Below are 70,193 nucleotides of genomic sequence, written 5' to 3'. Positions count from 1 at the left end.
CCTCCCATATTCCACCTCTGTGCTTTGGGTCCTGACAGTCCCTCTGCTGAAATGCCCTACCCTCCGGCCTCAATCACCCATCTCTTAAGGCCCAACTTCATCAGTTCCGCTTGAAGAATTTCCAACTTATTATCATCCCCCTTTCCTCTAAAAACAAAAACACTTATCCTTTCTTCCCCCGGAGGCTAGATGGGAAAAGCATGCTCAGAAAGCGGACCACATTCTAGGAAGTCATGGGTTTTCATTGTGTATTTCACTGATAATCTAAGGAGGGACCTAGGCTCTATTCCCAAAAAGTGTGCATATGCAAATATCTGAGATTTTACATATAAATTTAAGGATTTGGAAAGTAGAATTGCTCTTTGATTCCTTAGGGGCTCCACAGACCCCAGATGAAGTCTTGTTCTAAGGAGTCACTAAATGTCGCTGTTGGTGGTGTTCTGGTCGTTTACACATCCAGGGAGGACAGAATTGGAACGAGAGGTGTGAGGAGTGAGTGATGTCTATTGTTATCTACACTGAGTAAGTGCTGAGCGACAGAGAGGGGGAGAAAGAACAGCTGCCTCACATTGTTTAAGAAAATATCTTTGTTCATACAGATTTGGGAGTTTTATTTTTATGTTGTGATATTGTGTGTACATGTCTTTGTGGATGCATGCACCTTTGAGGGTGTACAAGCCAGTATGGGGAATTGGATCCTGCCCAGCTGGAGAGACAGATGTTTGTGGGACCTGGTTGCTAGGATTTGAATTCTGGCCCTCACTATAAAGCAGCAAACGCCCTGAACCACTCAGCTATCCCTCTAGCTCTGGATTTACAGTTTTGAAAGCTATATAGTTTCTTATTGCTGTTATTGTTATTTATTTTGACCACTTCCAAAGTTGATGTAGCAAAATGAGTTCAGGACCAAGGGCACATGGTTTCTGCCCTGAAAGTTACCACCTCTGAGTGGGTAAGCAGCTGTTTTGGGACTGAAGGTGGGAAAGAAGTGGTTGGGTCTTTTTCTTTTGTTGATATTTGTTTGTTTGTTTTCCTTATGGAAGAACATCTACGCAACAAGTTTTCCTGTGTTCATTTTTTTCATGGATCATTTGCTGGTTGTATTTTCAATAAAATGGTAATGCATTATGTTGGTAGGGATCAGCTCAGTTTATTCTTCCATTAAAAAAAAACCAATCCCCCGCCCCCCAAATCAGAACTAAGTTATCTTTAGTGCTCATGACTAACCTAGAATCCTTCCTGAGCTATATTGTTTGAGTAGACCTAGGACTGACTATATTTCCCACTTTGAAAGCTGAGCTCTGCCAGTCTATCTTTAGCCCAAAGATCAACTTCTTGCGACTCTGATGTGCTCTGCCTTTATATAGTGCTTCCAGTGACCTGAATGAACCTGTAGGTACACAAGGACCCTGAGAGGGTGAATAGGACTGAAGTTCCCTTGCCTATAGAATGCCTACTAATGTCACGGGCAGGACAAATACATGTAGGACACTTTCCTCATTTTAATTCCTTACCTGGGGCTTAGGTTTTCAGTCTGTGACTTGGGAGACTATCTCAAGTCCTGAAGAAGTGGTTGCTGGAGCCCGTGAATACCTTGCCCATCAGAGTACAGTTATGCGAGGAAGTGAACGTGGCTTAAGGGAAAAGGACTCAACTGTTTTACAGCCAATAGACAGCGTGACCTTGGCCATTCTGGCTTTTGCAGGAGCAGAGACCTTCCCCAGACCTAGAGTTTCCAAAAGTCATCTTGCTAGACCATGACAACTATGAAGCTCTGGTTTCAGGAGAATCATGGCTTCAAAATATCTAATTTGTGGGCACAGAAGGAGTCTTTGAAATAATGAAACAAATAAGTCATGAATATAGTTTCCCACCTAGTCCTGTTACAGTGCTTTGCAGTCTATTCTGTGCACAGCTAATTCCAGCATTGCTTCCTAGCACCTAAAAACACAACTGCCCCTCATTACAGCTCTAGCTATCTTAAGACAATCTATTGACTGCCAAATAATAGACATATACATTTATCATGAGCAGTTCGTTTTACAGAAAGTAGTTTTGCTAACTGAGTAATTACTTTCCAACCCTCTGTTAGCAAGCATTTATGGTTATTTATTTGCTTTTATCCTGCAGCTCTAGATTAATGTACACTTCATTTGCCAGTAATATTTTAATCTTTTTCTTTGTTTAGCACTTAAGCCGTCCTCTGCTCTCTAAAAAAATGGATTTATCTTGTAAATTAAGATGTTTGTTTCAGGGCTAAATAGAGGAACATTCTTCCATTTGTGGAGTTTATCCTTTATACTTGTTCAGGATGGAAGTGGTCTTTCATATTTCCTTCACTCCTACCCTTTCTGAGAGATCACTTTTGGTTTATTAACCAAGCCCAGTGGCTAGATTTTAATTTTTAATTATATTTGACTTTTTTTTTTCAATAAAATGACCCAAGAGAACATTCAAATGTTTCGCAGGTCTCTGTGTCACCAGGAATGACATGTTTCTGTGACTCCTGTCAAAGTGACTTTGCCTCAATAGTAAGCTTCATGAGATGATCCTGCCAACTGTGAACAGGTTTTACCAACGGACCTGCATGAGGTTAAATGACAGCTCAGGTGTTAATATAGATGATGATTTCTTCATAATGGCAGTTGGGAAAGGAAGGTACCAATCCTTTGTCTGTGGTTCTTAGCCTTTCACTGATAACAGGAGAGAAAGAAATAGCAACAAACACCAGGATTCAGACAATAGTGTGGTGTGGCTGGGTTGGAGATGTGTTAGTCATGGAAAGGTTTTTAGATAAAGGAATGTTATAAAAATAATACAAAGCATGGGCTTCCAAATGAGAAACAGTCTACATAGTGACAGATTTGGATGCACACGTGGCCAGTGTGGAGAGTACTGAAGCAACATTCATCTTAATTTCTCACCCGAGACACAATCCCTGAACACACAGCCTTGTTCCTCTCTGTCTCAGTGTTCCTGCCCCAATACCGTCCCATTGACTCCTGGGTTGGCAATTTGCAGAGGAACTTCAGGTTCTGGCCCAGTATGTTTGTTTACTCCTTTAAACAAACATCCTTCTATCAAAAGTTATGGCACCCATAAACAATGTACAAAGCAATTATATTTTCTTTGAAAAGTTTTGAAAAATCTTTGGAGACCGGAGGTCATCTATATCTAGACATTTGTCCAAATCATTGCATTTAACTTGTTAGTAGAACTTTCTGTGCTTGTCTTTCTGTATTTACTTATAGTAAATGCAGATGCATATGTGCAGACACGGCTACATTTGTGCATATGTCTCTGCTGATGGACAATGTCCACTGTAAAGCACCTCAGGCCCAGGCATTGGGAAGTGTGTGATTCAGTAGAGTTCAGGGAATGGAGACAGTTGCTTAGATAGCACCCAGAAGGCTGCAACTGATTAGAGGAGGGATCTGTAGTTGGTGTGGCAAGTGGACGGACTTGGAGGCATGGTTTAGGTCAAGTTAGTTATTTACTTTTATGCAAATTGGCAATAACTAGTCAGTGGCTAGATGGTACTTGTTCTCCTTCCTTCCTACTTGAGACCGGCTCTCATGTAGCTAGATCTCACTTTTACAAGAGCTCATTTTAATTCCGTTTTTGGGAACACACAATCTACAAATGCATTGACAACTCCCAAATGTTTTCACCACACTAAGGAAAACAAGGAGATCAAGGAAAAGGAACCCAGATTATTCAATACAAAATGCATTGCTAGAGAATGTAGGGACATTTCTGACAGGCAAGCTTTGCTACTAGCTGGTAATCACCATCTCGCCTTGTGTATCCAAATGTATGGAAGATGTCCGGGTTTCCCCTAAGACATCTGAGATAGTAAGAGCATAACACTGGCATGATTTCAGCCTGCCTTTCAGCTGCTTGGGGCTGATGGAGGACATGGACCTGTATCATCTGGCTTGCAAACACAGTGACTAGCATCTCCCCATCGAGGGCCCCAGTTTGGAGGCTTCATTCAGTGTTTATTTCTGGAGCTATGAGTTACGTTAGCACAGTTACTGTTAGTAGTTTACAAGCCATACTTCCACTTGTACACTTGATTGTAAGATAGATTTAAATTGTGCACTATGTTGATTACTCTATATAAACGTGGAAATTCTGTATATTTGGTCTTATGCTATATGTATTTGATGTGTAAATGATAACTAATGGATATGAAATAGTTTGCTGTGGATGTCTTCATTCTAATTCATTTCTTTTGAATATTTGAATGTTTAATTTTTATACCTATGGGGAAATAAGGGAATATGCATCAAATATGCTGTTCAGTGGTGACCTCTTTGATTACTAGAGGAGTATTTTAGTCGTAAGGATGCCATACAGTTGGGCCAAGGTAATGAATTTTTTAGGCACATAAATTCCCGCTTGGATTTTAAATGAGTATGTTTTTTAAGAAGAAGCACTGGTCTCTGGAATCTGTAGTCTTTCATTTTCTGCCCCTCCCCCATGCTTGTGTGGCCTGCACAAGCACTGAGAGGAACGATAACCCTGGCCAAGAAGGACTTAGAGGGACAGCTAGGGGCACATGTTAAAGCTTTCACTGTGGCTAGACCCTGTAAGGAATCCACTTGCTATTGCCGCTCTTAGTTTCTGTTCTTCAGTAAAGTAACTATGTTTACGGTTTACAGACCAAGGGGGTGTGGTTGGCATATGGCTAAAGTGTGGGTAATATGATCAAGTCAAAGATGCACAGGTGTGGCTTTGGAGAGACAAGTCTATTTCTACATGTTCCACAGTAAGTGTGTGGTGTAGAACCTCAGAGTAGCTGGACCTATAAGTATGACAAGTTCTGTGGGGATAGGCATGTTGCTTCAAATATCATCTTCAAATCTGATGCCTTGATACTGAAACATTAGTTTTTACTATTTAGGGCAAAATACAATACGGTAATATCCAAACTTTACCCTACAATCAGAATATCTGCTATGAAGAAAATGAGAGGATCTCTAATCCTACATTCTAAATCCAGTGGTTTGAGTTTCTGTCCTCTGAGAACTGATAGGATGGGATATAGCTAAGTGACAGTGCTTGTCAGAGTACTGGCCACCTCATACACCCAAATCTTGCTTAAGAGCTCCACTCCCTCTCCTTTTTCTTCCCCCCTCCTACCCTTCCTCCCTCCTTCCCTCCCTCTCTTTTCCTCTCCCTCTCTCTCTCTCCCTCTCTCCCTCTATCATTCCCTCCTCTCCCCTCATCCTCCCTCCCCTATCTCTCTTGTTTTTCCAAAGCAGGGTTTCTTTTTCTAGTCCTGCTTGTCCTGAAACTCGCTCTGTAGACTAGGATATCCTTGAACTCAGAGATCTGCCTGCCTTTGCCTCCTGAGAGAAAAGACATGCACCACCACTGCCTAAGAACTCTTTCTTAACCATTCACCAGATTATTTTTAATTAATTATATATATACGTATATATATGTATATATACATATATATGTATATATATATGTATATATATATATATATATATATATATATATATATATATATATATATATATTATCTGCCATCTGAATTCTGGAATTAAAGACATGCACCACCATGCTCAGTCTCCATGGACCCTCATCAGGTATATTTTGGGACAGATATCGTCTCTCCAAATGTAACTTGGTGTCAGACCAAGTTAACTTTTCTAGACCTTATATGGCAGAGAAGTGCAGACGTAAGCTCTAAAGCTAGCACCCGCCTTGTTATGGAGGCATTGCTGTGCTTGCCTTTAAGCTCACTGGGGAAGGGATGGTTGCCTTCCAGCTTGACCTGCTGGAGTGAAGATGAACGCTTTGCTGCTCGGGCTGAGTGTCCCCCGACTCTCACAGTTTGTCTACCTTTTCTGCAAATGCTGAGATGGAAGAACTGGTCCCCATGCACTGGGACCTGCCAGTTTTGTCAGCTCCCATTAAAGGTTTCCCTGTTGGGCTGATTTCTTTCAGCCACAGACTTTTCTTTTTAGAGACCTCCCCAGCTAAAATAGCATATCCTATGGACAAAAGAGAACTCTGGAAAATACAGAGGAAAGGGGGACTGTCTTTTCCTTAGGGAGTTAGTGTGAGGTTGCTCTGTGTGCACAGGGAGGTGCCTGGTTGGTTGATATTAAAACTTAACAGAGCTGTCCTTAGTGGAAGTGCCCTTGGGGTTTGACTGAGATCTTTCCACCTGCAGGTTGGGGTTGGTTTGGCTTGGACAGGTATTCTGCAGTGTGTCCTAGCCAATTCCAAATAACACCAAAATCCATGGTGGCCTTGAAAAGGAGAGTCAGAGAAAGGCAGAAAGGACCAGGAGTCTCAAACCCCTGTCTTAAGAGGTGCACAGGCTAGCCAACCATGCTGTGGGTGCTTTCTCTGCCCTTGTGGGCCTCCCTCCCACTTTACTTGAGAATTCAGGGTAGAATTTACTCAGAGATATAAAATAGTTCTCATCTGCTGGCGGCTCAAGCATTGATGGGGTATGTGAGGAGGTAGGGCCAGACTCTTTGGAAGCTAACATGACTACAAGGAGGGATTTCTGAGCAGAGGACTAACATGGCAGTGGATTTAAGAGATATTTATGTGAGGGCAGTCTGCGTGCAGGACTAATCAGAGAAGAGGCCACTGTGCTGGAGAGTGGTACCCCATTTCCATGATTTAGTGAGGCAAGAGCAGGGAATAGGGCAGAGTACTGGGTATGCAGGAGGGAAAGGCTGCAATCTTGGATGTGAGGGCATAGGAAAGAGATGAAGATGAGGCTGGAGTTTCTGCTCTGATGTTGCTAATGTTAGATGGAGGAGACAAGAAGGAGGGGAACGGGCTTGGTGAGGGCAAGGAGTTTGATGCTAGCCATACTGAACCCATCTAATAGGAGGTTGAGTCGTCAAACTTTCCAAAGTGTGTGTGTGTGTGTGTGTGTGTGTGTGTGTGTGTGTGTGGTGTATGAAACCACTCTGAAGAGATAGTTGAAGCACAGAGGTTGGATAGAGAACAGTGATTGCATGCGTATGATGTTTAATTGTCTTGAGGATAACAGAAACCACGCCTATGCCCTTCTACATAAAATGAGGAACCTCACGTGTTGATCTTCGAAATCTTCCAGCCCAAACCTCTTCCCATCCCTCCCTGAAGCTGACTACACTCTGTAAGTACTGACTTACCTCCTGCTTTGATGAGCCTTACAGCGGCAGAAAGAGGAGTTAATTGACCAAATCGAGTAATTATAGCTAACATTAACAAATCACTATGCACCAAGTACAGTGTTCTTCACTGCAATGCTAGGAGATTTATTTTGTTCTTGTCACCATCACAATCATCATTGTAAACATTCATTTCTTTAACAGTGAGTTAATGGTGCTTAACTTTACTAACCATTATTTAATTCTAAGACGGCTAACTTTATGTGTCAACTTGAATGGGTCATGAGGCTCCTTGGTGAGCACTCTTTCTGAGTATGTCTTTGAAGGTATTTTCCAATAAGATTAGCCTTATAGGAATTTATATACTATAGGATAAAGTTTCCACTGTAAAAGACCTTTGAAAAGAAATTCAGCAACACTGTGACAAGCTGAGGGCATACATACACTGTTTCTATTCCTAAATATATATTCCTGACCCAAAGTCACAGGAATAGAATCCTGACTAACAAGGTATAGACAGGGAGGACTGGGGACAAAAAGATGCAGAAGATAAAGTTTGAGGCCAGAAGTCCTACATGAGCTGATGGATCCTGCCAAGCAAATTTATTAAGAAGGTTTATCAGAAGTATTTTTTGCACCAGCTTATTTACAATTTGCAGGGGAGAGATGGGAGAGAGTCAGTAGAAAGCTTTCATAAAATGGGACAAAGTCAGTGGGAAGCTAATCGAGCCAGGTCAGGCAAAAGGAACACAGAATATCTCACAGACCAAGCACTTAGAAGCCTTGGCAGTGATAACTCCAGTCTTCTTTAGGGGAAAAGGTCAACTTCCCAGGCATAGAAACCTCAACCCCTTCAAGGCCATGGTTTTAGCCCCAGCCTGGACCTTGCCAAGTCTGTCCCTGGGCAAGGACACAGAACTAACATTTCCCCCGTCCTTTCACCAGGGCTTCTGAGAAAGCCTTGGGTCAATCTGGCTCCCAGCATATTCCAGAGAAAAGGAATCCCGTGACTCAGCAGAAGTAGGCTTCCTTATCTATGAGGGTGTGCAAGGGTGGGTGAGAGTGGGTGTCATTCATTCCACTGAGGGTCCAAATTAAGACAAAAGTGGAGGGAGGAAAGGGAAAATCCCCATTCTTACCTGCCTTACTACTTCAGCTGACGTCTCTTCATCTGTCCTCAGATTAGGATTTACATATTAGTTTTTCAAGTTTCTGGACTCAGATTGGAGTCTATCACCTTCCATTGAGGGTAAAGCAGTGCTATATAAAGATAAGCACTGGCCTTGCCCTCAGTGGAAGGTCAGACATGAACATACAAGTTTGGTCAAACATAGATGTTGGTAATAAGGTAGTCTGGGTCCCACAATGGAGCGAGTCATCTGGGCCTGTAAGTACAGGAGCCCTTGGAGATGTCCTTCCAGGTTCTTTAACCCTGGCCCCATTCATCTGACTTAATAGCACTAACAGCTAACTTTCTCTTACAACCAAGTCAGAACAATTTTAGAAGTGCCCTCTCTATAGAAGAGAAGGAAGGAAACTTAGCTTTCTTTGGTTGGGGGAAAAAAAAAAAAAAAAAACAACCCATAAAAGCAAGATGTTTGAGAAAGCACAATTCACAGTCTGACCATGTGACCTGAATTCTCTCTCTCTCTCTCTCTCTCTCTCTCTCTGTCTCTCTCTCTCTGTCTTTCTGTCTATCTCTCCCTCCCTCCCTCCTCTCTCCCTCCCTCCCTCTCTTTCTCTTTCTCTTGTCTTTGGACAAGATAAAAAACGTAATACATTTTCTGTTCCTATAAAATCTACACGCAGAGAAAGATTTGTAAAATATGTAAAAGGCACAGGAAACAGACAAATTCTGCTAAAATCAAGAGAATCTGGTGAAGTCCAAAAACTCAAAAGTAATCAAAAGCAGCTACATGATGGCTAGACCCATAGAGAACAGCCATAGACCCACAGAGGACAGCCATAGACCCACAGAGGACAGCCATAGACCCACAGAGAACAGCCATAAACCCACAGAGGACAGCCATAGACCCACAGAGGACAGCCATAGACCTACAGAGGACAGCCATAGACCCACAGAGGACAGCCATCTCAAATATCCCTCGGCTCCTTGGCCTCTGTTCATTTTGTTTCACAAGTTAATATGCAGCTCAGGAATAGCCATATCCTTATTTCAAATCATTTCATATAATAATAGTCTTTTATTTAATAATACAATATCAGATAAGACATTGGTCATTAGTCACCGGAAGTTCTCAATAGGTGGCACTAGACATATTACAACAAGGTCAAGAAGTGCTTAGCAATTATTATTTGTGAAACAATTGCTAGAAGCTTTGTGATTTTGTCAAGAGAAGCTGAATCAGGATTGCTTTTGAAATTTTTGGGCATTCAACCTGGTCATTTCTCCATCCATAAGACGTTTCTGAAGGCTGTATGGCAAAAACCCTTCCCAGTGGGAAATGAGTTCTTCAAAGGCAGATTCCCCACTGGTAAAGCTTGAACACTTTGTACACTTCCCTCCCACTAGATGTCTTGTGCTATTTCACTCTCTGTAGGCTCTCCAGGTTCCAGGACCACTGTGGTGGATGTCTCTCTAAGGGGCCTGCTGACCTTTTCTCAGTTCGCCTGAGTAGACTGTAAAAGTCATCTGGGAGCCCCTGAGGGATGTCAGTTAAGCCTCTCCTGTGGATATGATGCCACACATCACCATTAGTGTGCAATGACACTTCCTCAAGACACTGCAGTTGTTAGCCACAAGCCATAGAAGCTTTGGAAAGGTGTTGGCCATTCTCTTCCAAGATCTCATTAACCTGGAAGCAAAGGAAATATCCTTCTTTTACTTTGCTAGTTGATGTCACATGATCCAGGTCACCAATTTTCTATATCACACCAGCAGAGAGAAGTTAATCAGCTAGCTTTATTTTCAACATTCCAGGCTTCCAGGAGGCTCACTTTGCATCTCATGACAAATAAAGATGTTACTGGGTTTGATGTCCAGGTGTACCCTGACAGAGCTGTGGATGACCTTAAGCCTCAGGGAATCTGCAGAAGGATGCCCTAGAGTTTGGACTCATGGAAGTGATTGCCAGGTGTAGCATTAGCTTTTTCAAATATAGCAGCTTACAAGTTCCCACAATTAGTGTATTCATTTTGAGTGATCACATGATCAGTGTCTGCATTGGAAAGATAGTAAGGTACCACATGGAGGTGATGGCTACTAGTTACCACATGAGCATTAATGTTGTGCAAATCCAATTTCTGATTTGATAACCCTGAAAAGGGTTTTGTAGAGCACTTTATTGAATAAACACATCCATCCAGTCTCATAATGCACTTATAGATTATATCAAATTCCCCAGCCCCAATTTCTTCTACTTCCACAAATTCTTATACACAGTAGGAAGTCATATTAGTTTCCTGTAGAAACTAGCACGTTCTGATTTGTCTTCCCCTTCTACAATTCCCTCAGGATAGCTTCCAGTTTTCCTCTTGCCCTTCGCTTGAAGGAATAATTTTCTATAGGGCTCTCAAATAAATGGATTGATATTGACTAATGACAAAGAGGTCCCCTTATCGGTGTTTATAGCTTTGGGCAGAGAACTTTTCTGAAGAAATCTCTGGCTGGCTCAGCAAACTTTTGGGAGTAGAGGAGTTGCCATTGGACCCGCCTAGCTCTCTTGGGAGAGTCTGAAACTGGAATCCAAAGCACAGCATCTGGGCTTCCCTTGTCTCTACCCTGAGAGGCAACAAGTTCATCTCTAAGCAGTCTCAGTAGCCCCTAAGTCCTCATCCTCATAACTCATACATCTTGGCCTCAAGGTCTCTCTGCTGTCTTCTGCCCTTTGATCTGTCTCTTCTTCATCAAAGAAGACATTTAATTTTGTATTCAGCCCCTGGTTTGCGTCTCCATCTCAGTGAAGGGCCTTATGGTGTGGGCAAGGAGGTCTCAGAGAAAGGAACACTGAATTCTCAAAAGTAAGGAGGAAAAAACAAACAAACAAACAAACAAACTTCAGCATCTCTCACAACTTTAGCCCACCCTTTCTTCTACCAACCAACACCCTTTGATCTGAATCCTAAATATGTGTATGATTCTGCTGTATACTCTCAAGGATTCTCCATAACCAACACCTTACACTAAACGATGTTTGTAAGGAAGGGATGAAGGATGTAACAATGCATCTTAAAATAGATATGGAGTGTGTCTTCAGAAGGCAAGAACCTGGTTTTACCAATGGCATTCTAGTTGCCTGGATGTCAGTGGTATGGAATACTTGTGTGCATACCTTATGCTTTAATATCATCTACATGTTTCCTTGAAGAAGCTCCCTTAAAGGAGCATCCCCAAGTCACTGCACATCAGCTTTCTTTCCTGCAAGTAGAGTCCTGGGAAGCTAGACAGAGACCCGAGGATGAAATTCTCTGAGAAGTTCATCGTGAAATGCTTGTGGCTCTGGCCAGAATAAACATTTGCTTTCATTTTAGATGTCAATAGGTACTTATTTTCTAGGCAGGGCATCCTTGCTGGCTCTAGGGTGTTTGATTTCTGTGCTAGATAATATAAAGGCTTTAAAGCCCACAGCAGCTGGGGGTCCAAACAGGACCACACAATCCACTTCTCCCCGCAGCATGACACACATAGTAAGTGCTCAATGAAGGTTTACTACAGAAATGGACAGATTCTCAGGTAAAAGACAAATCGAATTGCAAAGAAATATCCAAAGTTTGAAGTGTGACACAACACACTGTGCAAAGGGAGTCAGTAAATTACTCATAAAACAAACCACAGGTGCCTGAAATGCAGGATAGTAATTTTTGTAGGCTCAGGTGGTTTATGCAGTCTTCAGCATCCCTTGTTGGAATTATAGCCCCACAATTCAAATAGCTCCTGCTTCCTTGAAACACACATAGCATGGGTATGAATTCCAAATCCTGCCCCTTGGTGGAACCATCTTCACTGTTGAATGCTTCTGCTGCCCAATAAAGTCACTTGTTGGCATCTTCAGTGTTAGGTATCTTAATTTCATATTACTAAAAACACAGGGACACCCAGATATTTCTTTGTATCACTTGGTCAAAGCTATACACATTGAAATGTTATAGATTTCTTATAACTTCATTACTGGGCTGGTGGTGTGAATGAAAGCACTCACTGTATAAACCACTCAGACACCATGACAGACAGAAAGAGCTGGCTACCAAAGGTTGGTTTCTGATCTCCACATGTGTGCTGGGTCTCAGAGCCCCCACCATACCATACCATACCATACCATACCATACCATACCATACCATACCATACCATACCCCCCCCCCCCACACACACAAATCGTAAGCAGTGTTAAACACCGTTAGAAGTAATTTGCTCTTAGCTATTGACTCTTGGCTATAGGAAACAGAGTGAGGTTAGAGACTCTCCAGTCGCTTAAGTGGATATCCTCTAGTCACAAGAGGATATCCTTTAACCTCTGCATACAGAGACAGAGGGAGAAATTCCCCGGTAGTAGGAGATAATGAGCCCTCTCTTATTTTCCCCTCTCCTTATTTTTCCTATAAGATGAATTCCAATTCATAGTAATGTGATGTTGGTTTGGGTCCTCTTTCCTATGCTCTCGCCTGTATGTAACGAGTATCTCACAAACAGGCATAATATGTGCAGCCATACAGCAGCTCTTGGGGTTTGTTTTTCCCTCCGAAGTTGGATGGTGTACCAGGAAAGCCTCATTAAGTGTGTGCTATGTTTACTCTTAGACAATGAAGAGCTGAAAGCTGAAGAATGAAATCTCTACTTCTTCAAAATGGTTGCTGTTCTATTATTATTAACCAGTTATACATCTAATCAAATGGTTAACTTGACCAGCCCTCATCTGCTGTGCTTCGGTCTCCATCTAAAGAAGAGCATCTTTCTTTGTTCTCTCAGTTTCCTGTCCTGCTTTACATGTGCTATCCTGTGCATGCCCTGACTACCCCAGCTTTTAGTCACACCTCTTGATTGTTCTCAAATTAAAATAGAAGAATCGTTTTGAAGACTGTAGATATTTACAGATGTGTAAGGATGGGGGCACCTTCACAGTTCCCTTGAAGACTCCCTACTTCTGGAAATTTATATCTTTTATAAAACAAGAAGTTGTGCCTGCGGGCTGGCTGCTCTGAGATGCAGTTGCTCCTGGCTTGGATTCTACCACTCTTCTAAACTTCTCTCTGGGAGCGTCTGTCTCTCATATGATGCCACTTAGAACTGCAGAGTGGTGAAACATTTATTTGAAAAATTTGAGAGAATGATGTCATTAAAGAGTAATATTTTCTTTTCCCCAAATAATGATGGTGTGATTGATTTTTTATCTATCTTTATGTTAAAACAAGACATAACAACAATATTGACTTTTCACCAAACTCGAGTTTTATGGCTTCGTTGATGGGAGTGGGCTTAGCTGGCACCTTCAATCTGTGGTTCTCAGTTAAGGCTGAGGTCACAGTACCCCTTTTACATCTAATAAAACATAGCATGTAAAAAGGAACCAATACTTTCTGGGCAGGCCTGACAGTCTCCTCTAAGTGGGTAGGACTTTGGCACTGGTTCTTTCCAGGCTCAGTGTGGGAGGCAACAAGGCTCTGCTCCACCAGCCCCACGTCTCTCTTTCTTCTCACGGCACCTTTTGTTTTCTTTACCATTGCTAGGTAATAGAATGAAAATTTCCCATTAATCTAAGTAACTGGTTACTGCAGCCAGACTTTGTCTCTGATGTGAGATTCAGAGTACTCTGAGATTCTTTAGCAAGCTGGCTAGCTGGAGTCACTGAATCAGGTTCAAGGAGATAGCCTGCTCCAGAAAATAAAGTGGAGAGTGGTTGAGAAAGAGTTCTGATATTTCCAACATCTGACATTGGCATCTGGCTTCTGCATCCACTTGTGTATATATGTGGTCACATCCATGTGCAACACACACACACACACACACACACACACACACACACACACACACAGAGCCTGGTAATTCAGGTGTGTAATCCCAGCTATTTGGAAGTGGAGGCAGGAGGATTGCTGTTCAGGGCTTCTTGGGCAACTTAGCAAGACCCTATCTAAAAAACTCAAAAAGTTAAATCAAAAGGCTGTGGATGAAGTTCATGGTGGAGTGCTTGCCTAGGTATGTGAGGCCCCTTGTGCCACAGGCAAAGGAAGATTGCTGAGCAGCATGTCCCTGGGGGGAGGGCGGTGTGTCCCAATATCTGCTCCCTCTTTTCTGTTTTCATTGCTGTTCTAAGCTTGGGGCCCACTGACCTATAGTCATAGCCCTTCCTGTTGGCTCATTTGCTGGCTCCTCGACATTTTAACAGTAGACTTAAATCCATAGCCTTCTTGTCAAACCTAATACCAAAGTCTTAAAGTTTTCATTCTCTGTGTGTCCCATGGGAACTCTCTTCCCATGGGTTTTGTTCTCCTTCTAGATAACCTACTGCTAAAGTTTGCTTCAGCCTCCTTGTTGCCTTAATGTCTCAGCTCAGGGTTTCCATTCTGTCTTCATATCTGTGCTCACCTAGTTCATCCTCTTCCAAGGAATTTTCCTGCCCCAAGGTTCCATCTTAACTTCTGAAGCAAACACGGTCCATGTGTTTAGATATTACCTAGCCTATGCCTGCACACTTTCTACCCATTCCCAGTAGTATATGTACTACATCTCACTGTATAAATTTTACATTTCCAGAAAAAGGTAATGGAGTTTCTGAATTAAAACAAACTACTCCCTTGCTAGATATGTGTGTGCATGTGCCTGTGTGTGTGTGTTTGTGTGTGTGTGTGTGTGGTATCAGTATTTGTTGAAGGTAAGGACAGTTAGAAAATAAGGGAAAGAAGCCATGATTGAGTGATTTTCAGGGAGATGGGACTGTGGCAGAGTCTCACTATGTAGCCTAGCCTGTCTCATACTTTCCAGCTCAACTGATCCTTCTTACTTAGCACCCCATGTAGCTTGTGCAGACTATGCTATCAATTCTCACTGCTTGAGTGATTAAAAAAACAAAACAAAACCATAGAACCTGGTGGCTCATGACTTGTTGTTGAGATTATTTTTAGTTCTGTTCTGTTCAAACTTTTGAAATGATGGGTTCCACTTGCACCCAGACTCTTGGGCAAAGAAATTCTTCCTTTTATTTGTCCTAAATTACCCTTTATACTGATGATCCTACTTAAAGCATACGGTCTATATGCTTTTAAAGGTTAGGGCACTATTTAGCCAGACACCCAAATATTTATACACAGAAATCTTCATGAGTGTTGTCTGATTAATGCTTGTCTTCCTGGGAAAGCTGTGAATAATGTCAACATGAACTACATTATCCCTGCTAGAAATTCATCCATTTAGCTTAAGTTGCGTGTGACGCCACCTGAGAGTCAGGAGCTGTTTATGGAGTGCTTGTTGCAATGCTGTTGTAGCTCATTCGTGACGACCGGTGCTGCAGAGTCTTCTGCATAGCAAGCAGGGAACTCAGCATTAAGTGGGAAATTTAGGTGCTGCTGGAGATCTTCAATATGTGATGGATATAAAAGGGGGAAATGCAACAAGCCTCAGGTGGAGAGAAATTTTAATCCAGCAACATGTCTGCTCTGTCAAGTGATCACATCCAAAGACCTTCTAGGTCTATATGATAGAATGTAGACACACCCTGAATTACAGAATGCTCTGGCTGGAATACAGACATACCCCTAGTGCATACCTTTAATCCCTAACAATAAAGGTAAGGTTAGTTTGTAGAAGGAAGCAGCCGTGTTTGAAAGTGGCATCTTAATTGAGGGGCAGGCAAAGTGACAAATCAGAGAAAGATTTGACAGAATGAGTCAGAGATAGGATATTCCCAACTCTCACGAGCACAGAGATGTGACCTAAGAGAGAAGTGCAGAGAGAAAGGTGTGTATGTGGCAATTTTAACCTGATATTTTACAATGATGGGGGGCAGAGAAAACAAGCTAGACACAGGCAAAGACAGAATGAGCCAGAGAATGAGAAGGAGCCAGAAGTTTAGAACAGACTGCCAAAGCTAGTAGGAGGCCAGGCAGAGCAATTCAGTCAGAAGCTGAGAGAAACCACGTTGAATCCACCAGCTGGGAAGATTAGATTATATGAAGGCTAGAAGCTTCCAGACCTAGGACTAGGGATAGTTAGAGAAGAGAAGGAAGTGCTCTGGGCTCAGCCCAAGCTGTATTCACAAAGCTTGGGTATGGCTCTCATGTCATCACTTCATCTGAGGAAATAAAAGCGACATGTACAATCAGGGAAATCCTTGTTTGGATAAAATGAAACTTGACTACTACGACTACTACTACTACTAAAATTGAATTGGTAGTTAAAACTATGGTTTTAACCACCCGGCTTGCATTAGTGCTATTGAGATTTATTAAGGAGTTTGGGAGGTACTTTGAAGCAGGCCAGGAAGGCCGGAGAAAGGCTGAGCTTCTCCGTGTCCTTGTATTTCATCCAATTCTCTGGGTTATTACTATAATTTTAAAATTTTGTGTTGTTACATGACAGAAAATTACATGTATGTATACAAATACATGTATATGTACAAATATGTAATAAATATATTATATATAAATAATATATAAAATGATATATATGTATACTTATATAATCTTAAAAGGCTTGTTTGTTTTTTTAATTTAATTTTTTTGTGATTATATCATGCTCCTCTTCTCTTTCTTCTCTTCAAACCCTCTCATGTACCTTACCCCTTGTCTCTTTCAAATTCACATCCTCTTTTTTCTTTAATTTTTAGTACATATACATGTGCATATGAATATGCATATACTAAATATATAAATACAATCTGCTCTATCTGTGTAATGTTACTTGTATGTATGTTTTCAGGGATGGCCATTTGATATGAGCCAACAAATTGGTATATTCTTCCTTGAGGAAGACTATTTCTCCCTCTCTTTGAATTCTTTTGTTGCCTGTGGTTATTTGTGTAGGGTTGAGGTCTCATGAGATTTCCCCCTTTTACACTAGCATGCCATTTTCTTAATTAATGATTGATGTGAGAGGGTTCAATCTACTGTCGGTGGTCCATCCTTGGGCAGGTGTTCCTGGCCCAGTTGAGCAGGTTGAGCAAGACATGGAGATCAAGCTGGTAAGCAGTGTTCTTTTGTTCTCCTGTGGTCTTTCTCAAGTACCTAACATGCCTTCCTTCTAGAACTTACTGTAAGTATAAGATGAAATACAGCCTTCCTCCTCCCGCCCCCAGGTTGCTTGGTCATGGTGCTTATCATAGCAACAGAACCAAATTAGAGCAACTAGAACTAAACTCAAGTCCTGCAGATGATAGAAGCCAGGACACCACCACTCTTCATCTTAGTGTTGAAAGAGACTGGATGGCGTCTCTGTTGTTCATCCATCCACTCTATGTAGAAGGGATTTCCAAATAACCCAGCATAGACTGTTTGAGAATGGTACCAGGAGAATAGCCCATTTCTGGCTCATGTCTATTACAATATTGTTGGTGAATTTTCAGAGGCAGCTGCTGTTTTCATTGACCCAACTACTGTCCGCTGGATCCATAATCAAGGCCTCCATGTGGGTTTCTTTCTTTTCTTTTTAAGACATTTTAGACAAGGTCTTATTATATAGCCCTGAGACTGACTAACTATGTAGAAGCTGGACTGGATTCCTCTGAAGATCCTCCTGCTTCTGCCTTCCTAGAGTTAAGCTTTTAGGCATGGACACTTCTCACACCTGCCTGTGCTTGTTTGTTTTTGTTTTTAACATTTGATGAAACATTCAGGTTCTCTTCCGCCTTCCCTGCCCTCCTCACTCACAGTCTTGTTCTGTTAACAGCACCTCAGGCCATGTGATTTACATGCCTCTCATTACTTCCGAGCCGTCATCTTCATGCTCTGTAGTCAGGGAAATCCCTGTAGAATGATGGCAGACTTGGTCACACAGACTATAAATCTCGGTCCCTATCCTGATGTGGGTTTTGATTCACTTGCTGCTTCTCGCCACGTGTGGTCATGGTGTTGGCTTAGACTGCTCTGGGTTTGGTCCGCTTCTCACTGTGTACATTTATGGTGTTGGTTTGTGAGGATGAGGCCCATCTGAAATCTCCATGTTTCTTCACGCCAAGAAACCAGATCCTCTGAACATCTCTTATCTGATTCTACAATCACAACAGTCATATAGGCCATGCAGTATTTCCATAAAATTTGACTATTTTGACACCTGCCTATCATCCCCTGTGCTTGGGGGGCTCATGTAGCATCATCAGGAGCTTGAGGACAGTGTGTCCAATACTATGAGGCTGGGTCTTAGGAAAATAAAAGTCCCCCTTTAAATATTCCTGGTATTGTATGATATCCCAGTGTTCTGGGTGCTACTACAGTACCCTTGCTCCTGCATCTCCCCTTGTTCCTGTGCTTCACCTGCACTGACAGCTTCCTGCTGGTAAGCAGCTGAGTCTGATCAGTGAGTAAAATTATTTTTGTGACAATTCAATATCTACAGTGCTATAATGCTATCTGAGACACAATCATGTGCGGCAGAGTGGAATAGAGCATACTCCATCTGGATTAGTTAAGATTCATTGGATTATAAGCCCTAGACTTGCTTGGAAGGACTTGATTGTATCTCACAAAGGTTTAGGAAGAATGGTATTTTCTAGGGATACATGACTGCCAGTGTTTTCCATTTACTTAAAAAAAAAAAAAAAGCTAAGAGCTTTATTGATTTGGGCTAAGATTTGACTCCAGGTTCCCTGTTCCCCAGTTATTTTCTTTCTTCTCCATCTCCTTTCTTAGGATTCTTCTGCAGGATCATAAGATCAAAGGTGACCTTTATTATTATTATTAATTATTATTATTTTTACAAATAATCATCCTCCAATTTTATAAAGTACTATTAACATCTAAGAAAACATTTTTCAATTAAATGCATGTTTATGAAGAACAGTAACTTTTATTAGCTTATTTTGTGTTGCTGTAGCATAATAACAAATGCTAGGTAACTTATAAGGATCTTTATCTCTTGAATCTAGTGGCTGTTGGGATTAGTTGGAAACTCAATAGTCGGATGCTGAAACTCTCTCTAGTGAAGACCTCCTAGCTGTCTAGCAACATGGCAGAAAAACATAAAGAGGAGCAGCCATCCATAGGGCCAGCCAACTATGCTGGGTGGCCTCACATTTACACAAGGAGAATCTCAACCCATTCTCTTATTAATCCATCATGGAGGCGAAGCCCCATGACCTGGTCCCCTTTCACTCATACCCACTGCTTGAAGGTTCTACCTAAATACCATTTTACTTGGGGACTAAGCTTCTAGCACGTGACTCTTTAGGGGAAAAGAATCCCACAGGACAAGTACTGAATAGTTTATATAAAATAAACAACTATTTGTTTATAAGAGAACATATATTACCCATATGCAGATGGACCTTGACTTATGGTTCAATCTACCATTTTTCAACATTGTACTGGTATGAAAGTGATGTGCATTTTATTGAAATCATATTTTGAATTTCTAATGTTGATCTTTTTCTGGAGTATTACTATGTAGACAATACTCTCTCAAGATGTATTGTCCAATACAGTAGCCACACATGCCTCCTGAATACTTAAAATGTAACTCCAGCAAGGGAGGCATTTTGAAATACAAATGAAAAAAGATAAACATGGCTAGTGGCTTCCATATTGAACAATGACATTTTAGAATACAAGGGCTAGATGAATGTCCTGGTAGTGACAGATACGATCAGGTGTGACTTTCATGAATTCTCCATTAGAAGAATTATTAATATGAAGCCATTCCTATGCAATGCCAGCATAGTTTAACCAAGTTAAAAAAATAAATCAGTCAAATTTTACATTCAGTAGATTTAGAATCAAATGGTCGTGGAAGCAGTCTTTTCTGTTGTGAACGTACTAGTGGGATCAGAGAGGATGCTATGTTAAGAGCCCCTGTGCCCCGCATATATTTTGATATATCAATACAAAGCAATAGTAAATAAGATACTGTTTTATGAAGGGTCTTCTCTTCCCTTAGATTATTCACATATGTGGTTGCATTTTTGTGAGATTTCTGACATTTCATTTACATTTTAAGAATGTAATAACTTAAAAATATCTGTTCGCGTTCATTTGCCTGTCACTAGTTAAGTTGCAGATGATGTGGGAGCTAACAGGGGAATCTTAAATCTTTCATTAGCACAGGCTGATCTCTCGAGGGGCCGTGACTTGCACCTTGGATATATTCCAAGTCCAGGAGGATCTTTTTCGACATTCCTAAAGACAAAACCAATTCTCAGAGCTCCTCACAGCTCTATCCTCTTGAGAACCGGACTTGGGTTGTAGCAGAAAGGGAGCATCCCAGCTTAGACCTGCCTCCCCACTATTCCTTGGAGCCCAGGTTGGTTTCACAGTTGATCTGGTCCAAGATTTCATTATGGCTCCACCCCCTATCCTCCGTACCCCCCCTCCCCCCCCGCCCCGCTCCCCGGAAAGAAGTACCCCAAGGAACAGTCTTTCTCCTTTCTTCCACCAGAGCTTGTTAGGTGAGTTAGGCAGGGAGTCCAAACCCGGGTTGGTGCTCTAGGAAAGTGAAAGAAACTAAGACCAGATTTTGTCTTTCCTCTTCCCTTCTGTCTTCCTGAGGCTAAGGGTACAGTGTAGATGTTCTTGGGCTGCTTCTAACTTAGACAGAACTAGCCTGATTCCAAGAGCCAGTGGTGTGAATGTGAGCAGCAGGAGGCACTGTTTTCTGGTTCTTCGCAGCAGTGGACAGCACATTTGGACTCTCTTAGTACACATCTTCTGAAAAGCATCAGGATAGGACCCTAGCTACCACAAGAGGGCAGCAAATGATTTCCAATCTGGTTTTGTTTCCTTTAAAAAATCATTTTGCTTTGCTTCCAGAGAGCTTCCATTTAGTCAAGAAATAAAAATTTGCTCCTGATGGGAGGGATGGGACCTGGGTCTCATTTCCCCACACATTCTTGTTAGCACAGCTTATCACTGGAGCGTGGCAAGTGTGGGATGGTGGCCTCCCAGCCCAGAGATGAGTGGAGATGGTGCCTCTTTGTATGCTCAGCTTTTGAGGTCATGGTTTATTCCCAGAGAAAGGAAGGCTTTTACACTGCATCTGGTAGAACAAAATACATCTTATTGTTTTAACACCCGTTGTTCCTAAAGATCCTTCATACCATACTGCTTACCAAATTATTAGATGCTAATCAGTTGACAATTTACTTACCTAGGAGGCTGAAGAAGGTATCTTGTTGGAAGAGTCTTTTCCTTGTTGGTCGTAGGGTTGAATGTTGTCCTGTGACTGAGTATATATCATCACTACTGTGTCCTGGCCGTGGAAGGCACAGACAGGCTGAGGTTGAATTATGAGTTTGGCCCTTCTGTGACATCCTTTCATTTCCCATCTCTATGCCCTTCTGTCTCATGGGAGGGTCCTTCTATAGTCTCCAAATTCAAACCAATGAATATTTATTAGGTACTTCTACAGGAATATCACTGGGTACACGCCTTAAGGGACATAAAATAATACCCACAATAACTTATGTATTAGATATGTGTGCTTAGTTGATTTGCTGACATTTCATTATCCCCCAAACAATCCTATAAACTAGGCATTATTTCAAATATACAAATGTAGACATAGAGGCTGTGGGCTGTTAAACAGTTGTCACTTAGCTTGTCAACAGGAGGAATAGGAACTTGAATGCAGATCTCACTGACTAGACCCCTAGTCACACTGCTATATTCTTGGAATGGCACTTAGTACCAAATATCTTCTAAGTCAATGCAGTGGCTGTCTGACATGGGTGCATAGATCAAGTATCTAGGGAGCTTTTAAATTCCCATCTCAGCATCCTAGCCAATGAGGTAGGTGTGTGTGTGTGTGTGTGTGTGTGTGTGTGTGTGTGTGTGTGTGTGTATGCGAGGTAGGTGTGTGTGTGTGTATTTGAGAGGGAGGAAAGTGGAATTCCAGGTATTGGCATTTTGTAAAGATTTCCTTGTGATATGGAATCAGGGCTAAAAGCCCTGCTTTGGTGGATGGAAAAGGTTTCAGTATATGAAGCGCAGACATGAAAAGAAAGAGAGAAGTGTGTTTGCGTGTTTTGGGATTGCTTGTTTGTTAGTGCCATTTGGCCTACCCTAGCATGTAGGTGATTATTCCGGTAGAGGTTGTTCACATGCATGTAGTAGTACCCTCATCTGATAACAGTTATACATTGCTAATTGCTGTCTGTCTTTATGTACCACAGTTCTTAGTTTATCCACTTATATTATCCCTTTGTTGTTGTTGTTATTATTATTATTACAATTATATGCTAACCATATAAATGGGCTCATTGTCCATCTCAGCACAACTTAGAGTTAGAACGTACCTTGCTGTTAAGCCTAAAGTATGGTAGGTTCTAAGATGCATTTTATATATGGTAAGAGGCAAAGGAAAAACACTACTAATTAACTAGAAATCATCCTAAGTTATGATTTTGCAGAGATAGTGAAAATAAAACCAACCCACATGTCTTAAAGCTAATGAGCACAATGCTGTTGTTCCTGATGATCGATAAGGAAGTGGGCACAGAAAGCCTCAAGTTGTGTGTTCGCATTGCTCAATTAGGAAGAACAAAGTACGAGAATTTACCATGACAACACCATTTTTCATAATTATAATTTTAAATGAAAATATTAAATTTCATATAGACATACCCTAATTACTTTATTTGCTCCCCTAATTTTGGTTGATCTTATTGTGATGTGTGCTTTGTGTGTATTTATGTGTCTATGTATGATGTATGCATATGTGTGTGTGTGTGGCCTGTGTGCATGCCAGAGGACGACATCTGGCATATTTTATCACTCCATTTCATTCCCTGAGACAGTGCCTCTCCCTATAGCTAGGATGGTGACCAGCAAGCCTGAGTGGCACTTCTGTCTCTGCTTTCTTCTCCCTATGCTGGTGTTACTGGTGTGCACTTAACCATGCCTGGTTTTTTATCTGGGTCCTTGGGATTCGAACCCACACCCTCACGCTTATACAGTAAGCAATATTTCCCATGGAGCAATCTCCCCACACCTGATGTGTGTTTTGGCTTGTGTCCTTTCCTTGGTTATTGACAACTATGGATAAAGTGCTAATTTGAAGCCAGAGAGGTTGCTAAGATTATTCAGTTCTGAGGGAGCCAATGTTCTTCACTGCAAATGTTAAGACTTTCCTCTCGTGAATCTGGAGACAGTGGCTCTTCAACAAATAACCTTGAAGAGTTGCCTTCTTTTCTGTCATGTGACACAGCTGGAATTTAATCTCCATGAGATTATCATGTTTTGTTTTTGGTAGAGCTCTTGTCTCAGCTGTTGGCTCTTGGAAAAGGAACAGCAAGTCCACTGTTGGGACAAATGGAAAGACAGACACTAGCCCCAGGACATTGCATCTGCTGGAGGATGGGTCCTGCATTCTGACCTCTTAACCGTAGCACCTGCTACAGAGCCCAACAACCATGAATGTGGTGTGAGCCGCTATAAGAAAAAGGGGATGGGAGGAAACCTAGATAAGCCCATATAATATAAAATCTAGATAAGCCCCTACAATATAAAACAGAAAAGCAAAAAAGTAAGATCTTCCTACATAGATACAGCTTCACATACTGTGGGAGATGAGGCCAATTGTGACAGGAAAAACTTGCGAACTGAAATTGTGATAAGCTCACTAAGAAAAGCTTTCAGGGTGTTAATAAACGGTGAGAGATTTAGGAATGGGGAGGCTGTTGTCTGGAACTGAAATCTCAGACATTTTTGTGTGAGGAGATCCTTGCTCAGTGATCCTGATAAAATGTAGATTCTTATAAGATTCTTATAGGCCTGACAATCTCCATCCTTAACAAGGTCTCAGGTGTTATATGCAGATACCTCCTGTCCTAGAAGAATCTTGCAGAAAGGAGGGCATGAGAGACCGGGATATTCAGAGGTGGTGCTGATCCATACAGCAAACAGGGTCTTGTTTCTTTAAGCCTCTCATTCAATCTTATCCTAGTGTGTTAGGATTCCATTTCCCTTGGCGGCCTCCCGCAGATAGTCTCAGAAGGAAGTAGGGAACTTTCTAAAGTTTGAAGCAACTTTGAGATTGTGAACAGATGTTTCTGTTATCCGAAATTTGTTTAAGGAACCCCCAAACTGTCAACAAAAATAAGAAATTCTTGAACACACCAAAGAAGACCCCTCACTTAACGTTGTTACTTAATCTCATTTTCCTGAAATGTTGTGGTTTTTATTTCCCAGGCAAATATAGTGAGAAGTCCATGTTCTGGGTGGTTACTGCCACTTCTAGTATGAGCTCCTAGACCTCCCTAGACAACACTGCCCATCTGGGGGAATAAAGATGAGGACATTATCTCTCTAGGATATGGTTGAGGAGAAGAATTTTATTGAAGGGATGAAGGAAGTACAGCCAGAGATAGCTGGAAGAGTCCAGACTGAACTGGGGCTCAAATGGCTCACTCAGTATTGGAGCTTCAGATCACTGGCCTTTATTGGAGCTAAGCAAAGTTCTGTGTCTCCACCCAAGATTGCTGGGCCTCCTTAATGGTTAGAGCTATTGACAGGCAGTAACAGGAGGGAAATGCCCCCAGCCAACCCCAGCCCCTGTTCAGACAGACAGTATCTCCTTTTATCACATCTTGTCCATCAGTATCTGGGAGATGGCAGTTAGGGTCTACAATGATAGCATTTGAGCCCGCTTGGTTGTCTTTGTTTTATAGCAGTTACTCTCGAACTTTATGAACTGTGGAGTGATGCCTCTGTTGTACAGAAAGTCTTGATTTTACACTCATTTACCAGATAATGGTTTCCTTCAGTCTTACACTGAGGTGAACCATGCCATGGAAAACTAATACTGTATCTCCTTCCTTTATCGTGGTCTAGCTTAGACAAGGAAACATGATTTCAGATCTTATCCAAAGCCTATGCAAACTACTTTGGTTCAGAAAATTAGTCTGTCAATCTTATGGAGTCCAGGATTTTCTTGGGCACTTACATGGTTTCAGGTGGGTCAAGAAATATTGAGATAGTCTGTCCTTAAAATTACAACACAGGTCTCCGAAGCCAGCTGGTAATTGCAAATACTAGAAATGTTATGAAATGGAAAGAGATCCTGTGAACTCTATGAGAACTTTCTGTCCCGAGGATTGAACTTGGGGCTTTATGTATGCAAGGCAAGCACGATATCACTGAGCTATGTCCCAGGCCTTTAAACTGTTTTGAGACAGAGTCTCACTATGAAGCCTTGAACTTGTGATCCTCCTCTATCTGTCTTCTGGGAGAATGGATACAGGCCTCTGCCCCTGTGGCTGGCTTATAAAGGAACTACTGTTTCATTTCCAGTTGAGTTTTAAGGTCTGCTTTCTCTGATGACAAAACACACTTTGTCCCCTGTCCAGCCTTCATCAGAGCACGTGGCTTTTGCCTGTTCTTTGGGAGCCAAACTTGAAGACGGTCAGACTGGCTTGGTGAACTTCTGCATATGCCAAATTCGGTAGTGCTGAGCAGCATGGGGTACTTATGGTAGCCAGGTACAGAAAAGCAACAGTAGCACACACACTGCTGATACCTTGATCCTCTAGGGGACAAAACAATGAAAACTTCTCCCACTATTGTATGTCCACATCATTCTTGGCTTTGTGTAACCTCCACATAATGCATTTCCCTCAGCTGACATGAAAATAGATTTCTCATTCTCACTGCCCAGTGGAAGAAACAGGCGCAAAGAGAAGAGGTCTCTAACTTCTCCCACAGTGGCATTGGGAGAATCTGTTGGTACAACTGACTTTAACAGCACCCAAAATGACCTAGCGGGCCTTCACCTCCAACCCTGTCTATCTCCTTTTGCTCCTCTGTCTTGTTCACCAAACCTTTTTTCTCTTAAGGGATTCAGAGATGGGGATGGGGATAGAAGGAGAAGGAGTAGAATAAAGAAGGAGTATAAATTCAGGCTAATACAATAAAGTTGTTTCATCATGACTTGCCAGGCTTCAACATAAGAAACTATAACCTACATACATACATACATGTATGTATGTATGTACGTATGTATGTATGTATGTATGTATGTATGTATGTATGTATGTGTATATGTATAGTTTTTGTGAATGTTTTGTCTTCATGGATTTAAGTTCACATGTGCATGCAGTGACCAAGGAGGCCAGAGGAAGGTATTAGATCTTGTGGAGCTGGAGATGCAGCTGGTGAGCTAGCCTGAGGGAATCTGGGAATCAAGCCCAGGTCCTTTGAAAGAGCAGACAGAACGCTTAATCACTGAGCTACCTTGCTAGCTTCTTATGGACACTATTTTTTTTTTAAATTATTTTTAGTTTTAAAATTATGTCCATGCATATTTGTCTGTGTAGGGTTATGTGCACATGAGTGAAGTTGCCCCAAGAGACCAGAAGAATGCCTTGGATCCTCTGGATCTAGAGTTACAGGGAGTTGTGAGGTGTCTGATGTGGATTTTGGGGGGTGAATTTAGGTTCTCTATGAGACCAGTATATGATTTTTTAAAACATTTTAATTTGCGAATCTGTATATGAGCATGTGTGTGCACACATGCGCATGTGCTCGTGCTTGTGAGGGCCAGAGCACCAGATTCCATGGAGCTGGAGTTCTCCCTGTTTGTGAGCTGCCAGACTCACGTGACTGGACAAACGGCCTGCTCAAGTGACTTGGAGAAAGCAGGTGAAGGAGAGGGTATCTGGGGCCGCAGGCAGATTGCGGAGGTGTGGAAGGCACAGGGTAGAGTGGATACTAAAGAAAGGCCTTTCTCTTCTGTCAGAACATCCACACTTGATCTGTCTCCTGTCTTTTGTTTTCCTCAACTGTCAGGAGGCAGACTTTCGGGGATGCCTATCTTTCACTTTCTTAGTTCTATAGACTGCCTCGAGGGTAAGGATGCTGCCGCAGCGTGCCTCACAAGTGTGGGCTGAGCTATCACAGACCCTGGTTCTGGAAAAACAAGCATTCCTTCTTAAGCCTTTTCTAGGAACGTTGGCTTGCAAGGCAGCTCGTCTCCTTTCTTTGAGACGGGGCTTATTTGCTAAGCAAAGGCAGCACCATCTCATCTTGCGGATGCTTGGAGCCAACATCAGTAGCAAATGATCCTCTTAAGCAAGTGCAAGCGGCTGCAGGCAACGCTGGGGGCTAAGCATACGGAATGGACTAAAACCAAAACAACCGCTCAACCTCAATGCCACCGAGCATTGGAGGGACCCTTCAGAATACTGATGTGGGGAAGGCTTTTCAAACAAACAGCTGACGGATTGGGAGAGGGGCTGCATTCCATATGAGCAAACCTCTTGCATGTTGGGGCACCATCTCATGACTTCCTCATTGTCTGGCTACTGAGTCTCATGACTCAGCTACTGGGGACCTGGATAAGGGTATCAGAGGCGTGGACCTGAGCTAGAAAAGGAAGTACCCTATGCACATGTGGGCAGGCTTCTTGTCCCCAAGTAGGGAATTTATTTTCCTAATGATAAGTCTTTGTCTCTCGGTGACCTGTCCCTAACCCCAGCCTCAGAAGACTGAGGTAGAAGGATCCATCCCAAATTTGAGGCCAGCCTAGGATATATAGCAAGCCTCTACCTCAGAAAACAAACAAACAAACCAGAAACAATATAAATCACCATCAATATTTCACCCTACCTATTGCTAGGGCAAAATGGTCTATGCTTGGGGTTTGGAAACGGAAATCCTTGGAGATTTTTGTGCAATCTCTGATCAGTCTTGGCATTCATGTCTGTTCCTTTAGGAACTCTCTTTTTGACAGATGCCTAGGATAGGCCTTATAACACAGAGAGGAAGTTAGGGAAGGCTGATGCCCAGATGAACATGTGTTACTATGTTAGTAGGGCCAGTGTAATTGGGACTCCACAGGCATTCACACTGCTCCTTCATAAGGTATTTGTGGAATGGCTGTGTCTACATGACTGTTGCAATGGTCCCTGGGACTTGATGTTTATGCTCAGTTCCCTTTTAAGTGGCATCATTAGAAACCTGTTTTCTTCCCAACTGTCTGGTTTCTAGTTTATCTTATTTTATGTTATATTTCTTTTCCTGCAGGATAGGTCTTCCTGAACAAACCAGGTCTACTTCTACCTCCAGACATAGATTTAAGGGGTTTAAGGATTTGTACCAGATGGGTTCTTGGTGTGAGTCCAGTCCTGATATCATGTCCCAATTCTGATAACTGAAGTAGGGGACAGTCCCTAGAAGACCTCACACTGTGCCCTAGGTAAAAGGTGAGTTTCACACGTCCCCTCTCCAAGGCTACATGAGCAGTAACAATCAATGGGGAGAGATGTGGGAAGCCACATACGCCATTACAAGATGGCGTTGGCTACCGCTGGCCACCACCCATAAGTTTGGGTAAACAACCAATGTGCGCATGTGCAGTAGAGTTTTTTGCCGAGTCACTGCCTGGCCCGAGGCATGCAAATGAGGTACTGAAAGCATAACCAATCGGGTGTAGACACGCCTCTCCTAGGCCTATATAAGCAGCGCCAGTTCTGGGGCTCGCCTCTGCAATCAAGCTCTCACAATAAACGTGTGCAGAAGGATCCTGTTGTGGTGTCTTTCTTGCTGGCGAGTCGGGTGCTCACAGAGAGAGACTCTGTAGTTGGCTGAACGTCTACAAACTGTGCAAGGATCCTTAGAGAGAGGTTTTTTTGCCAATTGTCATCCATGCTAGGGTAGGATTTTGTATGATGCAGCTGCCTTAAAGTCACCCATGCTCCTGTCTATAATCCTAATGAGCTCATTCATTCACTAAGGTGGACTTAGATGGAAGCATTTTTTTTTTTTTTTTTGTACACTGTTGGTGTCCTATCTGGAATGAAGAAAAGTTTGCTCATGTCTTCCTAGAAAATGTCACTCAATGGGAACTAAAGACACATTTACTGTTTTCACCTTGTAGAAAAAGACACATTTGTGGTTATTTTCTTTTTAGTTTTTGTATTATTTGCTTATGCATAAGATTTTCTTTCAGCAATCTTAAACTTAGCTTAGTTCTTCCAGCATTAGGAGCTCTGCTCTCTTCTTTAAATTTAAAATAAATATTTTATTATTTAAATTTTTAATTAATCATTCCATTTGTTTACATCTCAAATGATATTCCCCTTCCTGGTTACCCCTCCACAACTCTCCATCCCATCTGCCCTCTCCCTGCTCCCCTTTGCCTCTATGAGGATGCTCCCCCATTCACTCCAGCATCCCCCTACCCTGAGGCATCAAATCTCCACAGGATCAAGGACCTCTCCTCCCACTGATGTCAGAGGAACTGTGCTCTTACTGGACTCTCTCTAGTCTCTTTCTGCCTGGGAAACTTTCTCCCTTCTGCTGATGTGGAGACTGAGTCTCTTACATCCCACATGTTTCCTGATTTTCTGCCTTGGTAGATAACACGATTTCTCATTTTGTTTCCCACTCAGAAGTTCACCCATCCATCTGCCAATGCATTCACCCATGCATCTGTTCATGCATTCACTCATGCATCTGTTCATGCACTCACCCATGAATATGGTCAAGCATTCACCCATGAATATGGTCATACATTCACCCATGTATCTGCCCATGCATTCATCCATGTATCTATCCATGCATTCACCCATGTATCTGCCCATGCATTCATCCATGTATCTGCCCATGCATTCACCCATGTATCTGCCCATGCATTCACCCATGTATCTGCCCATGCATTCACCCATGTATCTGCCCATGCATTCATCCATGTATCTACCCATGCATTCACCCATGTATCTGCCCATGCATTCATCTATGAATCTGCCCATGCATTCATCCATGTATCCATCCATGTATTCACCCATGTATCCTTCCATGCATTTTTTCATCCATCAATGAGTTAATGAGTGAGTGGATATGGCTGGCATTCATCTTCTATGACTTTGTTCTTCAGAGATCACTTCACCCGTGGCAACATGGCTTTCCTTTTTGTGATTGTAATAAGGCCTGCCTTTAAACTCTGTTGAGAGCATCCGACATGGTGCTTGCTTTTTCAGTGTCAATTCTTTCTAGCTTCCCTACTGTGTTGTCCCTTCACTGTAACTTGTTTGCTTACATGTGACAGAACTCTGCATTCAGTTTTCAGGTATTTTAAAAACCACTTTGATCATTATCGTGAAATGTTTAGCTAACATTTAAATCCAATTACTATTATAACTCCATGACATTTCTTTAACTTTTTATTAAGACACAGCATCAAATTAATGTAAACATGAAGACATTATTTCAGTATGTTCAAATTACTTCTCAGGTGTATATCTAGTTCTTATTATTCCCACTCTAGTTTTGTCTTGATGAATTTTAATATTATATCCCAAGACATTTTGTATCATTTTGTTAAAATATCTCATATTTTAAAGACTTCTACGAATGGGAAAAAAAACAAGGTAAAAAATTGTCATACCAATTCACTTCAAGGAATAAGTGAACTAGAGAGTGAATTGTTCTGTTCTCTGTCTTCAGATGACTCAACAGGTGACTGTGTAAGTTTTGCAAATCATCACACTCTTTAAAGTTCTTCCTTGTGAAGTTATAGATATTCTCAAAACAATAAAATGAAGGAAAATGTTGAAAATCTTAAGAAATTTAATACATCTATTTTGTTTATGGGAGTAGGAAAAGACATTTGGTGATATGAAAATCTAGTAAAATAAGGGCATGAATAATAAATTGGTCCAAGTGCAACCGAAGTACTAAACTTAGTGAAGTGGTCAAATATGAAACATTGAAGGGAGGGGAAATAAGTACATTTGGAGGAAGATTATTTGAATAAGGGTGACGTTCTAGACAAGTGTTACACTGAAGGTATTTGAAGACAAGTAGATCCCAGAGGTGTAGTGGGCACTCTTCATTGTGTCTAGACAGAGTGCTGTAAATGAGCACTGGATGGTCCTCTGGGCAGACTTTAGATGAGGTGGCTGGAAGACAGTCCTGTTATCTCCAGTCCTCCTTCCTTAACTCTGCAGCAACTCACTTGATTTCCAATGAAATGCTTCTCTCAGTCAGTCTGTGGCCTGCATGCCAGCTTTAGGCTGGATTGCACTGCCCACTCTGCCCTCCCCCTCTATCATCTTATCTTTGTCTTCTGAACTGCATGTCCCTTCACATCTGAATGATAATGTTTGAAAATGCTGGACATTTTCTCTATTGTGTCCTGTGCGCCCACTCTCTCTAGGATATGAGAATATAGAGTTAAAGAACCTCAAGCATTTATTTCAGGTAACAAGGTAAGATGAATTCCTTCCTATATGTACTATGTATTAGAGCACACTTGAGGAAGCACCCTTAAGCATATAAACACAGACAGACAGACAGACAGACACACACAGACAAACATACACACACACACACTTTTCAAAAATATTTCACATACATTCACTTTAAGTAGTAATATATGATGTTTAAAAAACTCCAAATTTGGTGTGGGCTCTGATTGGTTTAGTTTCTTCTGCTTTAAAAAGTAATTGTTTACTTAGGACCTGTCTGCAGACTGCTGCCGTTCTTTGTGTTCTGTATTATAGAATGATGTATGCTATTTATTATGGAATAGCACCAAAGTATGTTATATGTTATGTATGGTTATGGTCACTGATCTTTGTCAGACTTATCTACTTATTACCTGCTGAGCCATCTCGCCAGCCCCCATCATATGTTTTTAAATGTTCCTTAGTTGATCTCAAACTAGTGATGTTTGAAACCCCTGATGTAAGGCCTCACCAAGGAGAGCTTGGTCTGTGGGCCAGCAGTGGGGAGTTACTGGTAGCTTGTTGGCACTCTCAAGCCTCATTTTGTTCTTTCTGAATCAGAATTTGCATTTTGTCAAGATGCCAAGATATTTCCATATGCAAAGTTGTTGGAGCATGCATAGACATTAAAGGGCACACTGCTGACAATTTTAGCCATTCATTCATAAGCAGTTGATTAAGCTCCCAGAGTACATCACGCAAGCAAGGGATGAATCCAGGCTGCTTACAAAGTGGTACTCTATCATTATTTTAGGAGGGAATTGGGGGGGTCTGTGCAGGTCAAGTACTTCCAAATAGGGTCAGACCAGATTTGAACTCTGGGCTCTGTTACTTCAAAGGAGAACCTTTCTCACAATGCTACACTGCTTCCGAGTGTAGTATAGTTTTTGTTCTTTTTATATTAAACTAAGTAAGCAATACTTTCTAAATGTTCATCCTACTGATAAAATATTTTAACCCAATTATCAAGAATGAGATTGAGACAGGTTACTTGGTGAAACAAGTAGTTTGGGGATAGTTGCCCAGTGAAGTGAGGAGTTGTTTTTTAGTTACTAATGCAGGAACCAAGAGACAATACAAAACGATTCTCCCTTGGTTATAAGTGAGTCCTGGGGGACACACCGAATATTCATTTTAAAGAGGGAATATTCTCAGTTAGTTATGTGGGGGCTGTAGTGAGCCTGACTTCAGGTAATAGGTCTGGGAAACCATAGTTGCCTGTAGGGTAGCTTCATCTAATTCTACAGGCATTCTTGTCTTCTTGACTGCCTCAGGGGCATGATTCTGAGGCTACTTATTGGAAGATTTTGTGTAAGCAATTCACAAGGCCTGTAGTAGCCAGGATGTGAGGGATATTTGATATGACTGGAGATATGCTTAGTGATGTATATTGCATGTACTAGTATTACTTTAGCCAAATAACAGGAATGATCTGTCACTGTAGCTCTTCACATGCCTAACTCTGGGCTGTCTTGTATCAGTTTCCTTCTCAAATCCAAGTTAGTTTTAATGGATCATTTCTAAGTTATATTAAATATAATAAAGTGGAATCAGAAATACAAACTGTAGCTTTTCATGTAATCCTAAGTAATTTAAAATCATACATGTGCAACAGCTTTTAAGATTACTGCTTAAAATTTGGTTCTTCAGACACATCCTAACATCAGCATTATCTCTTTGGACATTCTACCTTTTCGGCTTTTATATGAACATTGTTCTCTATAAACCTTTGTTCTGTATGTAAGACTTCTTTTAGAATCTGTTTTATAAGTAGAGATGGTGAATCAAAGATTATGAGGATTAAGATTGGAAAGGAAATATATTCACTTACAATGAGAAATCCAATTCATCAAAAAGACTATCCGTCAGTGCACTCACTGTGTGTCATAAGAAATACACGTTTTGAAGACTTATTATGCTCACTGTAAAGTTGCCTTCTAGAGAGGCTACACAAGTGTGAATTTGTGCTCAAGGTAATGTTTGAAGACCAGCTGCCCCTGTAGGACTGGACAGAGCATCAGCAAGGTGGAAGTTTAGTGGGGAGGATGATGGCAGTAAGCCCAAGCTACCTCTGCACCTTTTCATGTTAGCAGACATCGGTGGTCAGTATTTTCTACAAAACCCCAAACTCAAACCAAACCAAACCAAACTAAAACACCACCACCACCACCACCACCAAAAGAACACCTGCCATCTCATTAGCAAAACCAAGGATTAAAGGAGGATGGAGCAAATTACAGACATATCTAGATCCACTGTCTCTATTGATGCCAATAAGTCAGTATATATTTGTTTTCTTAAACCTTCTCTCTGGCTCATTTTTCAAGTGGCAAAAAATATGCCTGGGTAGTTTAGAACAAGTCTGTATTCTGAATATATAGCAATTTAGTGTGTGTTTGCCACCCCCCCCCCAGTGAACTTTTTAAACCAAATTTTATAAAACATTGGATTTATTACCTTTATATGTGACAATATATTAGCAACCCATTTTCCTTAATGTATCCATCTTATTATTATTTTCTGTATTATTCTTGTACTCAGATGTGGATCTGTTTGAAAGATAACTTCCCATGTGTGGAATTGATACAGCAAATGGCATTCAAACTACACAGTTATCCTACTTCATATAATCAAGGATCACTTCTAAAGTTTCATGTAGATTTGGAGCATTTTGTTAACATTTTAAAGACTTGGAAAGGCTTTACATGAGTCACAATAGAACAGTGTATGCAATAATTCATTCTTCAGCAACTTACTATACATGAAACTCTGGGGGTGAATACCCAGAGGTGGATTGTTTATATAATTCTTGTTTTTTTTTTTTTAAGGAAGAAAGATAGGTATTATACAAATACCAAAAGAGAAGATGTGATGCATTGGAGGTTTAAAATGTGGAGACTGGATCTTATCTGAGGAATTAACTAAACTCAGAGAAATCAATGTTTCTGTGAAGATGACACCACCCCCCAAACAGTTGGTTAGAGAGGGGGCTAGCAGATATTCAAGACAGAGGAATAGACTTGTGGGAAACACAAGGCCTAGAAAACTAGGGTGGTAGTGACTAAAGCTGGATAGATCCGTAGGGGTCAGCTGACATGAATTTTGTAGGCCAAGATAGAGATTTGGGGTCTTTTTCTAAGCTCAATGGGAATTGAAGATAGAAAGGCTCTATCTTCCCTTTTCTGTTCTATGCATGCATGTGTATGTGCAAATGTACTTGCCTTTGTGTACACTCATGGAAGCTAGAGATATGAATGAAGCTTGCAATTTCACTAGATTGGCTGGCCAGCAAGGCCCTGTGATCCACTCTCCCTTCCTCCTGACTGTGAACAGGTATACGCTATCAACCTTGATTTTATGTGGGTAATGAGGATGGAAATTCAGGTCCTCATACTTGTACATGTTACTCACTGAGCCATCTCCCCAGTGAAGTAATATGATCAAATGACATTGCAAAGAGTCTCCCTGCCCTGTGGATCATAGACTGGAAATGAATGAGATTAGAGTTGTGGGATCCAGCAGGGGTTTCTGTGGCCAGACAAGATTCAGGATGCTTGGGAAAGTCGAGGATAGTGGAGGAAGAGAACTGAGGGAACAGATGGGACATGTGCTGGGGGACAACCTAGAGGACTTGGATTTAGTGATGGGAGAGAAGTGAGAGGTCCATTTGAAAGAAGGTTGGCTTAGACAACATTCATACTCCTTTGCATGGCTGAGACACTTACACTGCGTGAGCCTTGGCCATATACAGGGCTAAACAAATTTGATTTCCTCCGTCTACTCTAAGGAAAAAATGTCAATCATTAATCTCAAGGGTTATTGCTAGTTTCATTGTTTTATACCTAACAATGATAATCATGCTTGCATATGACTTTTTAATATTTGATGATCATTTATTGCTAACAGCTTTATTAGTATATAAATGATATTTAGCAAGTTTTCATATTTAAAGATTACAATTTTATAAGCTTGATGTATGTATACGAGTATGATGCCATCTTCCTAAGCAAAACTGTGAACCCATCCGTTATTTCCAATGCCTCCTGTGACCCATTGAGGCATTGCCTTTCTCTTCTATCCCTTTGCAGCAACTCACCTGGCTTTTGATATCTCAGATGATTTTGGATCTTTGTGGAATTTTGTGCAAATAGGATCAGGCAATAGTGTATTCTTTTGTGAGGCAAAAGATGTTTGTGGGTTTTTTTTTAATTTGATAAAAATATTTCATGAATATATTATTTTTATTATTAAACCAGTACCAGGAGACTGCTATTAGCTCCAAGGTCAACTAAGTAGTTCATATCCACTGTCAGATGCTCTTGTGTATGGCAGTTCATCTCCATGATACAAGCACGCAGGGCAGGGGTCTATCCTGTGTCTTTGGGTGTGGGAGTTGGGATTATGACCTGGGTTGTCCGAGATGAGTTCCTGATTGCTCACAACAGCATACATGTCAAGAATTCTATTGGCAGGGCAAACAGATACAAGTAGCCTGAAGTTGTGTGGAGCTTCCATGGTTTCTCGTCAGAATCCAGGGCAGACCTGTGCACAGCAAATTTACATGGGTGGGTGCTGTTGGAGGGATGGCTCAGTGGTTAAGAGCACTTGCTGTTCTTGCAGAGGATCTGGATTTGGTCCTAGCATCAGCATAGTAGATGGCAATCATGTAACTGCAGTCCTAGTGTCTTCTGGCTTCTGTAGAGTGTTTGCACAGGCACGAACGTGATGCATGTATGTATATGCAGGTAAAAAGTTCATACACATAACACAAAACAAATGGATAAACTCTTTAAAAATGAATAGGAGGAGGAGTTTTGGGTTACCTCTGACTTGGCCAGAACCGCTTGGCTCTGATCTACTTGTTACTTGATGCATCAGGGTGAGCTTTCTTTCAACACAAGTCCTTTGTGTTCCAAATGGTTTGAGAGCTGGGAATGTATCTCGTTGGCAGGACACTTACTTAGCATGTATAAGACCTTGGGTTCAATTTCTTGCATTAAAATACTAAAGGATGTTAAAAGAATGAAATGAGCCAGGTGTGGGGGTATACACCTATAGTCCCAGAACTTGGGGGTAGAGGCAGGGGGATCAGGAGTTCAAGATCATTCTTGACTACATAGAGAGTCGTAAGACAGCATGGGTTCATGAGACCCTGTCTCCAAAGAGGAGAGGTGGCAGTGGAGGGGCTGGAGAGATGGTTCATCTGGTGAAATACCTGCTGCCTAAGCATGCAGACATGAATTTAACCCCAGGACCCACACAAAAGCCAGGCAGATATGAAGTCATAAATAAGAACCCCGGGGCTTGATGTCCAGTTAGGCAATCTGAATTGGTGTGCTGAGTTTAGTGAGAACCTCTGTCTCAAGAAAGAAACCCAGTACTGACCTCCTGCCTCCATATGCAGGTATACATATATGTATATGAGTCCATACATGTGGGCACACACACACACGGACACACAAATACACAAAGGCTTGGAGAACATTGAAGCAATTGAGTGTTCCATTCAGAGGCAGTTACCTGAGGCCTTACCAGGGTTGACATGAAATTCAGGTGCTTAATAAAAAAATAAATTTTAAATAAGTGAAGAATAACTTTTTGGTATAAAAATAAAAATTGCTTTTGGTTTTAAATGTTATGTATGACACAGTTATGTTAATCTCCCCCTCATTTTTACTACACAACACGCATGCGTATAAAACTGTCCTGTCCAAGAGAAGGGCAGAGTGAAGGATGTGGACAAAGGGTTGATTCTAACGAGCAGTAGCCTGTCTGAGGATGGTCCTTACCCAAAGAATCATGTACTCAAGACCAGGTCTTCCCTTGATGTGAACCCAAGAATGGCTTCTACTGCTTCTCAGGGGGCTGGGATGAGAAATGGATGGATGTAGACTGAGAGAGGCCAGTGCCAACTTAGCCTGCACTGTGTCTGTCTCCTCCCTTCTACCTTCCCTTTTTACCTGGGTCCTAGGCTATGTGTACAGCTTAGGATTTCTGTAGTGATGTGATAGACCTTGGTCCAGGCACTGATGCTTGGTGGCAGGGCACATTGAATTCCTGGTTTGAGAGCTTCCCATGTTTTCTCTGGAACTTGAGGGAAAGAGGCATCCTAGGAGGGAGGAGATGAGGAGGAGAGAGACTAGAGTTGAGAGTTAACAAGCAAAATCACTCAAATGATCTTTCTTCTTCCTCTTCTCTGCCCTGGCCTCATTAATACAAGGAGGCTAATATTTGGCTCTGGAGTGTGTGCAGGACTGGAGCTCTCTCCAGGGGCACTGTTAAATGTCATAAATTGCAAGCGTGCAGTTAGAAGAGTTTGTGAATGGCATCTGAGCCTGAGGCCATCTAGTAATATTTATACGGTGGAAGTTCAGCCTGTTTCCCTTTTAGAAAAAGTTTCCGATTTGCTTCATAGGATGTCCATCTCAGTCACTGTATTTGGACCCCAATGGAAGAAGACTCTCGGATCCGAGTGCCAGGGGAAGGCTGTCGAAGAAGCAGGCTTTGTGCTTGGGGACAATGTATAAAGGCTCCCATCCAGGGCCTTTTGTTCTGCCCCATGCCTTCTTTCTCTTAAGAGTACAATCAGGAATCAGGTCTCTAACTGCTGGGAGTAAAGAGGATCATGCTTATTTTAGTCTATAAAAATCTAGATAATAAATTAAACATGCCATCATAGCCATATTCAAAGGTCATAAAACCCCATAGCAGGGATGATGGAATATTACCAAAAATAATAAAATCCCAACTCACTCATTCCTGGAACGTATTCGAAACTCCTGTTTAAAGTTATATATAGGGATACTCATTTATTCCAGGAGCAGTACTGTGAGGCAGATACCATTGCAACCCCCATTTTAAAAACTGAGAGTCTAAGGTCCAGATTTCTGTTACAGAGGCAAACGTTGGATCATGCTTGCTGCTTATACATAGGCAGGTACCTCAAACCCATAGCACGCGTCCCAGGATCCTCACTGTTTTGCCTCTTTAATTTCATTCAGTACATCTTTGGACTTGTGTGTGCATGTTGAGAATGCTGGCTTCTTATTTTATCACAAAGCACCCTCCCCCAACCAAATCATCCCACCTTTTACCTGGGCTTCCACATGGCTATCCTAGACCATTCCAGTCTATAAAATCCAGAGAATAAATTAAATATGTTGTCATAGTCCAAAAAAACAAGCAAACAAACAAACAGACAGACACCACTAACACTATGACCTACAGCAGCAGCAACAACAACAACAACAACAACAAAATAACCCATAAAACTTTCCCTTTGATCTGGAGTATTAACTGTTCCTTGGTTGTGTATGCCTCTACTGCCCCTCAAGTCTTGAGTTTTTTCTTAAGGAGCCATCTCTCTCTGTTCTACACAAAACATCCTCTCCTCAAAGTGTTCTGTACAACACAGTAAAACTTTAGTGTTATGGGAAGCCAGGAACACAAAATCAACCATCATGAGTGGCAGCAACAGCCATAAATAGCTCTTGCCCTTTCCTTTTCTGGCATGATTTTTGGCTGCTGTAGGATTCATGATGGGCAAACCCACAGGATGTGGGTGTTAAGTGTGGATTTACCTATTAATTGTTATTGAGTCCCTTTCCCATTAAGTTGAAGAGCTGTGATTCTAAAGATGCTAAAAGCTTGAATAAAGATTTAAGGGTCAGGTTAAGTGATGTCAGAATTGACTTGGGGTCTGGTCATGGTTTGTTCAACACATTTAAAGTTCAAGCTTTCTTTAGAATGTGACAGTGGGTCCTGAATTGGGACTGATAGGGACAGAAAGCATGCTGGAGAACTTTTGACTCAAAAGTTGGGTCTTAAGACTCTTCCAAGCGAGTTACTGGGCATCTCATGGGGGCACGTGTGACTTGTGGTAAGAGTCATTGAGAAGTGGGAAGAATTTTGTGCCTGTCCTCTTGAGTTCTCCAGGTTTACCTTTGTGGTATTTTTGGTCTCTGGGCCTGTCCTCAAGTATCCTCAGTGCCTAGAAAGAGCTGTTTGTCCTCCTTCCAAGAGAAAGAGACCTTCTAGGTACAGTGCATAATGACGACTTTTCTTTTATATTCGTCATAAAGATCGATAATCCACATATAATTTCCACACTGGGTGGTAAGTATGAGTAATTATGGAATAATTAAATGTGCAAAGGGTGGCCAGGACTGTTAAAAGAGCAATTATGTAGCTAACTCCTCTGGGCTGCCTTCACTCTGAGTTGAAATAAAATAATTTGAAATATAACATCAAACTCCAGAGTGAAGATTTTAGACTCCTCTTCAGCCTGTAATGGAACTTCCTTTCTATCTCAAAATTTAATGAACACATAGCAGTCCCAGAGCCCCAAACAAGGACAGGGACAAGAGGGATTCAGACTGTGGTACAGCAGTGATGTTCTTAGGTGCAAATCCCTTAGCAGATTCAAGGAAGGTGGAGAGGTGATGTGATCCCAGATGTTGGTGTTGTATCTATCAGTCCAGCTGCCTCTTGTAGTTCTGTTTATCGTCTTTTGTTTCATGTTCAGGGTAGGTTTGCTGTATCTCTCCTTCACTATCTACACCCTAGAATCTTAGCACACACATCTATTTTTGCCCTTGTTCATTTCATGTTGGTAGGATTTTATGGGTGTAGCTTCTGACAATACTAGGAGACACAGTCTCAAAGCAAACTTTTTTTGAGACAGGGTATCTCACTAACCTGCAATGTGTCAAGTAGTCTGTTCTGGCTGGTTGGTGAGCCCCAGTGATCCACATGTCTCTACCTCCCCACTCCTGGGGTTTTAAAAATGTGGGTTCTGGGGATGCGAGTTATTCTTACAAGGCAAACACTTTATAGACTGGGAATCCTCTCCATCTTTGTTTATGTATTTTCTGTGGCTACCAGGTCAGGATTGAGTAAAGCTGATAACAACTTAAGTCTCTAGGACCTAAAATATTTACTTTCCGGCCTTTTACAAAGACCTCCCTTTGCACACTGCCTGGTACATTGATAGGAAGTCAGTTTGTATAGGCAGAGTTTCAGCTGCGTTTCTCTCCCTTTCAGTCTTTGTGGATCATGTGTTTGACCTACAGCATCACTATCTGTATCCGTGCATGGCAAATAGTGTTGCTCAAATAATTTCTGATGGGACTGTCTTAATTAGGATTCTATTGCTGTAAAGAGAGACAATGTCCACAGCAACTCTTATAAAGGAAAAAAAATAATCCATTTAATTGGGACAGTTTACAATCCACATAATTTACTGTTTTATAGGTTCAATCCATTCTCTTTTTGGTGAGGAACATGACGGCATGCAGGCGGACATGGTTCTGGAGAAGGACCCAAGAGTTCTTTATCTGGATCTGGAGGCTGCAGGAAGAGCAAGTGAGACCCTGGGCCTGGCTTGAGCTTCTGAAGCCTCTAAGCCCAACTCAAGTGACATACTTCCTCCAACCAGGCCACACCTCCTAATAATATGCTCCCTGTGAGCATATGAGGCCCATGTTCATTCAAAACACCACAGGGACCGATGGCCCTGCCCATGTATAAGAAGAATGTTTCTTTCTTCTGACTCAGAGTGCATTCACATGGTATATTAATGGGAACTAATGCCAAGCAAATTACCCTAACGATAACCTGGGAGTTATATTGGTAATAGATGTGGTAGACCAATTAGAAAATTTTGCAAATTAATAGGGAAAAGATGAATACCTAAATATAAAATAAAGGTTTTAAACTATTTAACAAATACCTAAAAAGCATATGACAAATATTTAGTCTTGCTAGTAATCAAAGAAATGCCAATGAAAAGTGAACCTCTGAGGTTGGCCTTGCCCAACTGCAACAGGAGAGGAGGCCCTTGGTCCCAGGGAGGTTTGATGCCCCAGTGTAGGGGGATGTTGGAGCCGTGGGGTGGGAGAGTGTGGTTGGGTGGGGGAGCACTCTCATACAGGCAAAAGGGATGGGGGAGGACAGATGTGGGGTGGGAGGTTGGGGGAGGGGGTAACTGGGAAGTGGGATATCATTTGAGATGTAAACAAATGGAATGGTTAGTTAAAAAAGAAGTGAGCCTCTGATTTACATTTATTAACAACAAGGAAAAGCCCACCAATGGCAAAGGTGCAGGAATTATGGCACACTTGACAGATGAGGGCAACTTTCATTTTTTTTAAAAAAGAAATTTATTTATTTATTATTTTTACAAATGTGTACAACTTTTGATGGGGGTGGTTAGAACGAGATGTCAGTTCACCCATAACCTTGGGTACTTTAATGCTTACTTAGTGCCTGGGTAGGAGACGATTGGGAAGGATTAGGTGGCGTGGCTCTGTTGGAGGAGGTGCGTCACTGGGGTCTACATGAGGATTCAAAAGCCCCTCACCATCTCCAGTGCACGCCATCTGTTTCCTCGTTGTGTTTGAGGCATGAGCTCTCAGCTCTTCGCACCATATTCTGTCACTCTGAAAACATGTCTCTGACTTTTGTCAAAGGCCGAGAAGTGATTCCCGGGCAGATTCTATTCTACCATTAATACTGTTGCAAAGGAAAAGCAGATGCTGCAGAGAAAGCTTCAGGGTCTCACTAAGTGGAGAAAAGCAGTCCCCAAATAAGAGTTACACTGTACTTAATATATATATTTTATATATATAAAATGCATGTACACACATATACCACACACACACATGTATGTGCACACATGTATGCATGTGTGTGTGCACGTGTATCACTATTGGTATTTTTTTTTTTTTGCCAAAGCAATTATAGTGATTTTCTCTAGATTGCAATTGATTTGAAACTTTTCTACTTCTGAGCTTCCACTACCTTCCTGGTTTTCTATCATAACATGCATTACTTTGGCAATTAGGAAAAATATATAAACATTTTTAGACTGAGAAAATTTGTATTTACAAGGTACACATGAGTACTTGGGGGACCAGATGGTTCAACCTTAGCATATAATGTTCTTCATTGTATCTTGCAAGTTTGAGAAGATTATATGTAAACCACTGCTGAGGTAAATCCAGGGACTTTTTTTTATGTAAAAAAACAAACAAACAAAACAAAACAAACAAAACAACAACAACAACAAAAAAAAAACAAAAAAACAACCCCCCCCCCAAAAAAAAACCAACTTCTAATCATGCTGGACAAAAAAACTGTCATTCTTTCTAGAGATTACTTGTCTCCTCTGTGTTATAAGGATTGCAATGCCATAACAGGTGATTGTATTTCTGTTGCTGAATCAGAAAGACAACTGGAGGCCAGAGTCCTCTTTGAGAGAATGAACTGGTAGAAACAGAATTCGAATGGGGGTGGGGAACAACCTATAGCATGCATGTGGTTTTCATTCAGAATCCTCAGGCTTCCTCACCCCCTGAGATGAGTGTCTTCCTCCTTACGCAACCCAGGCCTCACTGCACATGGGGCTGGGGTGGAGCAGCCTGCACTGCGGCCTAGCTTTGGAAAGGCCATTCAGGAGATAGTTTTACCTTACCGTTTCTTGTAGTTACTAGTCAGCCTGGGTCATCCTCAGTAAGTGAATTTCTAAGCAACTTCAGAGAATATTGAATCCTTTTTGGGCTTCTCAGATTAACAATCTAGAATTTTGTGGGAAATCTCTGTTCATTTTCCCCTTCTCTTTGGTAGTCAGCTTTTGTTTGTCTTGTTGCATAAGGGTTCTTCCATGGCCTCTGAATGGACATCTGTGTCAGGACACTTCTTTGTCTCTAGAATTCATGTTGCCCTGGCTGAGGCATGGACAGAATGATGTGAGATTAATGGGAGCTAAGAGACTTCTGATACCCACTCAACCTTTAGAAGCCAAGAGAGAAATGGTCTGACCAGTATAGCAGATTCTGAAAAGTAAGGAAGTAACCTGGCATAGCAGCTGTGCAGCCAACAGAGGGGCTCAAGAAAAAAAAATATTTGGAGGTCCCCGAAGAGAGTCCCTGGGTGGTAGGATTCTGTATTCTTCATGAATATTCAGTCCATGGACACCAGCATGTTGGGATCCATAATAGGAGGATACATAGTATAAGAGGAGTAAAGGTCTATATCTTTGGCTGTGGGTACAGCAGAAGTAGATTGATCTTTGGCATTAGATAGCCTGGCATTGATCCTGGCTTCACTACTTGCCTGTGTAGAGAAAAGTTAAACACACGGTTCACCTGCCACACTCGTCAGTTCCGGTGGAAGGAGAGGAATCTGGGTCTATTCTTGTGCTTTTATAGCCTCGGCAACTGGTCTAAAAGGATCAATTGGGTTTAAATGTTTTCGTCCACGAAGTTACTCCCTCAGCGCTGCATTAAGAATCCCCACTTTCGCCGGGCGTGGTGGCGCACGCCTTTAATCCCAGCACTCGGGAGGCAGAGGCAGGAGGATTTCTGAGTTCGAGGCCAGCCTGGTCTACAAAGTGAGTGCCAGGACAGCCAGGGCTACACAGAGAAACCCTGTCTCGAAAAAAACCAAAAAAAAAAAAAAAAAAAAAAAAAGAATCCCCACTTTCCCACAATGACTGCACAGTCCCTGTTGTAACAGGCTGTGGGTGTGGGATGAAGTCTATTTCCTTGGAGCCCAGACACAGCCACACCCACCTCTGCTTCCATGATGTGGTTCAGTACTTGGCTTTTGGCTTGGTTGTAAAGGAAGTTAAAATTCACACTACAAATGTTTTCTTATTTTACAGAGTAATAGTTGTGGCAGAACCTTCTCCTAAGGAATAAAGATTTCAAGGAACCAATCACTGGGCGAGTAGGTGGGACTTCTGGGTCGGAGACAGGAAGTAGGGAGGCAGGAGAAAGATACTTCCTTTTGGATGAGAGAGCGTGGAGACACAATATAGGTAGCAAGAGGCCCCTTGTTTAGGTGGCGGATGCCCCGGGATGTGCTGAGATTTATAACTAAAATAGCTTACAAGATTCAGATGCTAGTTTCTATGCCCAGCGACTGTATCACCTGTAGATTCTAAAATAAGATTGTGTGGTGTTTTCCTTAATGCGGTGACTCAACTGGGTTCCAGAGAAAGGTACGGTAGCAGGGCACCCCAGCCAGCCTTGGGAATTTGGAAGCATGGTGCGTTCGTGGCAACAGCCTACCATGGGAACTTAGTGAGAGATTTCGGAGCACTGAGTCAGAGTCAGCCGGGTTAAGAACAGGTCTGCCTGCCCGCCAGTGCCTTGCCTGCTATAGCACATGGGATGCATTATTTAATATTTCACTCAATAAATAGTGACTTTCAAGAGATTCCTATTATGAGTTAAAAATCACATCTAATAACTTAAAATTTTCCATCCATTTTGGGGAACTGTTAGTATCATAAACATCCTTGGTTCTATACAAATCTAAAAGATTAAATTCCCAAGTCCAGAAGTATACATTCTCTTTCTCACTCCTCCCCCCTCCCCCCCCCCCCCCGTCCTCTTCCAGCACCTCCAGGTGGCCTGTGTGCCCTTTCACATATGAGGAACTTTTGTTGTGGGCATGGGAAGGCCTGGAGAGACAGTCTAGCTCAGTGTTGATGTGTGTTGTGTGGCCTGATAGCACCTTACACTCTCAGTTTGGGAGCTCAGCCTGTGGAGAGCTGAATAGCCTTCTGGACTCTTGGGTTGCAGGGCAATATAACAACCCCCGAAAAGCCAAGGGCAGAGAAAGACCTTGGTAAAGAGCAACACCTCCTCCAAGACCATTCCCATGAGAGACCACACGGGGATGGAGCTATTCTGCTGGGCCATTCGCCCAGTCACTTCACTTGCTTTCCCCAGAAGTTATTTACCAATATTAAGTATCTTAGCATGGACACATTTGAAGACCTTTTTATAAAATATCACTAGCTGTAGCATTTCACAGTCAGTATTGGTGGCCACTTAGATAACAATTCTAGTGACAAATTTAGTCAGTTTGATTAAACTTTCCGCTATGTTCAGGCTCCATTCCATGGACCCCAAAGCCTAGCTTATCAGGATTATTTTTAATAAAATTATATAATAATAATATTAATAATTATTATTTTACTTATTCATTTTACATCCCACTCCTGGTCATCCCCTCCCACAATCCTTCCCCCCATCACCCTCCCCTTCTTCTCTGAGTGGGTGCCCCCCACAAAGCATATCAAGTGTACATGAAGCTAGGCACATCCTCTCCCACTGAGGCCAGACAACCAGCCTAGCTAGAAGAACATATCCCACATACAGGCAACAGCTTTTGGGATAGCCCACTCCAGTTGTTCAGGACCCACATGAAGATCCAAGTTGCACTTCTGCTACATATGTGCAGGGAGGCCTAGGCCCAGTCCGTGTATGCTCTTTGGTTGGTGGTTCAGTTTCTGAGAGCCCCAAGGGTCCATGTTAATTGACTCTGTTGGACTTTTGTGGATTTCGTATCCCCTTTGGGGCCCACAATCCTTCCTCCTATTCTTCCACAAGAGTCCACATAACTTTAATTTTTTTCATATCCTATTTTAATGATGGCTTTTAAATGCTTTAACCTCTCTTGTAGCCCACCACTCACCAGAGGTAGTGGAAAGGAAAAGATACAGGGAACGTGGGCCTGTTTAGAAAGGTTATTTGGAGAAATTCCTTATCTGTTGTCAAGAAATTGGCAGTTCAGTTCATAGTTTAGCAGCAGCAGCACGAACCACTCACAAACACCTCACAGATAAACCAGCAGTCCAGTTCAGTAGAGTCGGGTTAGCAACAGCGGTGACACAACCTAGGAGAGACAGCCAGGCCTCAGTCTCAGAAGGAGGGACCTGGAGAGATACCAGAAGTTCTCAGCTGTGTCTCTCTCAGGGAATCGAAGATCAGTGACAAGTGTTGCATAGCTAGCTGTATCAGCAAGCCAAGCTTTGTCTCTGGCATTCCATGGAGTCCTATTCATATCCTCCAAATATCACATGTCCTCCACATGCCTCACCTCAGCACTTCCCTTGCCTCAAGCATGTGTCTTGCCTCAGCACATGTACCCAATCAGCCTGAGTCCAAGGAGTCCGGACAAATGTAGCTCAACTACGCAATGTAAGGCAGACCAATACGTGCGTGTAGTTAGCAAAGAATTCTTTAGCACGTGTCCTTTCACGTGCTTGCTTTAGCACAGCATCCTTTCTCCTGTGACTGCTTCAGCAAAATGTTCCTTCATGAGTCTGCCTTAGTCTTTCACCTATGTCCACTTCAGGAAAACACTCTTTCATATGCTTGCCCCAGCCAAACACCATCCGACACAATTGACTCTCCAAATAACCCTTAAGTTTCCACTTCAAGTCCCCAAGCCCCATCCACTGTTCTGAGTCAGCTGCTGGTTGAGCCTCTCAAGGGACACACATGCTAGACTCCTGTCTGCGAGCATATCATGAATAGTGTTGGGTACTGGCTCTCATCCATGGGATGGGTCTCAAGCTGGGGTGGTTATTGGTTTGCCATTCTCCCAGTCTCTGCTCCATTCCTCATTTCTATATTTCTTGTAGACAAGATACACTTTGGGTCAAAAGTTTTGTGTGTGGGTTGGTGTCCCTATCGCTCCATTGGGGTTCCTGCCTGGCTGCAGGAGGTGGTCTCTTCAGGTTTTGGATTATTTTTATCCCCTTCATATCTACCTGCCTTTGTGCCTTTGTTTAGACGGTTCTTTTACTTGGATTCTCCTGACCACCAAAGGCCCTATCCTATTCTTTCTTTAAGCCTAGTTAAGTACTGACTCTAGGAAGAGGTGTGTAGCATCCTGGCAGTGCCTTATTCATTGTTCTCTATGTAACCCGAGGACCTGAAGGGAACCTCCTCTACACTCTGAAATTTCCTGCTGTTGCTGTGTTCTCTGATCACACCTGGGATCTAGGCTGCTGGGAAAGGAGGGTGAGCTAATGCTGCAGAGCAGTTAGTCAGTCGTGAAGGAGGGGGTTGTGGGGTAAACACTCCAACCTCTTCATCTTTCCTCCCACTAATTCTGATTCATGTCGTGTCAGTGGGGTAGAACCCAGCTTCTCATAGAAATGACCTGCTCATTTAAAGATTCTTTATTGGCTTTTTCCTCCCTTTGTCTTTTCTGTTTTCCTTACATTCTAGAATGTTCTAAGATCCCCTCTTTTCCCTCTGTCTCAGTTACTGTTCTATTGCTGTGAAGAGACACCATGATCAAGGCAACTCTTATAAAAGAAAGAATTTAATGGTGGGCTTGCTTACAGTGTTAGAGGGTTAGTCAGTTATCATCATGGCATGGGGCATGGCAGGAACATGGTAGCACTCCTGCACTGGAACAGTGGCTAAGAGCTACATCTGGATCCACTGGCAGGAACAGGGAGAGGGGTGTGTGAGGAGAGAGAGACACATAGGGACAGAGAGAGAGAAAAAGAAGTGGGAGAGACAGAGACAGAAAGACAGAGAGGAGAGTCTGGGCCTAGCATGGGCTTTTCAAACCTTAAGGCCCACCCCTAATGACGCACTTCCTTCAAGACCACATCTCATAATCATTCTAATTCTCATTAGTGCCACGCCCTAATGACTAAGCATTCTAAGACATGAGCCTGTGGAAGCCATTCTTATTCAAACCACCATGTGGGCGGGCAAACTTCTTGTGTGCATATCTTTTATCTCAGGATCTGTTTTGGGGGTGGAAGAATTCCCAGCTCCAGATGATGTCTATTTTGTTACAAATGCACACACTGCTTTCTCTTTTACATGATTTGACCTGAACTTTCCTCTCTGCATCTGGTGCATTTTCCTTCAGTTTAGAGAACGTTGCACCTGTGACTGACATTCTGAACAAGGGTCTCACTGTTTGAAGGTAGGAAACCTGGCGAGTTTCCTTTCATTTTCCACAGCCTGAGCACAGCTCTTTGCGCAGAACAGATATTCATCGTCTAGTTGTTGAATAAGTGAGTAAATTAGAGTTGGAAGATGACAAAGCTCCTTCACACTTTGTGCTTCACTGCTGAAGGTTTATGCAGAACACATCCACCGGGCTGCATCTGTGGTCCTTAGCCATGAGATAAGTCCAGAAGATGCTAGTAGGATAAAATAAGCCCCTATTTGTTGGAAACGTAGATAATAATCTTCAATACAGGTGTTTCTGTCAGGATGATGGGGACAGCGAGGGACATCGAGAGACAGTGAGAGAGAAAACAAGCATTTGCAGGACAAATGTGCTTTAGAGAAAATAATTTTACAACTTCTTTTAGGGAAGAGTGAGAGTCGTCCTTTGCCACAGCCTGCCTGGTGGCCACACTTTTCCTTACTTTTAAGTTAATTTACCTAGATGGTCTTTTTAAAGGATCAAAGGGGTTTGTATGTCTATATTGATCTTTGTCAGTTGTAGAGAGGCAAAAAATATATTTACAGTGTTGTGTTTTGTCTCAATATACAAACCTGTTACTCAAATGCTGTTAGCTTGATGTGTGGTCTTTACCACTGTAAACTTCCAGTGGAAGCTGGAATGCTGACATTTCAAGTGCTCTTTTACGTTCATACAATGGAATGACCTTAAAATGCTTAGGTATGAGAAAAATGTGAGAATAAGGAACTATCCCAGCTCCATAAGTGCCACTGCATTTGAATCATTGGTTTACATCTACCCTGCATCTGTACGGATGGATGCACTCACCAATGTGATAAACTGCCTTGATGTGTGTACCTTCACCAATCAAGAAGTTACTTGGCTCTCTAGGAATGGAATGTTTGGCTACTGTGGCATGCAGATGGGCGGGGACAGGAAAGACACTTCTCCTGGAAAGTCATTAGAGGTTTAAGTCACAGTGAAAGACTCCCATGTCAACATTGCTATAGGGAACCAAAGGACAGTGTTGTTTCATGTAGGATGAAAAATATGTAATAGGGAGGGCATTGTGAAACCTGTGGATTGTGGAAGATTAAAAAACAAGAATAAAGAAAGAGAGTGTAGATAGCCTCATATTCCATAACTCCCATCAGTTGTGGAGCTGTGTTGAATATAGCTGTACTGGCTTCTTGTCTTGTTTCTGGAATGAAATACCTGACAAAAGGGATTTGATGAAGGAAAGCTTAGAGTTCTATGGTACAGTCCATCATGTCACAGAAATCATGGCGATGGGAGCTTGGGGAAGCCTGTCACATCTCGTCAACATCAGGAAGCAGAGGAAGATGAACACTTGCTCACAGTTTGCTTTCTTCTTTTACTTAGTGTAGAAGCCCAGCCCACGGAGTGAGTAGTGCCCATGTTCAGGGTGGAAACTTCCCACTTCAGTTAACCTAGGCAAGATGGTCCCTCACAGACATTCCTAGAAATTAATTTCCCTGACAACTCTAAATCACATCAATCAAGACTGACCATCACACAACAATCCTATAATACTGTGGATACAGCATCATTTTCAGCAATTATGGTAAGCAGAATAGTGGTTACAGAGATGTCCATATTCTTATACCTGAACCCTGTTATCGTTACATGGCAAAATGGGCTTTATAGGTATGGTTAGATTAGGGACATTGAAATGGGGAGTTATCCTGGATTACCCTAGTATGTTTGATTTAATCCAAGAGTTTTTAGAGGCAGAGAATCTTCAAAACTTTGGTCTCTGGAGATGTGACTATAATGATCAAAGGGATGCAATGTTGCTGGTTTTGCAGATGGAAATGTAGGCTCCATCTAGGGATGTAGGCTGCCTCTATAAGATGGGAGAGGTAAAAAGAAATTGTTTGCAGAGCCTTGATAAAGGAAGGTAGCTTTGCTACCACCTCAACGATAGTCAGTGAGTTCCATATATATTCCACAAATAGCAATAGCAAAGTAATACAGTGACAGAGAATTGAACCAAATAACTGTAACTCTCTGAGACTGCTTCTTGCTCTATTATTATTCCTTAATCCAAACAGGTTTATTATATATTTCCTCCCATGAGAATAATCTTCCCATTAGTTTCACATAGTTCCAGAGAATGTGACAGCATAAAACATTTAAGTCAGAACAAGTATATTTAATAGTTAGGTTATCTCGATTTTTATAAACATTTTCTCATTGATCAAAGACACATTTTTCTTACTTTTTTTATTCAACCAGTGAAGACACACTGATTTTGAAATGGGTTCAAATGTGAATCTCCTGCATATTGTTAGGGCTTTGTGCTCCCAGGACCTTAGGAAATTAACTTTCACATGTTTCCTCTTAGCTGCCAAGCTGGGTCACTGACACCTTAACAGATGAGATTTAATTAAAATGTGAGTGACGCGGTGACAGTGTGATTCCCAGCGCAAGCCAATGATGTGAGCTCAGCACAGCCCCAATTCTTGAGTCAGTTACAAGAGTGAAGAGCTGAGGGATGCAGCCATAGAGCATCCTAGTGTGGGCCTCACTTCTCTGCCAGCTATGCAGGGCTACTTCAGGAAGGGATTTCCTAGAAAACAGACCAGTAGGCAAAACATCTCACAGTGGCTGTAAGGATTCAACTGAGTTTTTCTAGTCAGAAATCAAAAAGACATTGGAAAGGCCATTGCATCTATCCTTTTCCATTCTAGAACTTTCTTAGGTAACCTATTTCACAGCTTAGGGAGGAAGAGAAGGTACAGAAAGGGTTTTCCTTTCCAAAGATTAAAAATAACCTAATTTCTACTTTTTAACGGGTAGGCATGGAGACACCCATACCCTACACTTCTTCCAAATCATGGTTCTCTGGAGCCCTTTCTACTATAGGGTCATAATTCTTTGTGAAATCTTTGGTCGGGAAAGAGATGCCTCTGTTTTTTTTGATACCCCTAGAATCCCACCTTCCCCTGGCCCCTGTTAGGTTCCTGGTCTGTCACTGGAGCTGAGCAAAATTCACCCATGACCCAGATCATATTCTGGAGCATGTGGGAAAATGATTTGACACAACTTTAAGGTGTGATGGAAATGACAGCAGATTGACTCAGCAGGTGCCACAGCGTGCCATGCCCGCAGGAGTTACAGCCGCCATGCATGCAGGCACTACAGCATGCCATGCATATAGGTGCCACCTTACATGCAGGTTCTCCAGCATGCCATGCATGCATGTGAGGAAGTTCAGAGAACACACTATATGGGTCTCAGTCCGTGAATATTGATTCGTTTTATGTGTTGCTTTTTTTTTTTCTAGGTTTTCTTAGTAGGACACACTATTTGGTTTTCATAAACGATGGTCCAGGCTAAGAACCCGTGGCTGGGAGGCCAGGGGTCCTAGAAGGGGCCATTGTACTGCTGTTGTTCTGCTAAGTGGTCACTTTGTCCAGCTGCCTTCTAAGCATTCACGTTTATAGCTACAGATTAGTGTTGTGCTCCATCTTCACAGGAGAAACATTACTGCAGCAGGCAGAGGTAATGCTGATGAAGCCCATAACAGACAAGATGTCAAGAGTAGGTGATGGTGGAGACATTGATTCCAAGTGAGAATCTATATCATCCCTCCAAGGCTTGGGAATATTGCAAAGGTGGGGGTAGAAAGGATTGAGGTACCAGAGGATGGGAAATAAAGTGATGTTTTCTAGATATGACATAGCCGTTGATTTGTTGAGATAACTGTAGCCATGGTCATCTTGCATGAGACCTGTACAAGATTGGGCCCATCAACAATCTGCAAATTCATCTGGAATAACAAAAAAACCTAGGATAGTAAAAACTCTTCTCAATGATAAAAGAACCTCTGGTGGAATCACCATGCCCGACCTAAAGCTGTACTATAGAGCAATTGTGATACAAGCTGCATGGTACTGGTATAGCGACAGACAAGTAGACCAATGAAATAGAATTGAAGACCCAGAAATGAACCCACACGCCTATGGTCACTTGATCTTTGACTAGGGTGCTAAAACCATCCAGTGGAAAAAGGACAGCATTTTCAACAAATGGTGCTGGCACAACTGGCGGTTATCATGTAGAAGAATTCGAATTGATCCATTCCTATCTCCTTGTACTAAGGTCAAATCTAAGTGGATCAAGGAACTCCTCATAAAACCAGGGACAGTGAAACTTATAGAGGAGAAAGTGGGGAAAATCCTCGAAGAGGATTGCACAGGGCAAAAAAATCCTGAACAGAACAGCAATGGCTTGTGCTGTAAGATCAAGAATCGAAAAATGGGACCTCATAAAATTGCAAAGCTTCTGTAAGACAAAAGACACCGTCAATAAGATAAAAAGGCCACCAACAGATTGGGAAAGGATCTTTACCTATCCTAAATCAGATAGGGGACTAATATCCAATTTATGTAAAGAACTCAAGAAGGTGGACTCCAGAAAATCAAATAACCCCACTAAAAATGGGGCTCAGAACTAAACAAAGAATTCTCACCTGAGGAATACCAAATGGCTGAGAAGCACCTGAAAAAATGTTCAGCATCCTTAATCATCAGGGAAATGCAAATCAAAACAACCCTGAGATTCCACCTCACACCAGTCAGAATGGCTAAGATCAAAAATTCAGGTGACAGCAGATGCTGGCGAGGATGTGGAGAAAGAGGAACACTCCTCCATTGTTGGTGGGATTGCAAGCTTGTACAACCACTCTGGAAATCAGTCTGGCGGTTCCTCAGAAAATTGGACATAGTACTACTGGAGGATCCCGCAATACCTCTCCTGGGCATATATCCAGAAGATGTTCTAACTGGTAAGAAGGACACATGCTACACTATGTTCATAGCAGCCTTATTTATAATAGCTAGAAGCTGGAAAGAACCCAGATGTCCCTCAACAGAGGAATGAATAAAGAAAATGTGGTACATTTACACAATGGAGTACTACTCAGCTATTAAAAAGAATGAATTTATGAAATTCCTAAGCAAATGGATGGACCTGGAGGGCATCATCCTGAGTGAGGTAACCCAATCACAAAAGAACTCACATGATATGTACTCACTGATAAGTGGATATTAGCCCAGAAACTTAGAATACCCAAGATATAAGATACAATTTGCAAAACACATGAAACTCAAGAAGAACGAAGACCAAAATGTGGACTCTTTGCCCCTTCTTAGAATTGGGAACAAAACACCCATGGAAGGAGTTACAGAGACAAAGTTTGGAGCTGGGACAAAAGGATGGACCATCTAGAGACTGCCATACCCAGGGATCCATTCCATAATCAGCCTCCAAACGCTGACACGATTGCATATACTAGCAAGAATTTGCTGAAAGGACCCTGATATAGCTGTCTCTTGTGAGACTATGCTGGGGCCTAGCAAACACAGAAGTGGATGCTCACAGTCAGCTATTGGATGGATCACAGGGCCCCCAATGGAGGAGCTAGAGAAAGTACCCAAGGAGCTAAAGGGATCTGCAATCCTATATGGTGCAACAACAATATGAACTAACCAGTACCCCCCAGAGCTCGTGTCTCTAGCTGCATATGTATCAGAAGATGTCCTAGTCGGCCATCTTTGGAAAGGGAGGCCCCTTGGTGTTGCAAACTTTATATGCCCCAGTACAGGGGAACACCAGGGCCAAGAAGTGGGAGTGGGTGGGTATGGGTGGGGGTAGGGTATGGGGGACTTTTGGGATAGCCTTGGAAATGTAAATGAAGAAAATACCTAATAAAACAAAAACAAAAACAAACAAACAAACAAAAGATTGGGCCCATCAAAATCTTATCATTAATGGGGAGACCTATGAGGTCTCAACTTTCTTTGAGGCCCTATGGCAGTTAGTAGTTGCTGGGAATTGGGTTGTCATTTTCTTTAGTCATAGCCACTGCTAAGTTGCTTGTAAATAACCTCCCACCAATTAAATTCAGAGAATCACACACAAAACGTCAATCAAATCAATTCATTCAATCAATCAGTCAGTCAATCAACATCCATGGAAGGGAAGATTTGACAATGTAAGTTTTAAACTCAAAACAGCACAAAACTTGGGGAGCAAAGGTCTTCTGCTTCTGATATCCTATAGTAAGTTCTAGAAGCTACACCTCTCCAGATGGGAAAAATGACTACAAGTAATTTTGGCTGAAACCCAGGTGACTGACAAGGCCTTTGCTTCCAGGTCTCTTGGCATATTTCCTAGTGTCTTTTCTCCTGGAAACTTGGCATTTCTATAATTGGCTCTTCTCTCCTCATTTGGAAAACCTTGGGTGTATCCTTCACAAGAGATCAAATTGTTTTATAAACCTAATGTTTTCCACTCTGAAACATTTTCATTGACTGTCCAAAGAAATTATTTTGGGAAGCTTTGGGTTTTTTTCCCTTTACCATTAACAAAAGAGTTTCAGCTGCCCCTTTAAATACATGGGTTATACATTTGTTGATATAACCAGCCTTCATAGAAAATCTCTTCAGTAAAACGTATTCATAATGAACAAGTATAGACTCTCTCTTCTGTCACTATTTTCCTAAACGATGTGTACAGAGTCATGGTGGGAATCTGAATGTCCCTGCTTGGTCCCCAGTTGGCGATGTTATTTGGGGAGTTTATGGAAACTTTGAGAAATGGGACCTTGCTGGAGGAGGTGGATCCCTGACAGCCAGTCCTTTGGGGTGTGGTATTCCTGACCACTGCCTGCCTCACTTTCTTCTTTCTGCTCACAATGATGTGCACCACTGTCTCTTGTTGCCATGTTTTATCCTAGTGCAGGGGGCCAAGCAACCATGCATCAAATCTTCTGAAACTGTGGGCCAAAATAAGCTAATCCTCCTTTAAGTGTTTCTATTGGGTATTTGGCTACAGCAAAGAACTGTTCACATATTCTTTATGTTGCATTATATATTGTAAGTAATCTGGAGATGAGTTAAAGCACACACATTAAATAAAAATACTAAGGTATTTATGGGAAGGACTAAGTATTCTCAGGCTTGGGTTCTGGGAACTATCCTCTCTAGATACCAAGCAATGACCTTATAAAGGAAAGTTTAGGCTGCAAGGTGTTCTCTAATATTACAGTAAAACTGTCTTTCTTCCAGTGTGCTCCATAAAGGTAACAGACTATCTTATTTTCTCCTGCTGTGTCTATCATCTGGCAAGGATTAAAACAATGGCTGTTGAAATGAACTAGAAGGACAATGGAGTTGGAGTGAATGCTCTTTAAAACCAGTCTCAAATACAAATTTGAAAGGCAAAATCTGTGTCTATTGCTCTCAGTGCTCAAAATTTCAAACCATGGCAGCCCCTGGCTAATAGAGTACATTTCCTTTTGAGCACTAAGTTTATGACTTCTCGGTGCTGAGCAGTTGGCTTAGCTGGATTTCCTTTTCCCTGAGTTGGCTCATTGTATGCTGCTCATGTGGACAGAATGGCAGAGTGCTCCAGGCTTTCATCAGTCATGTAAACTGAGGCCTGCACCCCTGTTGACAGTATTTCTCAGACTGGTTGTTCAGTGTATGGCATTATTCTATTTAACCAAATATTTTTTCCAAGCATAAATGAACGTGGAATCACTTACAGGCAAGACACAGCATGTATAAGTTCAATAAAACATAGTGTTCTTTAGTGCCAGACATCAGCTTTGGATTCTGACAGTGCTCTTGGAGGACAGTCTGGACCTGGAAGCTCTCTTCACAGACCTGGGTCTAGCCTTATAAAGTCAGCCATAAACAGAATGCTCTTGGGAGCTGAAGAGCTCTCTGTTTATGAGACAATCAAGGGAGGTCCATAAAAATGACATCACTTGGAAGGAGGGAGGGAGAGAGGAAGAGAGGAAGAGATGGAGGTGGAGAAGGAGAGGGAGGAGGGAAAGAGACAGGGAGAGGAAGAGAGAGGGGGACAGGGAGAGGGAGAGAGGAAGAGAGAGAGATGGAGGGAAGGACAGGTGGAAAGGCAAGTGATGGAGAGAATGAACCCAGTGAAACAGAATCCATTTATAGTGGTACACCTTTAGATGGAGACCTGAGATCAGACTCCTACCACATATCCTTTTCCTTTCTTTTCTCAACCTGCTGCTAAACAGAGGACTATAATACATAGCAAACTACAGAGCTATATAGTAGCAAAGTGACTCCTAGCCATGTTTTAATGATTTGTTCTCTCTTTAACGCACACACACACACATACACACACACATTTCAAAAATTTTCCCCTTTCCAGGTCTCTCCTTCTGAAACCCCCTATCCCATCCCACCTCCCCTTGCCTCTATGAGGGTGCTCCCCCACCTGCCCACTCCCATCCTCCCACCCTGGCTTTCCCCTACACTGGGGCATCAAACACCCTCAGGTCCAAGGGCCGCTCCTCCCACTGATGTCCAACAAGGCCATCCTCTGCCACATATGTGGCCAGCACCACGGGTTCCTCCATTTGCATTCTTTGGTTGGTGGTCCAGTCCCCGGGAGCTCTGGGCAGGGGGTGCGGAGGGGGGAGTCTGGCCTGTTGACACTGCTGCTCCTTCCACGGGGGGGGGGGGGGCTGCAAACCCCCTCAGCTCCTTCAGTCCCTGGAGAGAACAGTTCTTTTAAGTAAGCTGACTTTTCACCTGTGTAGTTTGTCTTCTGCTGTTTGCTTCATTTAACTCAGGTGGTGAAAGTAAAGGACCGACTCATTTGTGGTTTTGAGTTTGAGTATTTTTGTGCACAACTACCAAGTTTCAGATCTTACAGTTTTTGTGAAAAGTTATTCTTCCATTTTGGTCCTTACAATATTTACTGATTGCTAGCTGTAGAAAATTTAAATTGGAAGGGAAGAAAGGCTGGAAAAAAGAGACAGTGAGTTGGTTCTGAAGCAAATGTGACTTGTTCGTAGACACGTGCATGAGTCTAGCAGCCTTTGTTGGTGGAGGGGACCATGTCACACTTGCTTAAACTGTGGAATTTGTCAATGACTTTTGTTTGTCACCCAAAGTGTGAGATATACTAGACTCACAAGAAAGATTAGTTGAATTTATTTTCTTTATTTGTAGGTCAAAGGGCAAGAATGAAGAAGAGAGACTTGATTGACAACTACTTAGGGTAGGGAGGGAGAAAGTGAGAGAGAGGAAAGAGACAGAGAGACTAAGATAATGAGATTTTTCATTAACATCATTGTCTATTTTTTTGATATGACAAGTGTACCAAACCTCCTAGTCTCAGCTCCTTGCTTCCTTGCCCACAACCACATATAGACATATTCAAAGACATACATCAGTTGTTCAACTCTGCTGTCACTTTGTGTGGTAGTTTGAATGCTTAGTCCCGAGTTAGTGGCATTGTTTAGTAAGGATTAGATGGTGTGGCCTTGTTGGAGATAGGTGACTTGGGGTGGGCACAAAAGCCCACTTCAGGCTCAGGCTCTCTTTCTCTGCTTGCAACTATCAGATCGGATGTTAGCTCTCAGCTACTTCTCCAGCACTATGTCCATGTGCCCCCACACTCCCCACTGTGATGCCAATGGACTAACCCTCTGAAAGTAATAGCAAACCCCCAATTAAATGCTTTCTTTTATAAGCTGCCCTGGTCATAGGTTTCTTCACAGTGATAGAACATTAACTACAGTACTAGATAAACTTGCTTCAACTACTTTAGCAAGGAAGTCTTGGTCTTATATACTGTTCTTTTAAAATGTTGGCTTTATCTGTGTCTCAGATTTGAAATATTTACATGTCCTTACGGTTTGTTAATATTACCTCAAATATAGAGTCTAAATGAATTCCTTCTTAGAAGTGACCTTGGCTTTATGCTTTGGTCTCACATTCTGCCTCTCTAGAGACTCTTTCTACATGCTGCCTATCATCCCTATGCAGTCTTTCCAATTTCCCTATCCAAATGTTATCTTTATAATCCTGATTTTAATTTAAAGATTTTTGACAATGTCATATATGCATACTATATTTACATAATTTCCCCTCCAACTGTTCATGTGTCCCTACTCCCTTCCAAATTCATGGCCTTTTCTATAATGATTATTAACACACTTAACACACACACACACACACATGTGCACACGCACACACACATTCCTACAGAGTACACTTAGTATTGCTCGTATGTACATGTGTGCAAGGCTGCCCACTTGGGATAGATAACCTGTCAGAATTTTTGTCCCTGAAGAAAATGGATTCTCCCTCTCCCTGAAGTTGTTGATTACTTGTAATGCTTTATCCAAGGGTGGAAGTTTGGTGAGATTTCCCCCATCCACACTGGCTGTCAACTTGATGTGTCATTACTCAGGTCTTCTTTAGGCGACCATATTGCTGAGATTTCATGGGTGCAGCTTCCTTGTCATAGATAATGATTATTCTTTAAACTGATGGCATAATTTCATTATCTTTCCATTGGAAATTTGTGGTCTCTCTTCCCCCACCTGCTTGAACCTGCTTGCTCAAGGGTGGAGTTTCCTGCTCATTCATTCTTCCACGCCCACTGCTGGACCCTGTCGGCTTTGCTGCTTGGAGGCACACACGTGTTCGTCCTGCTACTGGACCCCGAGTTACTTGGCGGGAAATTGGGATCCCTCCCCCTTCCTTTATAACTGAATGTTGGAATTAGTAAAGGTGGGCCTTGAACATGGAATCGTCTTGGCCCCATTCTTTCTCCTGCCCCGTCTAGCTTCCTCTCTTTTCAGCTCCAACTGCCATTCTCAGTTGAACCGTTCGCGTTGCGGACTGCGGGCGGGCCGCAACAGAAATTCATTTCATTTTCATTCCCCCATCCAATTTCAAACAGTGTGATGATGCAAAACCTTGTATATGAATCTCACTACATTTCTTCTTTATGCACTCTGAATTCCTGGGGAGGAGTTACTAAGACAGATCTCACAAATATTTAAAGGACTTTAGATGCTTGTGTCCCCATTGCCTTCTAGATAAATTGTCCCAAATGGTGGTACCTATTTACTCACGGTGTTAGTAGCCTTACAAGATTGAACCTCATTAGCTGTTGGAATTTCCATTTGGAGAAACCTCTCTTCTGTGTTTTAATTGGTAGTATGGTTAAACATTCAAAAGTCTTTTGGAAACGTTCTGAAATGTGACATGATTGTGAAGAAGAAAGGAAACAAAGCAGAGGTCCTGAAAGACTGGGGAAGGAGTGATCATTAATGACAGAGAAGGAGGTGAGACTGGGAAGAACGGGAAAATGGTAACCCTGGCAGGACGGTAGAATTGAGGTCTTTCTAGAAGGAAGGGATTGAGCCAAGTTGCCTAGAGTCCAGCTGTACCTTTATGAACCTCTGTGACAGCACACTTACTTTATCTTATAGCAACTATAAAGGAAAAACTCTTCCCTTTTCCCCTCAAGTTAACTAGAAGATAGAAAAACTATAAGCTGACATGTAGCCCATTGTGAATGAGACCCATTTGCTGGCTAAGCAGTAGATCAGCACAAATTATGAGCACTTAGACATATGCTGACCTATTAATTGAGGACGAGGGACACTGGATGATGAGGTCTCCCTAGATGCTCTCTATCTCCCCCGCTTCTGATTCTGAACCACCAATTAACACTCTCGGTCAATCCTGGAAAGCATATGGTGAGCATAAACACTACCCTATAAAGAGTTTCACCCCTGAGCGCCACAGGACATTAATAGATCCATGGTGGCACCCCTAAGGGGTGGTAGCAGCACATTGTAATGGAAGCTTACTGTTATCCTGTTTAACTTTATGTTTGAGAAAAAAGGTTTTCAACATCTAGGGACAAAACAAGGAAGTTAATGTGTGTATGTGTGTATATGTGTGTGCATGTGAGTGTGTGTTGTGCCCTTCAAAGTCTGTTCCATTGTTATTCTCATTTACTTATGATTTCACGGTCTATTTTTGATTTGGTATTTGGTTGATTTAATTGTAAAGGTGGGCTAAGGCGTACATGATACTTTTTCAAGATTCATTAAAGTAGCTTCTGAAATGAATTCTGACATTTTATCAGTGGTAAGTCATCTCTTTGCATTCAATGTGGCCCCTTCCCCCAGGAAGGACATGTGAGATTCCTTAGAATGACTGAGTGCTTTTTGAAAGGAGATGAAGCCACTCTTAAGGCAGGTGTACTGGCAGAGTCACCTGGGTGAAGAGCCATCCTGGTGCCCTAACTAATGGCTGTCTCTTGGTGGCGTTATCTACCCTCATGACACCTTTAACACTCCTTCCTGCTCCAGTGCCTCCCAAGATTTTAGGGTTTGGCCCCTCCTGCTTTGTGTGTTCACAGATAGCAGATAGCAGCCAAAATAAAAATAAAAAACAAACAACCAAAATAAATCCAGGTCTGAGTCCCTGGAATGTGCCATCATGTTACACTACATAGCAAAGAAAGTTAAAGTTGCAGATAGATTGTTCATCAGTTAACCTTGAGATGAAAAGGAGATATTGGATTAGCCTGGCAATCTTGAGCCCTTATATGTGAAGGGAGAGTCAGAAAAGAGAAAATCAAGACTAACACTGCTAGTTTTGAAGATGGAAAATTAGAAGCATGAGACAAGGAATTCTGGTCACCCCTAATAGCTGGGAAAGGCAGATGAAGAAATCATGCTTTGCAGTCCTTGAAAGTGTGCTGGTTTGAATAAGAATGCCCCCAAAGCTCATATATTTAAATGGTTAGTCACCAGGAACTGTTTGAAGGAGTGTAGAATTGTTAGAAGAATTAGGAAGCCTGGTGGAGGAAGTGTGTCACTAGGGGTGGGTTTTGAGGTTTCAGAGGCTCAAGCCAGACTCAGTGTCTCTCTATCTGCTTTCTGCCTACAGATCAGGATGTAAAGCACTCAGTTACTGTTCCAGCACCTGCCAGCATACCACCGTGCTCCCCACCATAATAATAATGGACTAACCTCTGAAATTGTAAACAGGCAACCCCAGTTAGATGCTTTCTTTTATAAGAGTTGCTTTAGTCATAGTATCTCTTCATAACTATAGAATAGTGACTAAGACAGTGAAAGCCATTTACATATCTCAAATCCAGAACCTTAAGATAATAAGTTGGTGCAATCTTAACCAGCTATACTTATGGTAATTTGACACAGAATTAATAGGAAATTAATATAGTGTCTACATTGCCAGCTTTCGCGCCTGGGAAAACATTGAACCTGTAGAGACGTTGACTTAACTCCATCTTCCCAAGTTCTAGGTTGTGGTTAATCTTTCTGATATATATCCTTTATAGTTCACACACACACACACACACACACACACACACACACACACACACACACACACGGAGCCACTTTGTAGATTCTGATTGCAAAAGATGGGATGCTGGAAAAGTTGTTGCAGAATATTGTTAAGATCAACTGGGTTGTTGAGGGTATGGAAAAACACAGGGCTGGCACTGGAGGCCCAAAAGCCTTTCTCCAGTTATAAGTACCTTTGCTCCCCCTTTTAGATTAGTAACTTCTACTTTCTATTTTACGTTCTCCATGTTCTTATTCATCCTGGACAGTTGCTCTAGGAAGTTTGTGTTATTCAAACCATGAAGTTATTAAACCCCTTTTCATCTAAAGCACTGGGCTAACCATAAGCAATTGTATATTTACTTATTTTCTCAATGCTTATTAACAAGGTTTTGGTTGTATAGGCTGATATGAAGGTGCATTTTCTAGGCTTAGGAAATGTAACCCTGAGAGCCAGAACATAAGATCTGTCCTGGAGCTACTCAGCTTCTAGCTGAAGAACTGAAGTAGAAAATAAAACTGACTTTAGTACAAGGGAGACTGTGCCAGCTTGCCTAAGAAGTACATTAGTGGGGCACTATAGGAGTTCAGGATGTGAGAGTGGTCCTTTGGTATGGGATTATTGATGAATACATGTTTGACAGATGTTGGAGAGATCCTAAAAACATATATTTGCAGATCATCAGGGAGTAAAACTGAGATAGCTTGACCTAAATCTACCCAAGGAGTATGACTGGGAGTCAGCAACTGTTAAGTCCTTGTAAAGAATGTCAGTGCCACAATGGGCCTTGATTATAAACATCCTCTCATCCTAACTTTTCAATCAGAAGCTAAGGTTTTGGGAGGTGGATGATTTAGCTCTTCAATCAACAGCTGTTACACTCCCTCCTGTATCTGGACACTTTCACCCAGGAGCTGTCAACCCAAGCAGGTATCCTTATGGTGAGTGGAATATTGTTATGGCAACCTGCATCATAACCATCTTGAAGAAGCAACATTACAAACATAAGCAACCCTTTGCCTATCCTGGTCAACAACTTTTCTAGTCTGTACCAATTCTGGAAAGCTTTCCTTTAGACATAGCAAGCCTTGGTAATGTGCATCACCTACATCACCTACCGATGGTCTTGAGGCCTTGTCAATGGCTGCTCTGGACTTTTTAATAGCCATCTTTTATTACATCGACAAAAGGAAGAGCATTCTTAAAACCAGCAAAGCTAGTGATTGACAGGTACAGGATTGTATATATTCATAGCTTATGACTGATTCTTTCTTATGGATTGGTATTGGTCCTTATCCTGGTAAGGGGATTTTTCCCAGTAAACTGGAAGCTGTGCTGTGATTGGTGGAAATTACAATCCTGAATTTGCATGCCACACAAATGTCATATCTTCTTCTGGCTACATAACCAGACTACTCCTTAGGTTTTTAAAGTTAGCTGGAGTGTTCCTTCTGTGTGCTGCCTCTGCTGTTGAACATAAGGCCCAATGTTTTTTGTTTTTTGTTTTTTCCCAAATGGTCATTGTTGAAAATGGAATTGGCTGATCTGAACTTGAAGAGAAGATGTCAGCAGTTACAGCAACGGCAGCAACAGTAGCAACAGTAATATTAGCCACAACAACAGCCGTAGTGGTGAGAGGGTTGCTAAAGCAATCTTGAGAGCAACAGTGGTCAGAATCTGAAGAAGATGAGAAAAGACAGTGGTGTGGATGCAGTAAAAAAAAAAAAAAAGGCATGGTGCCAATACTGAGGAGGGCAGAAGGATGTAAAAAACTGAAGATGATGAAAGCAAGTCTTCATTTCTAGAAAATTTCCAAATTGTTTCCATATCTTAAGGACTACGGGTCCTGACATGCAAGACTCAGGAGCGGTAACACTAGGCGACAATGGATACGGCTACCAGTAGCTGCTAAGATCTGAGGAATAGAGGAGCTGGTGAGTGCTGGACTACTGGTAATCAAGGCCCAAGGCAACAAGTCTCTAACCTAAAGCCTACCTTTTAAAACTTAGAACCGCAAATCTCTAGCTATCAGGGCTTGGAGGTACAAGTCTCTAAGTCTGCCAGGCCAATCTGTAAGCCTTCAGTAATCTAAGTCAAGGACTGTATCACTAGATTACTACTTACCTACTCACAACTTCCATTCCTGGTAGAGAAAGGGACACTATCTTGCTGATGACTAACAATTGGAGCCAAACAGAGGGAGGAAAAGGTTTTAGTTCATTCACTCACCATTTACTGAGTATGGGGTAAGAACCTGTGTATCCTATGCACAGGATTAGATGCAGGAACACAGTGTTGATAAAATTTACACAAATGTTTTTTTATAATTTTTATCATGTTCCATGAGCATAAAGAATTAAGTGCTGCTGGTGAGATGGCTCAGCGTTTAAGAGCGCCGACTGCTCTTCCAAAGGTCCTGAGTTCAAACCCCAGCAACCACATGGTGGCTCACAACCATCCGTAACGAAATCTGATGCCCTCTTCTGGAGTGTCTGAAGACAGCTACAGTGTACTTACATATAATAAATAAATAAATTAAAAAAAAAAGAATTAAGTGCTGAGAGAGAAAAAGTGTTTGTGTTGGAACAGGGAATAGGTTAGCAGAAGCAGTGGAAGTTCTGATGAAGTCACCAGGCAGGACTCCCAGTGGTGGGGGAAAGACAGCAACACACGCACAAAACCTTTGATCCAAAATGCATCATGTCTACAAGATGTACAGGGACATATTTGGAGCAGAGACTGAAGGAATGGCCAGCTAATGTCTGGCCTAACTTGAGACCCATCCCATGGGCAAGAACAAGGCTTTGACACTATTAATGATACTCTGTTATGCTTATAAACAGAAGCCTAGCATAATGGTCCTTGAAAAGTTTCCACCCAGCGAGCGGTTGATAGAAACAGATTCAGTCAGACACCCACAGCCAAACATTAGACAGAACTCAGGCAGTCCTGTGGAAGAGTTGGGGGAAGAATTGAGGGACCTTAAGGAGATAGGGGCATGTAGGGACTCTCCAAGAAGACCAACGGAGTCAACTGACCTTGATTGACCCTTGGAGGCTCTCAGACTCTGAACCACCAACCAAAAAGCAAGCATGTGCTGAAACTTAGGCCTCCCCACACGTATGTAGCAGATGTGCAGCTTGGTCTTCATATGGATCCCCCAACCCTGGGACAGGCAGGGACCGTCCCTGATTCTGTTGCCTTTCTATGGACCCCATTTCTCTAACTGGGCTGCCTTGTCTGGCTTCAGTGGGAGAAGATGCACTTAGTTTTGCAATGACTTGATGTGCCAAGGTAGGTTGATGCCCAGGGGGTGCCTCCCTCTTCTCAGAGAAGAAGGGTAGAAGGATGGGGGTGGAAGGATTGTGTGTGTGGGAGAGACTGGGAGGAGAGGGAGGAGCTGCAATTAGGGTGTAAAGTAAATAATTAATTTAAAATTAAAATGAAAAACTGTGTTTCTCTTTTTAGGTAACATTATGTTAACACAAGTACACAGTTACAGCAGATAGAGTAAAGGGGCAGGGCTGTGAATGCAGACGGTCAGAGTGTAACCCATGTCCTAAAGGAAGAGGACCATAGAAAGAAACTTCAGAGTCCTTAAATTGAGTTGCATTGTGATATAAGCTTGGGTAGTGAGCCAAGGATGTATCTATGAGTAATCCTACTTCTGTTTCCAAAACAGACTCACTGACTTGATTTAAGGTATTAAAAGGGACGAAGTTGTTATTTGCAAATATATTTAACATATTTGTCTTGCAAACAGGTAATGTTGGGACAACTTTCCACCACTTTATATGTGGTCTGGGATCTTTGATCTCTTTACATTTTCTTTATATTGAGAAAAAGCTCCAAAGTGTCCTGTGACGCCTGTTGTAATGGGATGCTACAAAACTGACTTGGCTCTACAAGGGGTCAATTCTTGTCTCTTGATAAAACACTCATACACTTTAATAGACTCGGGCCCCTCTATAACCTAAGAGGAGACTATTAGTCATTTTTCTTCTTTTAGCCCTGAATTGGGATTGTACCATTTACATCCCTCCTTCAGGACACTGAGTAGAGTGGGTGTCTTTGCTAGAACAATTGTCACATTAGCCAGTCCACATGGAGGTGACATCATTCCTCTGCCTCTGCATCTGGATGCCTTTTCTTCAGTTGGAAGTGGACTTCTTAGTGATACTGATGATATTGATAGATGCTCTTTCTTATGGTTTTTCCATTGCTTAGGAAAATGAATGCAACACTGCTTGGAGGAGGTTCTGTGGGTGAGACAGGGCTCTGCCACACGTTTGCAAAACCTAAGTTACCCAGTGGGTTGCATCATGAGGGCCCACTGGGTGCTATAATCTCTAGATCAGCTCAATTCCCTACAGCTTGGGCTCTTGGGCGGTGGGGGGCCATACAGCTAGACTTATTTAAGTAACATTTTTTTTTTCATGTTGGGGAGGTAATGTGTCCGTGATTGTGAGAGTTTAACAGTAGCCATGAGGCTTGGAGCGCTGAGTAGCATTTGCCATGCTCGAAGTCTCTGACTGGTTTGACTTTCACTTCAGGAAGATGAGAACTTGGCCTGCAACTCACCCACAGTCCTCCTTTAATGGAAAAATAGTGACCTGGGATGAGGAGGCCTGTTTGAAGCACAAATAGCTATTATTACAGTTTTAGATAACCCAGTCTAACAGAAGGCCATGTGATTGAAAAGACAGATGATAAAATCTAAATGCGAGTCAGGCCTGAGGATATGCCCTTTCTTCTAGCGCTGACTGCCTAGTTATGTTTGTTATCTGACCCTGTAATTAGGATGGCATTCAGAAAATAGAAGGGAAGTTGGTATTCTTTTCAGAATCCCCCAATCTTTGCATTGCTGCATGAAACTTTTGGCTTCAGCTTTCCCCTGTTCATTAACCATGCCAAAATTTTTAATCTAACACCACTGTTAAGGAGTGGCAGGCTTCCAGGGAAATATATCAGCCAGGCTTATTAATTTCATGCCAAGTGCTGGAGGCGTGAATGTAGAGAACGCTGTTTGACTTTGGATAATAGGAATCAGGCAGCTTAAAGGCAGGGGATAGAGATCAGGAGCCCCACGTCTCAGGAGGAGGAGCAGGTGCAGGCTTCAAGCAAGGCCTTCAGGCCCAAAGGGGCAGCCCGTGCTTAAAACAATCTGCAGTGCTGCCTTTTTTTTCTTTTTCTCTTTCTTTCTTTTTCTTGTTCTTTTTTTTTTTTTTTTTAATTTGGCGTGCGCCTCTCACAGCTTAACAGACCGCTGCTCCACAAAGAGGGGTAAACAGAGAAAGGGAAATTAAAAAGGGAAGTCCCAAGGTAGACAAAAACAAATTAGGGCAAACAAATTACACAGAGTCAACAAATAAACAAGGGAACATCTGTGAATATATTTCTTGGGTTTTCTGATTCCGAATGGACCCTGGAAAATGGTGGAGGAACTGTGAACTGTGTGGTTTCGAGTAAAGTCCTCTTGGAGGGACGGGGCAAGCCAACAGCTAAAGAGCCAGAAGGACCTAGAAGGTGGCTTTTCTGTGGGGTGCTTGAAAGAAGCCAGAGAGCTCTGCAGGTGGGCTGTCCAGCCCCTAGTGCAGCCACAGGAGCTGACTGTTATGTTTCCCTGCTACATCCTTGGCTTCCCTTGCAAGGCAGCCTGTACTCTGTGTTCCACCAACCATAGAAAGGGCTGCGGAAATGTGAAGAGGTAGCCGTCTGCTCACATGTGCAAAACAAAATAAAATTAAGCAACATTCCAACACGGCACATGTGTTCACCTTATCCATCTCCCACATCTGCTGCAGAGGGCACACTCGCTTTCAGCCAACTCGCTGCGTGCCAGTGTTGACTGGCTGTTGGGGAACAGTCGAGCTACTGCTTCTGGCGGTTTGGTTGTTACTGACACAATTCCCTTCTACCCTGAGGCTGGTGAGACAGTTTCAAGGTTTTGAAGGAAGTTCAGCATATTGCATACTATAAACCAAATACAGAGCTGAATTTAGAGACACATGGAAAGAGCAGGAGTTTTTTGTTTGATTTTTGTCGTTGTTTTTGATTTTTCTTGTTTTTTCCATCTCCTGTGAATTCTTTCCAACCATAGAATATAGGAACTTAAAATATTGGAGTGATGAAATAAATAACACTTGGCTTATTCATTACACAGGCTCACTAATCATTTCTAAAATTTCTCTTAGCTCCCTTTGAACCTTCTTAAAGTTTGCAGTTGTTTAGAGTCTACATTCTCTTCATTGTTGTTCCAAATGCCCTGTTACCTAACTTTTCATGAGCCTTTCTCACACAGCAGGTGATCAGTAAAATGTTCAACAATGTGAGATCTATTTTGGGGTGTGAAAAAAAATTTGTAAGAATGAGATAAGTCCTCCACTCCTGACTTTATTCTTGCTTTACTGGTTTGTTCTAAGTGGGGCACAACAAAAGAGCAGTGCAAACCAGAGACTAGGTGTGATCAATCTGCAAACGTGAGAATGGTTAGACTGTGTCGGATCACACTATTAGAAACAGCTGAGTGGCTGTAAACCAACATTGATCAACCATCATTGAACCAATGGTCGGGGCACCCAGACGCTTTCCTAGCTGAGGTGGGCTTGCTGCGGGACCTTGGCTGAAACACTTGCTTTCTGTGTGCTTGCTGTGTTGTAAAGTAAGTCCAACCGTGTTTCTTCTTAGTTTTTCAGTATCATGAGGACATCCCCAACTGAGGACAGAAATTGCCCACAAAATGCTAGCACACAACTTGGTATTAATGCTCAAGTCACATGGCTGGAAAGGGCTGGGAAAGTTAACTTGTTCTTAGTCTATGTGGTTTGTTATTTGGGACCCCAGAGAAGCACATTGACAGATTATTCCAAATTTCTTCCTGTCAACGTATTAAGATGAGGTACCCAATTACTATCAAAGTCCCACTAAAAACTCATTGTAGGATACAAGAAATCAATAGCATGAAATACTGATTGGGTGGCTACTGGGTGCTTGGTGCTTCATTTGTAACTCTCTGCTGTGATTTAGAGTTAAGATCCACAGGCTCTTACTTGTTTACGTAGTAACTTTTCTCCCTATTCAGTTTAAAAAAAAAAAAAAAAGAAAACCCAAAACAACCAAACAACCAAACCAAAAAAGCCCAATTAACCTCAGATTATTATACCTCTCTGGACTGAACTGGTAAGAAACAGAGATTTAATAACACTTCTGGGAGGAAGCCTTGGGAATATCTCCCTAGACTATTACTTCAAAGGCTACTGCTACATTAAACCTCACAGGACCAGCAGATCATTGTTTATAGTACTATTGTTTCACTTACTTAAGATAGCTACCCAGTTCTGCCATATGCTAAAGTCCTTGCTGTCTTTCAAGTCTGGCAAAAATGATATTTTATTTAAAAATGTTTGTTTGTAATAGGTCTTTGTTTAAAAAATTATTGTTAAAAACAAAATCTATGTTTTTAAAAGCTTTGAGTGGTCTTGTTCTTCGTTCATTTCTTCTGTTTGATGAGGTTCTGAGACCATTGCTTTGTACAGAGTGCCTATTTTCTATATCCCTGTTGGGCACTAGAATTTGTGGGCATTATGGACCTTTGTGTAGTTATTAGGAGTATGTTAATTTTGGTGTTCGGCATGTTAACTTTTATTTTTATTCCATTTCTCTGGATAATTATGTGCTCACAAACTCCTTTTATTCCTTAACTCTGACTTAAAAGTTATGAATTAGAGTTGTGAGAACCAGTGATGGTCTTTTGTCTGTTGGGAAAAGTAGATTGGGGTCTTTGGGAAAATGGTGTGCTGAAAATTCAAGGTAGTTGTTAGTTTAATTAACCAATTAATTTAATGAATCCAATTAGTTCTTAACTTAGTGTTGCTTATAGCCTATTTAAAAGTAATTACTACTCCTGCTTTTGATTAAGATTCGCTCTGTAGTAGCAGACTATCCCTCTTGTAAAGGATAACGATAAAGCAGACACTTGTAGACAGTTGGGAAATTATCTGGTACTGGAAAAGTTAAGATTTCTGAGAAGGAAAACTCATTAAAGACAGCCAGTCCTCCACTCCCGGGCCCTTGTCCCGACATTCACTTTCTTTGGTGGGCATTTACCAATTGTGGAGCAAAAAAACAGGCTCTGAACCCAAAACATGGAGCAAAACATCAAATTTCAGAGTTTAGGGACCAAAAAGAAACTAGAACTGGAAAGGCAAATGGGGACTAGACAGAGAAAAGGACAGTATGGAATACTGCCTTTCTTAGGGTTTCTATTGTTGTGAGGAGACACCATAACCATGACAACTTTTATAAAAGGAACCATTTAATTGAGGCTGGCTTACAGTTTAGAAGTTCAGTCCATTATCATCATGGGGAAGTAGTTGAGAGCTGTACATGTTGATCTGCAGGAAACAAGGAAGAGTCTGCATGCCACAGTGGGCATAGCTTCAGCATATAAAATCAGGGAGCCTATTTCCACAGTGACATACTTCCTCCGATAAGGTCATACCTTCTTCACCAAGGCTATTCCTCCTACTAGTATCATTTTCTATGGCCAACTATTCAAACACAGAAATCTCTGTGGGCCATTTCTATTCTAACCATCACACCCCCCCCACTCCCTGGCTCCCATAGGCTTGTAGTCATAACATAATGCAAAAATACTTTCAATACAACTTCAAAAATCCCCATAGTCTGTCACAGACTCAACAATATTTAAAAATTTAAAGTTCAAAGTCTCTTCTGAGACTCATGCAATCTCTTAACTGTAATTTACTGTAAAATCAAGACCAAAAAAGCAGATCACATACTTCCAACA

The 70,193-nt window shown here is 42.0% G+C and overlaps 1 pseudogene; it reads right to left on the bottom strand.

Moving 5' to 3' along the window:
• Nucleotides 1–9,889: 9,889 nt before the first annotated feature.
• LOC147004398 (wee1-like protein kinase 2 pseudogene) lies at nucleotides 9,890–30,011 on the bottom strand (annotated as a pseudogene).
• Between the last annotated feature and the right edge of the window lie 40,182 nt (nucleotides 30,012–70,193).

The sequence above is a fragment of the Mus caroli genome, unplaced genomic scaffold (assembly GCF_978045245.1).
Source record: "Mus caroli unplaced genomic scaffold, Mus_caroli_1 scaffold_6, whole genome shotgun sequence".
Lineage (NCBI taxonomy): Eukaryota > Metazoa > Chordata > Mammalia > Rodentia > Muridae > Mus > Mus caroli.
Note: the sequence above shows the minus strand (reverse complement) of the source record. Positions and strands in the feature narration are given on the sequence as shown.